Source organism: Pelodiscus sinensis, chromosome 1 (genome assembly GCF_049634645.1).
Source record: "Pelodiscus sinensis isolate JC-2024 chromosome 1, ASM4963464v1, whole genome shotgun sequence".
Classification (NCBI taxonomy): domain Eukaryota; kingdom Metazoa; phylum Chordata; order Testudines; family Trionychidae; genus Pelodiscus; species Pelodiscus sinensis.
In genome coordinates this window covers 193,478,659-193,539,606 of record NC_134711.1, presented here as the reverse complement: position 1 = coordinate 193,539,606, position 60,948 = coordinate 193,478,659, and the positions used below count along the sequence as shown (strand labels likewise).

The following is a 60,948-nucleotide window of genomic DNA, read 5'->3' as shown; positions in this document are numbered from 1 at the left end:
TGGAGGTTGCAGTTAGAATGGCAGCTTGGGACCTCAAGTTCACCTAACGCACAAGGTCTGAGCTGGGGCTGCTAGCCCGAGTCTCCGCCAGAGCACCAACATCTACATCACAGGTTTTCCTGTGCTAGCTCAAGCCCTGCCAGCATGAGTCTGTCTCACCACACTGAGATCTCTCTCCCAGCTGCAATGTAGCCATACCACTTTCACCAGAAGCCTGACTGTGTCGGGAAACACTATTGCAAAGTGCATCCTAAACAAGCACCTATTCCACGGCCATTGTAGGTATTATTAGATACCCACTAACATCAACTTGAGAAGAAAAACATCCCTGGCTGGTTTGTAAATGTTTGTATACATGGGATCATAGTAAGTCCTTACATTTAGTGGAGTAAGAATTACACACAATTATCACAATTATCCTTCCATGTGATGCCAGAATTTTTAGGGCACAGAATAACAATCTTTATGAAGCTGGCTGTTTGAATTATGGCCTATCGTAAGTCAGCCCTGTGGGGGGCAACGCCTTCAATGGATCCAGTCCTCCTTCAGCATCCCCACTAATTTCACACATGCATTCTTGACTCACTAATACCCTCCTTGCGGCCAATTTATTACCAAAAGATAGCTCAAATACCCCATTACAAGAGGAGTACTTAACCTCCTTAAAGTCCCTCCACATCTTGTCAATTGCCATGATATACATCACACTCCAGCAACTTCTTCCCCACCAGGCTAGCTCTTCAGTCTTCTTCTGCCCTATACCAGGACAGCTACTACAGCCCTTCCAGATGGAGTGTAACCCACTCATTCAACCCTACAGCTCTGCTACCAGAAAGGCATCACCACCAAGAGCACACCCATCACCCACCATTGTCTGTTAAACTTTACAGCCCTCTGGCTACAGAGTAGGGATGTGAACGAGTAGTCAACTAATTGATTAACCGATAAGCTTAGTCTAATCTTAGGCTTAGTTTAAGCTTATTGGTTAATCAGTTAGTTGACTACTCGCATTCCCCCTCCCCTTGCTGCCTCTGTATCAGAGGCAGCAATGCAAGGGGGAAGCAAGAGCTAGTGCTGGGGGGAGTTGGCTTAAAAGATGGTTCCCTCCAGCACCAGCTCGTCTGTGCCTCTGTCAGAGGCAGCAGAGTAGAGGAGGATTGGAGAGCCTGACACGAAGCAGCCTCTGCCTGGGGTGATCCCAGGCACCAGCCCCTGCTTCATGGCAGCAGCCCCTCTCCTTGGGGGACTGTGACTAGTGCAGACAAGGGCTGCTGCTGCAAAGCATCCTCTGTCCACTGCGGTACTGGTGCTGCCTCTGTATCCATTGGGACCCCCGCAGACAGGCGTTGCTGCTGGAACAGCCTCTGTCTGTGGGCACTCCAGGCCACCACAAATAGAGGCTGCTTCAGGGTGGCCTCCTCCATCCCCTCCTCCCCAGCAGCTTTCATCTAGCAGGGACTACAGCCACCCTGCGCTGCTGCCTCTATAGCAGAGGTAGCAGCATGGGGCAGCAGACAGAGCTGGTCCACAAGGAGAGCAGGTTTTTAAACTAGCTCCCCTCATGGACCAGCTCCCACCTGGCACCCTGTGGTGCTACCTCTGATACAGAGACAGCAGTATGAGGTGGCAAGGGGCTCCCCGAGAGTGGGGCTGGAGAACACTGGCTGCCAGTCCCACCCCCAGGGACTATAGAATTGTAAACTAACTGCTAAGAATTCATGCGTTTAGTTGACTGTTCAATTAACTAACAACCTGACTCCAGAGCCAGCAAATATTGTCCTCTACTGCTCTGTGCCTTCAGTCCTCTCCAGCCCAGGCTCTCTGCTGGGGAAGGTCATGCTTAGGTAGCAGCAAACTACCCCTGTTGTGCTCTCGCCTTCAGCCTTTTCCCAGGAATCTCCCACAGTCCTCTGGTCTTTGACAACTCTTACCCTCCAAAATCTTGTCTCTCTCAGGCAGCTCTGACCTGTGCTTTCCCCTATTGACCCAGGGAGCTCCAACTCACCAGTTCTCCCTCCCTTCTAGGGCCCAGATGCCCTCTTTTAAGACCAATTGGAGTGATCTGATGAATCTCAGGTGCACCATCCTCTGCCCTCCTAATGGGCCAGTGACACCCTGTGATATGGTCAGGCATGTTTATATGTGAGAGAGGGTTTTCTGGAGACAAATGCTTGTCTCTGGTTGACAGGATCAGAATTTCTCAGTATTAACAGTATTTAGGTGCTTCATTCTGTGGAAACCATTTCATATTTAGCTAGAAGCCATTCTGTATAACAAAAGCCATTTCAGTTTCTTGTGTCTGCACGTATACTAGAGTGAGTGAACTGGCCTTCACCGAGGTGGGGAGAGGCCAGAAGGATGCGCTGTTGGAATGTGTTAATGAACTGTTTTGAGCTGAAGCTCGAACTCCCTCTAAACCTGTTTCTTTCTTTGCTGATAATAATTCCTCTTTGAAGTTCGCTTTGATTTCTTGCCCTGATGTCAGACTTGTTTGGGTAAGGGTGTAAAAACTAGGATTGATTGTATTAGCCAGCCTTACTGGGCCCGGCTCTGCTGGGACCATGTTTGGCTCACTTTGCTTTCCTGATCAATAAAGCTGTCTGTTTAGCAGCCTAAACTGAGTGAGGCCTTTGCTTCAACAATTCCTACTGATTTCAATGAGATTTGGACTTGCATGTCTTGCTATGAATTCTTACTAGCACCTCAAAATGAGAGCTTCCTTTCATTGTCTTGCCACAATTTTCACCCTCATGCCCTCACACGACATTAATGGGTTTATGACAAAGTGTCACAGATGTAATTATGCATATGCCTATATAAAATTGTCATATTGTTAACATTATTACATACATTATTATTAGTTAATGGTATTATTTATGTTTTCACTCATAGCATCGGTGCTATTAACTCTTTAAAATTGTCTCTTTAAAATTACCTAACAATTAAAGAAAAATTAATTTTAAAAGATTTAGAAACACCACAAAAAGTTATATGATCATTTTTATTGTTTGATTACCTGATCTGATTATCTTATTGTATTTATCAAATTATTTTAATTAGTATTCATTGTGAGACATAGTATTTTAATTTTGTTTCTGGCAGAAAAGTAAAAAAATGTTTTGCTCAGTGTTCTTCCATTTATGAGCTATGTCTAGACTACAGGGTTTTTTCGAAAAAAAGTGGCCTTTATTCAAAAAAACTTCACCTGCATCTAGACTGCCACTGTGTTATTTCAAAATTAAATGGAAAGAATGCAGCGGTTTTTTCAACAGCGGTAAACCTCATTTTACAAGGAAGAACGCCTTTTTTCAAAAGCGCTTTTTCGAAAAAAGGTGTTCTTGACCACAAACAGGGTTTTTTCAAAAGAGAGCATACAGATTGGCTGGGTGCTCTCTTTAGAAAAAGTGGATTGCTTTTTCGAAAAAAGTTGTGGTTGCCTAGACAATTTCTTTTGAAAGAAGCTTGTAGTCTAGACGTCCTCATGGAGATAATAAGATTAACAGCTACACAGAACAGGGCCTTCTCAGCTTTTGCTCTCAAGCTGTGGAATTCTCTCCCCTAGGATATTCGCATGACGCCAAGATTAGCATTGTTTCAGTGTCAGGCTAAAGCCACCCTTTTTACTCGTGCTTTTATTGGTGTTTAAGTCTGTGTGTGTCTCTCCTCTTGAGATGTCTTAGCAGATTTTATGTCCCTCTGAGGTCTTATATTTTATTTTTTTATATATATTTCTAATGTGTTTTAAAACATTTTGTAAGCTACCTTCAATATTCGACATAGAGAAGCGAGGTAAAATATTTTTATAAATAAATAAATATATATGATCAAATACCTGCTCCTTTTTCTCAATGTGGGATGGACTTCTATTATATTTTCTTGTCTTTAGTTATAGGTAATGAAGACTTCAGTTCTTCTGCCAATGTTTAATCCTTTTACTATTAAAGTAAAATTTTCCTGATGAGATGCATACATGTTATAATTGCTGACAAGCTGATTATCTACTGTATATTTTAGAGAGTTTGTGCATCTGTCTGTCTGTTTGTCCATCCATCCGTCTAGAAGTCAATAAAAGCTAGGACCACCAAATGTGGTATGCAACATCCTCCTACCATAACATAAAGCAAGGTAAGAGTTTGGTTGTGCCAGGAGAATGATATGTGCATGGAATGTGATTGTTTTGCATCAAACGGAAAGGAAGAGGTGTGAAAGGAGGTACAATTATACTCACAAATGACCATGGTGGGGGCAGCAAGTGCCCCAGCCCTAGGGAGCAGCCTCTGGCCAACAGCATGGCCCCTGCCCCTCCAGCCTGCCCCAGGAAGGAGTGTCCAACTGCTGGGCTGCCCCCGCCCCCTTGAGCCACCCTGAGATCCTCATGTCATGTGGCCCTCACCATCCCAGGCTGCACCCAGGAAGCAATTACTGACTGGACCACACAGCCCCCACTGTTCCCAGATCCGCCCTGGGGAGAACCAGCAGGTGGCCTGCATGGTCCATGCTGCCACCAAGTCAGTCCCTGGGAGCCCCATGCCCCAGACTGACCATGTGAAGGAGCTGGTGGGTGGATCGCATTGCCCCATCACCCCAGATCTGATCAATGCCTGATACATCTTCTAGTCTACTATATATTTTAGATAGTTTGTCTGTTTGATCAAGAACTCCTCCTAAACGGTAAGAGTTAGGGCCACCAAATTTGGTACATAGCTTCCTCTTATCATATCACAAAGCAAGGTTAGGGCTTGTTTGTACCAGGAAAACAGAATTCACCTGGAATAAGATTGCTTCTCATAAAACCAAACAGAAAAGAGACAGGTTCACCAAAGTGAGTACAGTATTCAAAACTGTCATAACTTAGCAAATGTTGAAAGAGACTTAAACTAAGATGAGCCAGAAAAATAGGATAAACCTGGAACAGGATTGCTGCTCAATAAACGTTACAGAAAAGAGATAAAACAGAAAATTTGGAGTAATGCCCTTTTTTGATACAGCTAAATCAATACTTAAGGTTTGAAAATTTGAAGACAATGTTATTGGAAACCAAATTGATTATAGCCCTTTTTTGTTAAAACATAGCAAATGATAAGAGTTTATAGGGATGAAGAAAAAATACACTTCACAGAATTCCCATTTTAAAAGATTTACTAAAATTAACATAATAAAAATAACACTATTTCTGAAAAATACTATAATTTCAATAAAGCACTTTCCTTCTATTTAAAAAAAATGAGTTAAGGACCCAAGCAATGCAACATCTGCTAGTTACTTATAATGCAACTGATTCAACCACCTGGATTAAGTGAATTTTTCTCCCTGCTCCAAAAAGCAACAATAGAGTAAATCTCAGCCGCTTTGCCAAAAGGGAGATATTTATTCCACCTAGCTCGAGTTGCAGTAGTTTTTTTCTGGCAGCATTATTCAACAATAATTCTCAATGGAGTGAAATCAGTACATGGGACTTTGCTACTGCAGGCTCCTGACGCTAGTGTTTGTACAGTTAGGTCTTGTTACACAGTAATCTTCAGTGCAGGGTTTTAAAGGTACAATATAGCAATTCAAAGAAATAAGCCAAAGGTATTTCATTGCCTGCTGCAACTTTTCTCTATCATGTCATCACATCATTCTATGTCCCACAGGAAAAATTTTCCTTCCTCCGTCCCTCTGGCCTCCTCCCTCCCTCTCCAGTGATACAGGGGAGGGGAGGTTCCATGCAGCCTCCCTCGTCCCCAGTGCTCAGGGCAAGCTGGCGCTGTCTCAGCCCCAGTCCTACCCAGCAGCTAAAGGGAGGCCAAGAGACCGGCACTGGTGCAGCCCTGGCCTTCTGCAGAAGCCAGGGGTGTGGAAAGACTGGGGCTGGTGAGGCCTCAGCCCTGGCCCTCTATGGTAACTTGGAGGATAGCCGGGACTGCTTAGCCCCAGAGCGAAGGGAGTTGGCAAGCATAGCAAGCAGTGGGCACAGCCCCCTAGTAAAGGAAAACTACATAAATAACAAACATGGAAAGTTTAAATCCTGACTTAAGATGTAAGTCAAAGTGACTTTATGAACTCATCCTAACACAGTTGCAGGAAGTAAGAGTGGGAAGGGGCTGATGTGGCACCACCTGACTAGAAGTGGTTTCCATAATATTCACGGTTTACAGTTTGAGTCAATGGCTCTCAGCACCTTTACAATACAAATTGTTCCAGCCTCCCTGCATCCTAACCCCTTGCCAGGACTTTTTCAGTCCCAAATATCATATTAATTATTGGAAAAAAAACCAACCCTTTCTCTCATTGACATGGCTACTGCCTCTTGGAGAGGTGGATTAACTACACTGATAGGAGAAGCTCTCCCATCAGTGTATTAGTATCTTCTCTAAAGCTCTACAGTAATGCACCTGCACCAGTACCACTGTGCATGTAGACAAGCTCTTAGCATGATATTTGTGTTCCCCAGAGGACTGTGCAACTACAACTTCATAATAATTAAAAGATTTCCAGTCAGTACAAAAGAGAGAAAAGCTCCCCCTCCCGCCCCCCCCCCCCCAAATTATCATAATTCCATACTCCCCTGCAACCTAAAATCTGTCGATCACATTTCAGATGACATGCAAACTGAATCTGTTGGAAGTGCTGGAGCCCAACCAAGAGGAAGTGAGACACTGAAACATATGTTTAAAGGCTAGGCAGAGCTGGAGTCCAGGAGGTTGTGAGGATTCTTTCAATGTGTAGGAGGAGTACACTGAAGGAAGAAGAGAGTGTCACAGACTTTTCAATATTGCAGGAATAGCAGATCAATGGAGCTGTCATTCACACAAGTGGTAACCTACAGTTATCCTGTATCCAAGTGCTGTGCTGAGGAATTTTGTTGGGATTCAGAAATCTGTTGTGGCTGTAACTATTTAAAGAACTCCTGCATCCTTTCTGGGACTTTTGTCTTATCTTGAGGAATGAACAGATGTAGCCAATTTAAAGAGTTTAAAGGGGGTATGGCTTTCTGACCTCTCTCCTTCCTGGCTAAACTGGAGACCTTACTGTTTTCTTCAGTTTATGTTTTAGCTCAAGAAAAAGTCCTTTAATGTTGTCTTAATATGCAAGGAACATTTTGAGGAGTCTATAACTTTTATGGAAAAGAAACCAGACTACAAGTTACCACAAATATGTCTCCATGGGTATGTCTACACTACCCCCCTAGTTCAAACTAGGGCGGGTAATGTAGTCATACGGAGTTGCAAATGAAGCCCGGGATTTGAATTTCCCGGGCTTCATTTGCATAAAGCCGGCCGGCGCCATTTTTAAATGCCGGCTAGGTCGGACCCCGTGCCGCGTGTAGCCGCACAGCACGGACTAGCTAGTTCGGATTAGGCTGTACGCCTCGTGGAAGCCTAATCCGAACTAGCTAGTCCGTACTGCGTGTAGCCGCACGGCACGGGGTCCGACCTAGCCAGCATTTAAAAGTGGCGCCGGACGGCTTTATGCAAATGAAGCCCGGGAAATTCAAATCCTGGGCTTCATTTGCAACTCCGTATGACTACATTACCCCCCCCTAGTTCGAACTAGGGGGGTAGTGTAGACATACCCCATTTTCAGGTAGGGAAGAGGAGATGGAGAACTTAGATAAACTCTCTTTCTAAAGTAGAAGTACTTCAAGGCTATGTCTAGACTACATCCCTCTTTCAAAAGAAGGAATGTAAATTAGGCAGATCGAAATTGCAAATGAAGCCAGGATTTGAATTTTCCACACCTCATTTGCATAATGGTGGCCATGCATTATTTCAAAAATGGGTATTTCAAAAGTGAAACCGCTGTCTAGACGTGGTTCTTTTTAAAAAAAAAAAACAACCTTTTTTGAAAGAACCATAATGCCTTAAAAAATGAGATGTACCGGTTCTTTCAAAAAAGAGTTTTTTTTTCCCAAATGAACCACATCTAGACGGTGGTTTTACTTTCGAAAAGCTCTTTTTCGAAACAATGCGTGGCCACCATTATGCAAATGAAGCATAGAAAATTCAAATCTCAGCTTCATTTGCAATTTCGATCTGCCTAATTTACATCCCTCTTTTGAAAGAAGGATGTAGTTTAGACATGCCCCAAAAGAGCATGTCTAGGAAAAGCAGATACATTAAAACAAAAGTGATGGGCGGAGAGTTCAGGGTGGTTTGCCAGTAGCCCCCTGCAGTATTGTAAAGGAGCCTTAGAGCTACAATATTTTTATAAATGTGTCTTAGACCAAAATTCCACTAGGGATCCAGTCTAGAAGGAGGTAGTGCTCCATAACACTACGCCATTTATCCAAGACTCTTTTTCACAAAACATGTAGATGGTATCATGAGTTTTCGTGGGCACAGCCCACTTCTTCAGATGACCGGAGTTAAAAAACTCTGGTCATCTGAAGAAGTGGGCTGTGCCCATGAAAGCTCATGATGCCATCTACATGTTTTGTTAGTCTATAAAGTGCTAACAGACCATTTGTTATTTTTTAAGTTTATCCTGTGAAGACTAACTCAGCTACCCCTGAAGCTTCTTTTTCACTGGTTAGACTCTCAGAAAACAAGTACTGTAATCTGCCTTTTGAGTGTAATTCCATTCATCTATCCTCCATTGAACCAGCATTCCCTCTTCTTTGAATTATGTGGTTACGAGTCACAGTCCTGGCCTGTGCCTTGTTAGGACAAAGCCTTGTTTTCCTGTGCTGGGCTTCAAGGCCTGACTAAGATAACAGCACAGCTGCCTCAGGACTTCAAGCAGTGTTGAAACTTTCACTGAGTTTGTTAAAATTGAAACCTCCTCCTTAATTCCCACAGGTTTACAAGAAGCTGTTTTGTTAAACCGTGTTGTCTCCGCTCTGTCTTTCCTTATCTCACTCTGTGTTTTCTCCCCCCTTATCCTGGCCACATAGACCTGTTCTTTCTTGAAGAAGAACTGATAAAGTAGTTGTAGTAGGTATAATAATATGTATGAGGTATATGACTGATATATAAGACTTGTACTGCTAATAATTCTTTGGAAGCTGCTGTTGAGTCCTCACTAATGCATTGCTAATAAACTTGCTTAGTATTATCTGTGTGGCTGTATTCTTGGGAAAAGAGTTCCTTTGCTTAACAGTTTGGCACAGCGAGCAGGGTGTGGTCAGCAACTCCTGGGATTCCCATGACTGAGGACAGAGGTGAGTACGTTTTATATTCACCACCTCTGGTGTGCACCGCAGTCGGATCTTTCCCAGGGAAACTCGCCGCATCCTTTTATATATTTGTTTTCAAATGCACAGATAAGCAGGACTAAGCAGTTGTGTTTTGAGTAAGTTGTAGGTGCCCCACTCAGAGAAGGGAGCAGCCTTTCAAGGAGAAGAGCAGGGCCACACATAAAGGCTCTGGGGGATGGAGTTGTGGCCACACCAGATGGGCGCAGATGTTACGTTGTAGGCACCCTTCAGGGAGATGGGCAGGGCCACACAAAACGGCTCCAAGGGAAGGAGCTGTGGCTGCGGAAAGTGGGTGCAGACTTTAAGGTAAAATGGCAGTACCGCAGAGAGGGGAAATTGTGGACAAATATGAGAAAGTATGGAAGGAAATGGCTAAGAATGGCTGGAAAGATGGTATACGTGCAAGAAATAGTTTGATGTGGTGGTCTGGTCAGACAAAAGGAAGGACAGAGAAAGGAGTTATAATCCTATGCTATGAATACTGGAATAAGATTAAAGAGAATGGTGCCATGCGAGAGTCTGCTTGCATGGTGCAGTCACTGAAGGACACGTTGAGCAGCTGTTGTGAAGATGCTACGAGGAAAAGTATTATTGGAAAAGAATTCTTGGTTTCTTTGCAGCACTGAGGGAAAAATGGGCCCTTTTCCTGAGGAATGTCTGCAAATAATCCAGGCAAAGAGACAATCTGATTTAAATATTTGGCTACGGACACTTTTGTTAAATTTGCTAAAGGGAAATAAGGGGTTCTATTGAAACTTAACAGCTCAAATGTATAAAAGGGATGCAATCTATGCATTGTAGTTTTGTAGGCTTCAACTGAATTGGTTTGGTTTGGTTTTGGATAATATCCTTGCATTTAAAGTTGCAAACTGACAAGATACTTTTTGCCAGACACAGATAACTAGTGCTGCTTGTCTTTGTATTTGGCATTTAACCCTTAAGGTACCTCAATGCTTTATAAGGTTCAGTATCGTGATACAGTCCAAGTTGTGGCTGGTATTTAGAGCAGCCAAAACCAAGAAAATGAGGATGTGTTCTGGATTTCTTATTTTGGGGGGGTACCAGAAATCAGAAATTATTTCTTTGATAAGGGTATATAAAATCTGTGAGGCATCTCATGCAGGGCTGGCTTTAGAAAGTGCGGGGCCCAATTCAAACAATTTCGACGGGGCCCCACAGCAATTTTGGTTGAGCAAAAAAAAGGCACACACAAAAAAACCCCGGCCAACACACACATACACCCTCCTGCGGCGCAGGGAAACCCTGCGCTAAACTCACACCTCCTGTGGCACAGGCATCCACCGCGCTCCTCCTCCAGGGCCAACGCCCCTTCCCACAGCGTGCCCAGCACACTTCCAGGTTCAGGGCGCAGGTCCCCTTTAGGCGCAGGGCCTGATTCAGGGGAATAGGGCGAATTGGCCTAAGGCCGGCCTTGACCTCATGTACTCCAGAGAGAAGCCACAGTGAAAGGGAATCAGAACGCTGGAAGTTCACTGTGTCCCTTTTCAAGGCTGAGTCTCTGGGTGCTGATAACTTTGGGTCTGAAAGCAAGCCAGAAAGTGTGTGTGAATGCAGGCTGCCTGGCTGTTATGGGCAGTTCTAATCCTCCGTAAGCGACAGTACAGGGAAAGAAAGGGTCTGCTATTAAAAGATTGCAAAAGGGTGTAACACACACACACTCCTCGGAAGTAAATTGTCCAAATAAAAGGCATGGTATCTGACGAGATACTTATAAGCACCCACTTGTAAGAAATTTGATGCTAATATTACTTTTTAACATGGGAATAAATTTAGTGTTAATAAATAAGCCTGCAACATTGTATATGATTCTCTTTCAGGAAGAGAACACCTTTTGGGCTTGCTGGAATGGTAACTGGCACACACCTAGTGCTAAGGAAAGGAAAATCACAGCAGCAGTAAAGCGTCTCAGTTACTATTTGTGAATAAATGTAGAGCTTCACAACAGACAGACTATTAAAAACCTGGTCTGCTGTATAAGAGGCTGACTAAGGCCTTAATGACTCAAAAATGTCAAAAATGTCTCAAAAAAAGATGAATAGATTAATGCGTATGTTGTGTTATGTGACAAAGACTTCCCTTGTCGACCGATCTGCGCCTTGACTCGCGCGCTGTGCTGACGATCAGCTGAGCCGGCACAGCGTGGCGGCCATTTTTATTTTAATGAAGCCGGGGATATTTAAATCCCCGCTTCACTGACTATGTCAGGTAGTCTAATTTACATGCCTTTGGCAACAGAGGCATGTAGTCTAGACATACCCTAATTGTCTGACCCCCATCTGTCAGTGCATTTCCTGCCCAGTTGAGTTTATCCTCCCAATAGAATTTAAAATGGTGAGTGAAGGAGGAAAGGGGGCATAGACAGCCCTGGCATGAGGAGAAAAATGAAGGACCCTGGCATGGGCGCAAGAATAGGAGACCATGGTACAGGCGGGACAATTTACAGATTGGGATACTCCGATGGGGGGTGCAATGTGAATGACAGGGTGCATAGAGCCTCTGGCATGGGACGGGAGGAGCAGCCTGCTGTGGGTGGTAGTGGGCATGGGGGGCACACAACTCCCTTGGTTGGGGGAGGGGATTGGGGAACTCTGGTAGGAAGTGGAAGGAGGAACTAAGGAGCACACAGAGTCTTTGGCATGGGAGGGAGAAGGGGCGGGGCTTTTTGGCAGTCCCTGAAATAGTGGTGGATGGGAGGGGGGCCTACAGGGAGCTTGGGGGAGCCATGGAGGGGTGCAAGGCGTCCTGTCCAGTGAGCTCTGCCTACAGATGCTACAAAGTCTGCCACCCTGCCGCGGAAATGAAGCCTGATTAGGGTGAATTCACCCGCAGATTTACGGCCCGTACCCCGCCCACTCAATGCTGCAACTCAGAGCAACAGCCTCACGGAAACCGCCTTCCCCAGAGCAGAGGCTTGCACCGACCGCTTCCCGCCAACTCTGAAAACAAGGCCGGGGTTGCGCGACCCCCGCTGTCTCCGCCGGCGTGCGGCGCGATCCGAAGCGTGGCTGTTCCCAGAGTGCAGCGATGCAGGAGCGCCACCTTCGGGCTCCGTCCTTAACTCCAGTTCACTTCAGGTCTCCTCCGAAATGGATGAACGCGGCAGGAATGTCATTGTCCGTGGCGCGGTTTACGCACCGATTCCCTGCAGAAGGGCACATTGCATGCAGGCAGAAAGAAGCAGATGTGGAATTTCTCTGCTCCTTTATCCCCCCAGGAAACAACTCAGGCCAAAACCTTTTTAAAAAATATATTCGCCGAACCACTTTCTTTTTTAAAACCTCCCAGTTGCTCAAGGTCAGGCTGTCATTCGTGCAGCTATTTCATCTGTCAGCAACAGCAACATTAAAGTGTAAAACCCATCTGTAAATTTGTAACCGCTTGCTGACAGGCTTCAAACCGTTTCCTTCAAGCTGTTGAAGCAAAATGCAGGACAATGTAGCACTTTAAAGACTAACAAGATGGTTTATTAGATGATGAGCTTTCGTGGGCCAGACCCACTTCCTCAGATCACTTATTTGATCTGAGGAAGTGGGTCTGGCCCACGAAAGCTCATCATCTAATAAACCATCTTGTTAGTCTTTAAAGTGCTACATTGTCCTGCATTTTGCTTCAACTACCCCAGACTAACACGGCTACATTTCTATCACTATTCTTCAAGCTGTTGTTATCCAAGTCCTGTGGTTGGAAAGCAGCATTTTACAATAAACAGGATATTTTTCTGTTGCAGTAAAATTTAAAATCCAAACCTCGCTTTGGGGGGGAGCGAAAGAGTGTTTTGTAGATGTTTCAGCAAAAGCCAGATTATCCCAAACTCCTGTAAATGTAAAGTCTGAATTACAGCAATATCATTCAGTGCTTGAAAATACTGCTGAGAATAAATTAAGAGGGTGTCCAAGTCTTTTTTTTTTCTTGTATCATTCTTGAAACTGCCCGAGTTATAAACTAACCATAGAACCATAGAACAAAAGATCTGGAAGGTATTTCAAGAAATCATTTAGACCAGCCCTCCCCGTGGGGGTGCTGGAACAATTTGCATAGTGGGGTGATGGGATTCAAGCAAACTGCAAACCGCCTATATGATACAAACCACTTCAAATCAGGGGGTGCACTAGTTCCAGCACCTATGCCCCCCCCCCCCGTGCTGAGACAGGACCAAATATACTTAAAACATCCATGACAAGTGTTTGTCTAATATGCACTTAAACATCTCCAGTTATGGGAATTCTGTAATGTCCCTAAGGGTATGTCTACACATGAAAGGGTATGTCTACACTGCCACCCTAGTTCGAACTAGGGTGACTAATGTAGGCATTCGAAGTTGCAAATGAAGCCCGGGATTTAAATATCCCGGGCTTCATTTCCATCTTGCCGGGCGCCGCCATTTTTAAATCCCCCTTAGTGCGGACTCCGTGCCCGCGGCTACACGTGGAACGAGGTGTACCGGTAGTTCGAATTAGAGAGCCTAATTCGAACTACCTACTCCATGCCGCATGTAGCCGCGGGCACGGAGTCCGCACTAAGGGGGATTTAAAAATGGCAGCGCCCGGCAAGATGCAAATGAAGCCCTGGATATTTAAATCCCGGGCTTCATTTGCAACTTCGAATGTCTACATTAGCCACCCTAGTTCGAACTAGGGTGGCAGTGTAGACATACCCAAAGTTATTTTGGGATACCAGAGGTATCCCAAAATAACTCCCCCATGTCTTCACAAGCCACCCATTATTTCAAAAAGTTTTTCGAGATAACAGGCGTGCTATTTCGGCATCCCAGTAACCCTCATTCTATGAAGGTTAAAGGATGTCTTGAAATAGCACTTTATTCCGAAATTTGGTGCTGTGTGGACATCACCAAATTTCAAAATAGCCTATTTCAAAATAAACTCAAAATAAGTACGCAATTTGTGTAGCGCAAATTGTGTATCTTTTTCAAGTTTAGAGTGCAATGTAGACATAACCTTAATGACCTATTCTAGGACTTACCTATCTTTATAGCTAGAAAGTTCTTCCTGATATCTAACCTAAATCTTCAATAACTTTGTATCCTAACTTAAGCAGTCATGGAGAACAGCTGGCCACCATCCTCTTTTTAACAGTCCTTCGAATATTTGGAGACTATTATTACCTGCCCTCCCCCAGTAATCTTTTCTCAAGTCAAAATATATCCACTTTTTTATATACATTTTCTTTCATTTTTGTTCTTCCCTCTTGGACACTGTCCAGTTTGTTCATATTTTTCTTAAGGGTGGGACCCAAAAGTGAACGAAATACTCCAGTTAAGTACTCACCAGAGCCAAGTGAAATGGGACAATTACCTCCCTTGTGTTACATATGACAATCCTGTTAATATATCCAATAACCTTAGCTTTTTTTTGCAACACATTGTTGGCTTTGTATTCAATGTATGATCCACTACAACCCACACATCCTCTTCTGCGGTATTACTGCTTAGTCAGTTATTTCCATTTTGTAGCTGTGCATTTGACTTTTTCCTCCTTAAATAACATACTTTGCACTTACCATTATTTAATTTCATCTTGTCAATTTCAGACTAATTCTCCGCTTTGTCAAAATAATTTTGAATGTAAAATTTTGTCCTCTGAAGTGCTTGGAGTACAGACATCTTGGTGCCATCTGCTCATTTTATAAGCGGAAGGCTGGGCAGCAATTTCCCCAGCACAAGACAGGAGCGCAAGAAACAAGGGATAGATGAAACAGCATGCAGAGATGGCAGTTCACTGGGATTTTATATCCTGTACCCATTGTGGAGAATCTCACTGTATTTCTTCAAAGGAAACTAATAACTTTTTTGCACTTATGGCTAAATTGACCCTGCCTGCAATCAATGCTGCGAGTCAATTTAGTGGGTCTGCTGAAGACCCATTGAGTTGATGGCAGAGTGCTCTCCCATCCATGTCTGTACTCCAGCTCCCTGAGAGATGGAAGATAAATTCGTGGGAGAGCATCTTCCTTTGACATAGTGCATTGGAAACACCTCTAAAAGCCAATCTAAGTTATGTCAACTTCAGTGACATAACTTACATAATGGAAGTAGTGTAATATAGATCGACTTACAGCTTTCCTGTAGAAAAGCCCTAAATATGGGAACACAGCACTGTCATTATTAAGGATGTTTAATATTTGAGATTAAAGACTTCAATGCAAAACTAGAGTCAAGTTTCAGTCCTCACATATTTGCAGCAACATCTTACAGGACCCCCACATTTCCCGAACTTCATTTTCAGCCACCGTTTTATATGTGAAGGTCCCAGGATGTGTGCAGTATTAGCAATTCTCTTTCAAAACCTGAATAGGGCTTATGCTGTAGTGTAGGACTAGAGGGACAGGAAAACAAAGAAGAAGAAAAGTTGAATAAACTAAAGTCTGAACTTACCTAAATTAATGTTAACTGAATTTTGAGCTTAAAATGCAGAGGACTACAAACATCTACCCCTTTGAATAGCATTCTTAATATTACTAGCCCCATCTCAGGACTGGATTCCAAGAAAGGGATTTTCTACAATTTTCAGAGAGGACCTGATTCCATTCCCACTAAACTCAGTGGGATTTTTTTTCCATTGGAAGCAAAACGTGATAAAACTGAAGCCCAGATTCTCAACGATATTTAGGCACCTAATGCCCATTAAATTAATGGAATTTAGGCACCTAAAGGTCTTTGAAGATCTGGCCATGGAAGCCTTTGAAAATCTCACCACGGGTGTTTACAGTATTCACTGAGGGCTTATCGACACAGGAACACTTGGAAGCATTAATCCAAATTAAGTAAAAGTATTAATTTGAAGTGAATTAGGAAACCACATTAAAACTATATGTGAACATTCACCGAAAATGTAAGAGGCTTTAAAGCCACTTTAATTCTAAATAAGAATGTCTACACGGGGGTCCAAAGTGAATTATGCTAAATCGAATTAAGGGCACTTTAATTTTGAATAGGACCTTCCATAAAGGGATTTAATGCACTTTAAATAATCCACTTTGAAAGTTAATTCAGATTCGCTTTTCTGAATGCCTCTGTGTAGCCAGGCTCTTCGTGTTAATTCAGTTAGGGCTTGTCTAAGTTCACAATTAGTGCAAGACAGAATGGGGTCTAAATGTACAGGCAGTGACTATCTATGTGAAACCTGCTGCCTCACACTAAAAACTTCTTAATGCACTTTGATAAACCCTGCTTTGAAATGGGAGTAGATCAAAGCACACCCTGGTGTATGCAACATCAACATGGGCAATTGGAATGCAGATCACTAATGTAAGGTAGATTTATACCCCTATCTGCCATACAACAGTTGTATTCATCTAGACAACTCTTAATGTTGTGTAAGGAATCCTTTAGGGACAAGTCCTATACTCAGTGTTCAATGGAACACAAAACACAATTTCATTGTCCCAAAATTCATGACAATTAATAATGAACTAAAGAAATTAGATACCACTGCTTCTCTTGTGCCATCTTTTCCTTCCTATGGCTGTGGTCAGTGGGGAAAAAGGCACACTTTTTAATATTGTACAAGAGTATAATTGAGACATGGCTTCCAAATGCCTAGAGCAATAATTTTATCACAAAAGCAATAAAAAATGTAAACATCTTGAAGTTATTAAAAATGTCTGTGGGTTGACTATAAGGAAGAGGACTAGAGAAAATATAGATTGAAAGAGTATCCTTCTATGGACACAGGACTTCCTAAAGAGTCTAACCTTTTCTCTCACAATAAGTAATACCTTATTTCTTAAATAACTCCCCTGCTTCCAATGAAACTGTTCAGTAATAAGGTACCAGAGAAGGTGAGCAAGGATGCCCAGGTTTAGCCCATGTTTAAATTAGATTGATGAGAAAAATGGCTTCTACATGGAAGGGCACACAAAGAGCCTTTCAAACAAGTGTACATCAGAGGAAACTGGCTTAAATTCAGTGCAGTGATGCAGTGTGAAATCAGCATGAGTGAACCCAGAATCCAAACCCAATAGTCTCCAAATAAAAACTGCAGCTGCTGCTCTTTTGTAGCCACAGAAGACATTGAGAAACTAAAATAACTTATTTGAAAAATAGTTGGAGGCCTTCCTTTATCTATAATAGTTTGACATGCAAACCCCATCCAGGACCAAAAAATAAAAATAAATAAAATCATAAAACATGTTTTCTACTTTTACAGATTGTCCACAGTGCACACAAAGCATTTACTGGTTTATTGAAATAAATACTAGCTTATCAGTCATTACGCATGCAAGCTTGTCCTCTTGCCCCCTGCTAAATGTACATTATGTGGCAGTCATCTTGCTACTGTGAAATTCAAAGTTTGTAACCTGCACACTTTCCCATACTTGAAACCTCTGTGCCAAGTAGTGCTGCTCCTAGTGTTATGCACATAACCAAGTGACCCAAATCTGGCAAGTGATTTTGGTCATGCAGGATTTATAACTTACAAAAGTGTAGTTATTCTTTTGCAAAAGCTGCTTAAGTCTTACCTATTGTTATAGCTGTGCAACATATATGGCAGATAGCAATACACTGTGTTACTAGCATTGCTGGTGTATGTAAGCATCCTTCTTTCCATAGCCTTTAGAGCAGTGTGTTTATTTGGATATATGTACTTTACAAACAAACATCAACATTAACTTCTTGCTCCCTAAACCAAAAGGGTCTAAGCTGTCTGCAGATGTACGTTCCCCCGTTCATGGGAATCTGAGCCCCATGTTGCTCAACAATTACACCCGCTGGTCACTGAAGTGAAACATTGATAGAGCTCACAGGGAGTGACTGCTGTGAGGCTGCATGGACACATCTTTAAAAAAAATCAACCATCTAAAAATTTCAGTATTACACATATCAATTTTCATTTTTAATGTTACCACATTGCTTCCAAATAAGCCAGTGAACTGAGACTGATTGTTCTTAAGAATCTTACTACTGCTGCAAAATTACGATATTGAAAACCACGTATTAATTACATATTAAAGGAATGGATGTTTTTATGTTTTCAGAAGGCATTTCTCTTTGAAAGTGTAGTACAGTCAAAAGAGTCCAGTCCTGATGGAAAATTAGAAAATCACAAAATCCATAGAACATTTGTGGTTACAATTAAAGGGAAACTGATCTAGCTAAAGACTAACTCTTTAACTCTTTCTAGAAGAAGAATATTTTAAAATAGGGGGCATTGTTTCAGAAAAATTCTGGTGGGGGACAAAGTTGTGTCATCATATAGAACATTATGAAGATGTTATATCCTGCAAAGTTGGAGCTGGGTGCAAATGGAAGACATAACGGAGCAAACAGACCTATGAAAAATTGAGGGGGCATTGCCCCATATTCCAGTGATGCCCTTGTTAGTAAATTAGTAGGAGGGTATTTTTAAATGTAGTTTTGTAAATGAGTTACATTGTTATTGATTGGGCTTGGTCAGCTAGCTATAGGAAGGGTTGATTTTTGTCACAGGTAAAAGATTTATGACGTCCCTTTGAAATCCCTTTTAGATTCCTCACAGTGTTTCAGAATTTGTAATAGTGCAATCTTGCTTATAAAGTTGTCAATCACTTGTGCTGCATATATGTTTTTGTTTCAGCCTTTGTATTTTAATCCTCTACTGAGTCAAAGAAAGTAGGGAAAACACCCTTATAAACATGGGAGCTCCATATGCTCACAGTGATCTGTTTCTGTCTCCTGCTGTTACTCTAAACTTTTTTAGGATGTTCAGATTTTCTGAAAAATAATATATACACAGAGCTGGAGGGAAAACTCTTTAAGGCCTAATCCCATTTCTTTCAAACTCCACTGCAAACCTTCTGTGGACTTGCTAGTGTAACCCACACATCTAGTGTGGTTCACTGTCCCATGTAGACCATTTCCAATGAGAGATAAGAATGAGTGAGCTCTAGAGCCTGAGTCATAAAGCCAGCTGGCTCTCAGCTTATGCTTTAGACTTCACTTACAATGAGAGATAAGAATGAGTGGTCTAAGTGTCACTCCTAGGGACAGTGAACCACACTAGGGCTACGTCTAGACAGCGGTGCTATTTAGGGATACCAGAAGTATACAGAAATAACTATTCCTGATCTTTAAACGCACCTGTTATTTCAAAATATATTTTGAAATAACAGGTGCGCTATTCTGGCATCCCTGTAACCCTCATTCCACACTTGTCAGAATAGCACTTTATTTCAAAATGACCTCGAAATAAGCTACACAATTTGCATAGTGCTAATTGCGTAGCTTAATTTGAGGTAAGGATGCAGTGTAGACGCACCCTAGGTGTGTGGGTTATACTAGCATAGGCACTGAAATATGCCTCTCTTCCAAGAAAAGGACCCACAACATTCTAAGTTACTCTTCTTCCCAAATCAGTTGCTAAAAAACAGAAGCAGCACTGAAGAAAGACACACAGAAGAGCAGGAGATTGGACTAATCCATTGCTGCACTAACTTCTAGCTTTTTATTGTTCTTGCCCATTCACAAAAACCCATTTAACTGCAAATTATAAATCAGTCTGTGTGCCAGTGCAAATTTGCAAAGAGTTGATCATTGTACACCTGCCTCCGTGATTATAAAATGGTTAATTTGTTATTTGTTTACTGTAAGAAGTGTTCATTTAGGACCTGATCTAAAGCCCATCAGAGACATCAGACTCCCCTTACTGTCAGTGAACTTCATGTCAGGCCCCTTTATTGTACTTAGCATTGTACAAACAGCTTACAAATGCATTTGATTATACCAAGCAGAGACAGCCAGGCTCAGGGTCTCTTATCTATAAAAGTTCTCCAACCTCACAAGCCAAGGGAAAGCATAATTAATATCCCTAGGGACATCTTCAGGAAAACAGTGAGCTCTTAATGTAATTGTTATTATTTATACAGGGGCTGACTCAGCAAAATCATTTAAGTATGCATGTGAGCACGAGTTGTCCCCTTGAAGTGGGGCAAAGTACTCAATGTATGCTAAATTATGATAGTAGCACATCACAACTCCTTCCTAACAGGGTCTCAGGTATATATTGGATTATAATTCTCTTCTTACAAATAAATAACCCCAATGAAGCTCTTCACTATAGTTATTTTTGCATGATCTGAGTTTGTGTCGTTCTCCATCTAAGCTCCATTTCTAAATAATTATAATGAAATTAAGCCAATTCAAATTTAACTATAGCATTGCTGATAAAGTAGTATATGATTTTAAAAAGTAAACCAACTGGGTAGCATGATACTGTGAACTGAACCATGGGAGATGTGGTTACAGAAGAGATTGTTGTGGGTCAGATTTAGTGGCCCACACATTAGGGAAAGGAAGGAAGGAAGGAAGGAAGGAAGGAGAAAGTGGGGAGAGATGATTGTGGCCTTTGGTTGTAGGAGCATCTTGCCTGTTGGACAAACCATAGAATGTTCTTTAAAGAAGCTGTTCATCCTTCTAGTGTGGTGGATCCTTCTTCAGGAAGGGTCAATCTCAGTGGAAAAAGAAAAACCTCAGACACATACATTCAGATGCCGAGGAAAGGACATTTTTGCAAAGAATCCGCCCTTCGTTCTACCCCCAAAGCATTGCCTAGACAACTGTCCCTTTCCCTTCTGTTCTTAAGGAACATTATTATAGAGGTACTTATATTATAGCCAAACCTTCAGAACATATTGTAGATGTATCAACTACAATTGCATGCTAATGAAACAAAGTAATTTAATTTTCATATTTTCTCGAACAATTTTCAGTTTTTTCAAGATGGTTGCTCTACATGGGTGATGTGAATCCATATTGTTGCACATAATTGATGATTTGTGTACTTTGTTTAGCTGCCTAAAATTGATATATGGGCGTCAAAATACAGATTTAGCTGCTAAATTTTAAGCACTCATTTTGTGACAGCTACAGTCTGGCTGTAACGATCACCCCTTGCTTCCCCCACAATGTTAGAGGAGAAAGAAAGAAAAAGGTCATAAAGTTCATTCTCAACACTATTCAGCCACTGAGCTGCCATACAGTCGACTACAAATAATCATTTCAATTGTTTAGTGCCAGACAATTCCCATGCTATATGAAAACTAGACCATCGGGCCTTACCTTCTGGAGCCAATACAAGTTTTACCTGAGGAAGAGATAAGCAGAAATTGAGAAAGAATGTACAAATTTGGCTCAGATGTTGTCATTTACCAACTCAATTTGTTTTCATATAGGGTTGGCACCTTCATATCCCAACTCTGTTGTATTTATTTGACCTTATAACTAAGTAAAAAAATGTGTATTGACATAACAATTATATGCCTAGCAACAGATTTTGCAGTTACAAGGAGATGACTTCACTATAGGATCAAGAGAAGAGGAAGGAATCTTGGGTATGAGAGAAAGCTTTTGTTAAAATACAAATATCTTTTGAGAGACCTATGGTGACAATAATAGCTCTTGCATTGTGATCAAAAAGGGACATGGGAATAAATATATCCCAAGTTTTTCTCTCACTATAAATATTCTCTTTTTTCTATGCTGGCTCTGAAGTGAAATTCTTTCTTTAACCCCTCTCTTCTTACCAAAGAGAGAGAGAGCAACAACACAACCAACGAGCTTTTCAATTTGGTTTTATTCATCAGTCCAGTCCTGCCTTGTTTGAGACATTGGCTACTGTGTGGTAAAAACTCCAGGCAGGAAATTCTCAGTCTGTGTAAATTGTCAGAGTCCTAGTGACTTCAGTGGAGCTGAGGATCTGCTTCTTGATGTCATGTGTTGGGGGAAAGGGAAGACACACTGCATGCCAGAAGTTGCCCTTAAAATGCTTCCAATATCTTTGATAACAAAATAACATAACTTCAGCACATGAAGAATTCTCTATACTAAGTACAGAGATACTTTGATAACCACATAATATTACTTCAAAATATACAAAGGTAAAACTGAAAATGTATTATTAATGGTTCAGATAAACAAGGGAATTTTCTTATGAAAAGGTGGAATGAGCCTGTTTTGGATTATGAAGAATTTTAGATGAAGAAACACAAAAAGGCACACAAAAATGTTCTCTTGGGGAAGCTCTTGTACAAATTAGTTTTTAGTGATAATGCTCAGTACACTCTCCTATCAGTCATGTGCAAACCATTTATCGGCTATGTAAAGAAACACCATCAGAAAGAAATAATGAATCATGCATGACCAATGATCTCATTGTGCTGCTCCTTCAGTCATGGTCCTGGTATTTGACTATGAGCTACATTGCTCATAACAATTTGACTCATTCTTCATTCACAGCTCTAAGAATTCCTGTTTAAAACTGGCCATCAATGACAAGATGCTCTCCAGCAGACAGGGGCTATCCTTTTCCGTCTATACCATCTGTCCATCGCTAATCTCTGTGAGTGTCTGTGCACATTTGGTCCCATTAGTTTTCTCCTTTTACTGATTTATAGTCTGCTCCAGAATTCAGCTGAGTACCTGCCTGCCACATGTCTCTCCTCCCCAGAGTGTTCAAGGGGAGGCAACAGCCAAGGATGTTAGCTCTGCTTGGTTGACCATAGTAAAGCATGTGTAAGCCTTGGAAATGCTCAGTTCCATTTCAGGCCACTTAATCTGTTTATTTACCTTGGAGAAATCATCCCCCCCAGAGATGCTGGGGACACTTGAATGTGCTTAATGGAATCCCCATGATATAACTGCCAAAAGCTTGGCTGCTATATAAGGTAATTGTTCAAGACAGTTTAGATGGCACACAACAGATGGGCTGAATTCTGGGCTTGTCTACCCACTCCCAACCCCAGCCTCTATCTTTCTATTCATCATTGTGCAGTGACGTCCAGCTGACTTCTGGAGTGACTTATTGGATTGTAGCCATATTCCATGTGGGTATCGGTGAAGATTTGAAGCTGGGCTGAATTTGGCATTATGAGCCATGGAGGAAGCACTTAAGAGCTCTCTTCTTTTTTGGCTTTGACTTTCTTACATGAAACACCTGTTCAGATTGATCTGGATGCAGGGAAGAGCTTCTGTAGGAGATTGACTATCCATCCTACTGAATATAGCACCACTAAAATAAGCCAAAATCCATATAAATTTCAAATAGTTTCCATTTTGTAGAAGGCTCTGGGTATTTGTTGTTCAGCTGACCCCAGAAATGCTAAATGATTAAAGTAATCTGCAGCTTGGGTGCACTGTTTTTTTAAAATGTGCATGTCTGCCAATAGTGGGGGGGTGGCACAGTGAGGGCAGTGACTTCAGCTGAAGTTACTGAGTGTGCTCAGTCCATGTGAGCATGCTCAGTACAAGCCAAGCAGTACTTTTTTTTGGGGGGGGAGCATGTGAACCCCCATGTGTTACACACACACATTGCCTCTCTGTATAGGCTATGCAAGCTCTGTAACTCTTGGCTAACCCTATTTCCTTGTATAGCAGTTGCCCTAAAGGGGAAGGCAACTTGTGGTCAGATCCTTCCTTGCAGAGAATAAGCATAAATGAGCTGGGATTCAGGCTCTGCCATGGACTATTGTAGGCATGTCAATTAATGCCCCTGTGCTTCAGATTCCTTATCTTTAAAACAGGGGATGGTGATATTTATTCTCTTTGGATGAAGTACTTTGAGATCTGTGGATAAATGTTTTTCTTATATATTGTTGTTGCTTTGTCAGCTCTAAGTTCTGTGCCTCATGAGGCCAGCCCCGTTTAAGATGGGACTCCATTTAAGAGGATCCATTTTTAAATTGTAAAGCAGTCTTAGTTTCTAGTTTTTAATTAGTGCATTATGACAGCTACAGTCTGGCTGTAATGATCCCCCGCAGGATGTTGGAGAAGAAAGAGTGAAATGCATGACCTTTTTCTTTCTAAATGTCATTCGACCAATGAGCTGAGATGCAATCCAACTACAAAAAATCATTTCAACTGTCTAGGGCTGGACAACTCCCATGCTTCATTCAATAGCCAGTTCACTTTTCAATTATTTATTTGTAATTTCAGCTAAACCACAGTTAAAATTGTCCAGCACTTGTCTGCCAGATCAAGTAACATATATTCGTTGTCATCAATGCAATTCATTTTGGAGGGTAAGATAACTAAGGGATTGAGAATAAAGTGATACAATGAGCAATCGTATGCAGGAATGAACCATCCTGCTTCCAAAATGTCTAGAATATAGTATCTCCAGCAATACGGACCCTGTAGTTCTCTCTGGGTGTCTTTATTGTTCGTGGGGGTGGAGGGAACACCTCTCATTTGGACTTGTTCAGAGCAGAAGAAAGGCTGAAAATATTACCCCTCCCCCTCACCAAAATAACCTTACAGAAAGAAAGGTTCATATACAGAGGAGCCGACAGCCTGCGCAGGCTCTAGGACAAGAGGGGAGGGTCTGCTCTGAGCTCTTGGAAGGGGCGGGGCTGAGGGCAGCCACCACCTGGAGTGTGGCACACATGCCCTGCCCAGCCCTCAATGCTGCCCGGAGCATGCTGTGGGGCACTCCAGTGGTGACTTAAAGGGCCCAGAGCTCCGGCCACCACCGCTGCTGCAGTAGCACCAGCAGCAGCCAGGAGCCCTCGATCCCTTTGACTTGCCAGACCCTGGGGCAATTGCCCCTTTTGTCCCCCTCCTTGTTGGTGGGCCTGTTCACGTCACCAGGGTTATGTCTTCAGCACAGACCAGCAGAGGGATGTCTTTGTTCACACTATCAGCGCAATCCAGGGCCCCAGGGCCTCTCATTTTCTATGGCTCAAATCCAGTCCAGCTTGAAGAGCCGTGGTAGTGGAAATACTGTAATAGTGTCCTGGCAAGATCTCCATGTCTGGGGTTGCTTTCTGGGATCCCTTTCATCCAGCAGTGTCCCCCCTCGCCTCATGTGCAATGCGTTTCCCCCTAGGAGTTGCACTCTTCACAATGGCAAGACAGGATGTAGCGGTAGGTAGCAGTGAGCCTCATGCCACCTGAGCAGCGCAACCTCATTGCTTTCAGCTTGGAGGTCTGAGGCCGGCAACAGTGGCAGGTAGAACGGAATGGTTGTTTTAGAACTGTGCTGAAGGAGACCATCGGCTCAGAGCGTGATGTCTGGCTGCAGTGTCCCTCGCAGCGAGCCAGCAGCACCATCTGCAAGATAGAACAGAGAAGGGTTAAGAAACATCTCCTCTCCCCCTTCTGTGTAAGTTTGTGGCCAAGGAATAGAGCCATGGAGTTTATTCAAATGTAATTGAATTTAAGGGTCTCAGGATTAACTTGGGAAACACATGGTAATGGCTTTTCACTATCTAGTCTGATGCACAGAGCCTTGCAAATCTGCAGATACAGGCAGTCCCTGACTTACGGGGCTTTTCTCGCCCCGGAGCTCACGGGCAGCGGGTCGCCACCCGTGTCCTCTGGGGCGAGAAAAGCTTCTCCCGGTCTCCCTGGTCTGCTGGGGGGTCCAGCAAAGCCACTGGACCCCCCCAGCAGACCAGGGGGACAGGAGCAAAGCCGCGGCGGCCCCCCCCCCAGCAGACCAGGGGGACAGGAGCAAAGCCTTGGAGCACGCCCGCAGCGGGACAGCCCAGGTGTGCTTGGGCTGTCCCGGTACGGGCGTGCTCCACAGCTTTGCTCCCCGTTTCCCTGGTCTGACCAGCAGACCAGGGAGATGGGGAGCAAAGCCTCGGAGCACGCCAGCAGTGGGACAGCCGCGGCGCGCCTGGACTGTCCCGCTGCCCACATGCTCTGCGGCTTTGCTCCGCGTCTCCCAGGTCAGCAGCCAGGGAGACGGAGCAAAGCCGTGGAGGACTTGGGCGGTCCCGCCACCCCCGTCTCCCTGGTCTGCTGGGGGGGGGGGGGTACAGCTAGTGCCCCCCCCAGCAGACCAGGCTTTTCTTGCCTACCCCTGGGGTAGAGCAGCTGGGGGCTGCCGGGTTGGTCCCGCAGTGCCGCTCCGGACCAACCCAGCAGCACCCCAGCTGCTCTGCCTCAGGCGTCAGCCGCTGCTGGTCAGTTTCAGCAGCGGCTGAATCAGGACGCCTGGGGCAGAGCAGCTGGGGTGCTGCTGGGTTGCTCCAGTAGCACCGAGGAGCCGCGCTACTGGAGCAACCCAGCAGCACCCCAGCTGCTCTGCCCCAGGTGTCCCCAAGTCAGCCGCTGCTGAAACTGACCAGCGCTGACTACAGGAAGCCCGAGGCAGAGTTGCTCTGCCCCGGGCTTCCTGGAATCAGCTGCTGATCAGTTTCAGCAGCAGCTGACTTGGGGACGCCTGGGTTTCTTAAGTTGAATCTGTATGTAAGTCAGAACTGGCATCCAGATTCAGCCGCGGTTGAAACTGATCAGTTTCAGCAGCGGCTGACGCCAGTTCCGACTTACATACAGATTCAACTTAAGAACAAACCTACAGTCCCTATCTTGTACGTAACTCGGGGACTGCCTGTACCTGCTTTATATCCACAAATATCTGCGTCTGTATGGATCATTTTCATGGATCACAGATTGGATATGGATACAAATGTTATTTCTGCATAGGGCTCTACTGGTGCATAACAGTTATAATGGATTATGTCCATTCCAGATTGTTCAATATTAAGTTGTACTTTATGTAGCATCTTGGGTTCTGGACATAATCATCACTTGAGGATTTGGAGCTGGTTTTCAGAAAGCCAAAGTATGTCTTTCAAATACAGTTGCATATGTGCCTGCTTTGTATTTGCAATGACTGCAACTGTGCCGTGACCTGACCTCTCTGAAATTCAAGCCTGAAATCATAACTGACCAATCAAAGTTGAGACTCTTAGTTATGTAATATGTACCCTTTCTAGTTAATAAAACAGTTGGTCACCAGAATTGGGTTTTGAGACTTGTGAACCCTCAAAATGCCTCCCCTAGAAATATGAAAGAGAATCTCAACTTTCTTATTTTTTAAAGTAGTTTTCTGGACCTTTTCTTTGCAAAGATCACTTATAAGAAGTAAATCAATGTAATGTAATGAAGATAAAATGCAATGAAAGTATAAACCAATATAACTGCTTTGCTGGGTTTGAAAGCTCATCACTGACTTTTCTTAACAATATTAAAGGTTGCTGTTTTTTCTCGTCCACTGAATGAACTGTGAATAGATGGAGACATGTTACAGGCCTGGAAAGAACTAAAGCACTTTCATGGTGATTACCCATTTATTTCCCTTCAAAACAATCTGCTGTCCACCTGTAGTGGAGAGTAGAAATTGTGGTAAGTCCTCTCTAAAGCACAAAAAGTTGATGTTTTTTAAATCCTGTTAGCTAATTCAAGTTAAAGGTTATTTCAAACCACAATAGTTAACAGCTTATGTAGACACTGTCAGTATTGAACATCTTTAAAGTTACAATATGGCCAGCCAGCATGATTTTATAGGTGGCAAATGCTATGCCTACATGAGGAGTTAAGAGATGTTTCAAACTAGATCCACAAACTTTGGTTAGCCAAGACACATTCATAGATTCCAACACCAGAAGGGACCATTCTGATCATCTATTCCGACCTCCTGTAGCACACAAGCCATTGAACTTCCCCCTAATTCCTGACTTTGCCTAGATTCAACTTCCTGCCACCAGACTGTGTTATACTTTTCTCTGCTAGACTGAAGAAACTTCAGATCTCTGTTTCCCACATAGGTACTTATAGACCGTGATGAAATCACTCCCTATGATTTTCATTTATGCTACATAGACCAAGACCCCTGGATCTATCACTGTGTACTGCATGTCTTCTAATCCTTTATTCTTGCTCTTTTTTGCTGAACCGTCACCAATTTAAAGTTTATTTTTTTAGCCCACAATTTGGGCTAAAATTGCCTATTTGTTCCATTACATCTATGTCAGATTACAATATTTTTTTAAAGATTAAAAGAAGAACATTTCAACTGAAATGTTACATGATACATCATGGGTTCATGGGTTATAGTACCATGTGGTGAAGAATACCTATAATGGATGGTGATCTCAGCATTGGAATGTTTATACAAGTCCTAAAAAAAAAATCCAAACCATATATTGTCCTAAAAAAAAACCCCAAAACTTCAATCTCACCTCCCTCTGCCTAAACCTGTACATGTTTCCAGAAGCAGCAGAAAACAAGGGAACTGGGGAAAGGAATGAAGACAGGGCAAACATTACACAACGTAACTGCAAAGCAGAATTTTTTAATGTGCCAGCAAGAACTCTATTCAGAGCTAACACTAATACTAGTCTTCCACACACAAAAAAGACATAGTTGTTTGCAATAAAACTGCACTGTCATGGTTTAATTAGGCTAATGAATTTAACACAGTGATTATAAAACAAAGCTTCACATTCTTTACAGTTCATACTGTTGCAAAATTTTGCTCTGGTATTAATTGAAAAGTTAGGCTTTCTAGTGCAAGGCCATTTTTAAAACTGGTGCTTTTTCCTTGCAGCCCCTATTTATAGACTGCAGGGTATATTTTAAGAGTGACCCTGCATAATGAGAAACATAAATTTTGTTGGAAAAAAAGTAGTCAGAATTCACATTTAGATGGCTTTTTAAACTCCTGGACTAACTCATAACTTAACCATCACTTCATCAACTCCAAACAGTACCAGTATATTTTGGCAGGTGTGTAAATGAGCTGGAAATAGCATGTACATAAAGGCTTTGGTTTGCTATTTAATCAATTGCAGCAGCTGTTCTTTGCATTGCATACTATAGCAAAATAAAGATTATCACCTAAATAATTAGTAATGATGTGATGGCATAGTGCACTAATAGAGTTAGTGCACATAGAGTAGAAATGCATGGGTATTTTTATAACCTGATATCAGTGTGTGAGTTCTTCTTTTTCCTCACAAAATCATGTACATTTCAGATTGTAATGCTTTCCCGGAAGTACAGCACTGCCTTCCTAATGTAATGCAGGAATGATGGGGATGCTCATGGTTGCCCCTCTGGACTGGCATGAGATCAGCTAAGCAAAAACCCATCCAAACTTACAGTCAGCAGGACTCAACTATTCTGAGGGCTGGGTGCAAAGAGAGGGAGCAGTTCTCATAACAAACTCACAGATAATTACAAATGGGCTTAGAGTTTTGCCGTACCTCAAGCCACAGCCTTTTGGGAATTGAAGATTTTGTTAGTGGTAGTATTGTTCATTTGCACATTTCCGGTGATTGGCTTAGCCTGAAAGTGGGCATGCTAAAATATGTGTCCTTATTTTATATCTGTAGTACTTCTGGCCTGGTATAGAGCTGGAATTACTGCAAATCTCCTGGGATCTTTTGTCTCTCCCACTGTTATCTGAAAACATATACTAAAACTCTTCTTACAATGTATATATCCAGCCTGGCCTCATTACTCTCAGGTGTCACTTGGAGCACTCTTTTGGCACATCTACAAAGAGTGCCTTATAACAGCAGTGTAATTCAGGAGATACTGATATGAGAGGCAATGGGGATTTAGTGCTTTAGGGACCAATGAGTCCTGGTGGCAGAAGGAAGATGGAAGCTAAGCCTGGTGAGGGAATTCAATTCATTGTGAGCGGCAACAAATGTTTTGCTGTAGGCCAAAACAGAAGTACATTGTCTTTTAAAGTTGAATTACCTTCTAATGTCTCTTCTTGATGTTTCTTCTACATATTGTACATAGTGTATTATTATGTTAGCTTCTCAGTCCTGAGGCCTGTGTTCAACATCCAGTTGAGATCACAAATAAATGGGAGTTGATCAATCAAATTGCATTCAATGGACATATTAAATGTCACAGAAATACCTTCCAATTGGCAGCGTTGAAGGTGAAAACAAAGCACTTTATATATTTAGGACATAATCTATCATTAGTCCAGAATGTACAAGAAAACCCACAAGACTTTTGTTATCTCTAATTTTGATGATTGCATAGCCAAGTCTACACTAAGAAAGAAAGTCAACTTAAGATATACAGCTCCAGTTACTTGAACAGCATAGCTGGAGTCGACGTACCTTATGTTGAATTTCTGTGACGACCCCACTGTGGGAAATTGATGGAAGAAACTTTTCCATTGACTTTCCTTACTCCTTGAAACCAGGTGGAGTATTGGAGTCAACAGGGGCAGTCAAGACCCACTAAACTGATCCCCAAAAGATCAATCTCAGCAGCATCAATCTCCCGGTAAGCGAAGACAAGCCCTATGATGCAGTAGCAATAGTAATACGAATCAGGAAACAGGCCCATTAGAAGAGAACTATGTAACTATGTAACTATGTAACTATGAAAAGTATGTTTCAGTGGAAAAGGGCAGAAATTTAAGGCAGATCAAAGAAACAGTGCAAGGAATAACAAAACACACAAGCACCCACTAATCCCATAGAAACTTATTGTTTCTACATTATATGTAAAGGATATAACATGCTTATATATTTCAAACTAATATTTTATCAAAATGTATTTTAAGAGAGATTCTGAGGCCAATCTGCAAAAGGGAATATAATACTGTGCAAGTAGTGCGTGTGCCTTCAGAATAGAATTTGAAGAAGTCACCATAACAGTAGCAATGTCCTGGATCTATAAGATCGTAACAATATGAGCTAGTTGAAAGGTTCATAGGAAATTTTCAAATTTTCCATGGGTTTGAAATAGGCCCATTTTCTAGTTTATGTGAAATTTTCCTTGAGATTTTTATAGATAATTCAGATGTTCAGCAAAAACATTTTCAAAATGATTATGGAATTTAATGATTTCAAACAAAATTTGGATTAAAAATAGATTAAGATGTTGTGGAAGCTTTTGCAAAATGAAAAATTTCAGAGATGTCACCAGACGTTCCACAAGAAGTTCTGTTTTTAAAGAGTAGTTTTTCATCAGAAAACCTTTTGGTGTTAAAATATTCCCCTCACTTTTATTAATAATTAAATAATAAATCGATTAATGAGGGCAGTTGAAGCAGTACTTCATCATCCCAACATCCATAAAAGCATAACCAAATTAAAAGAGGTGGTATCCCTAAGGATTTAGAGGAAATACATTCCATTTGCAATATGGGAAATCAGATAAACATTGCAAGATCCTGGACTGAAATCAATATTGCCAACCTTGAGAACTGAAAAATCATGAGGTACAGTCCTCCCACATCCCCATCATCCCATTGGCTTAAATTCATGATTTTTTTAAAATTGCCTTTTGATTTCTGAGTCTTTACAGTATATTCACTTCACACCAGCTGTTCCCTGCCACTTGGAGAACTAGAAATGTTTGCTTTTATGTGAAAGCATAGATGCTTGTGAAGTCTCTTAGCCCCCGTGTTGGAGATTAATAAAAACATCAAATATTGCAAGGCTCACAATAAAATTGCAAAAGTTGGCAACATTATGAAACTCACACATTCCAGTACAGGCTACCCACAGCATATGGGCATAGCAGAGAGAGACACCCAAGCAATAATATAATGAACCTCCTGGCTCCTTGACTGGCAATTTTGTTAATCTCCAATGGACTCCAAAATCCTTGTAGCACAGGAAAGGGAAGTACTGTCAGAGGGGACATGGCGCAGAAGAGAACTAAAGGCTGTGAGCGAGCAGAAGCAGCAGCCTAGGAGCTGTGGCTAAGGCGGGGCATCTTAGCTGCTTAAGAGCTGACAGCCTGTCTGGGAGAAGACATGAAGAGAGGCCTGAATGAAAGGATTAGATTCTGTCCGGGGGATCATCCAGGAGAGGGATGGCCTGATCTGAATATGCCCAGCACTAGACCTGAGAAGCCCCATCTTGATGAGTTGCCTTGAGGCTGAGTGCGGATGTGTATTGTTGTGGCTCATCTTTTGTTTGTAATTTGAACTACACTCTATATTTCTGGCAGCCCTATCAAAACAACCCTTTGTTGTCCATTAGCAGCTGTGGGCATTTATGGGAACTCACTGAAGGAAGAGCTTGAAGGGCATCTACACAGAGGTGGCATTAATTTTTCTCATGTGTCAATCTGGGGAGCTATGGAGTCATTCCAGATACTAACAGAGAGTGGGGTGAGCAGCAGATCTAAGTGACATTGCTGGGGCAAACTTTTTGCTGAAAAATGCAAATTTGGGTCAATCTAAATATTTTGTGAGTTTGTGTGGAATTTGCTAACTTGTTTCAGCTGAAAAAAACCTGAACATTTAAGCACTGGCATTTTCAATATAATGTACCAGTTATTTTATTCAAAACAATTTCTTGTTTTGAATTTTACCTCAATTGTATTTTTTTTAAATGGTTTTTAAAAGCCTCAGAATTGCAATAAAACATTTGTTTTGATATGATTATGCCCCTTTCCCTACATTTTTTTTTCTGGCAGTGAATCAAAAAAAATCAGTTATTCACACAGTTCTCATGGTCAGACCTTTGACCACGTGTTTGAATGTGAACTGGGTTAACATTTTCAAAGGGAAGTTAGGGCAGGGAGAAAGGGATCAGTAAGCATTCTCTCCCTCTGTCTCCTTTCTCTCCTCACTTATCATTCATGTCAGAAACTACTGTAAACTATATACAGAAGCTAATATAATATGTTGACTCAAAGTTTTCCAAACTTGAAATTTCAAATGAGAGATAGAAACACTAACAAATGCGAAACAGCCTAAGCCAAAAGTAGTGATCCTTCTTGAATTCTGCAGAAAAGCAAAGATGAGAGGTGCATAATGTTTACTAAATAGTAAAAAAAAAAAAAAAAAAGTGAGCAAAATTTTCAGACTCTTTTTTTCATAACTTTTATATAACTTAATTCTTTACCCCAATATAGCCCGTTAGAGTGCATGCCTTTATGCAATCCATATTAATTGAACATGGCCCAAACCAAAACTGCATCAAAGTGTATAGGATTGTGATGATTTGACCTTTACAGATAGACCTTTCTTTGTAAGAGTCTATACCAAAATCCAAAACTTCTGATCTAAGCATTAGTACTTCCTGCTCTAAGGCGGGGTTCTTTTGGTACTAATATTTCACATCAGAATAATAATTGTTGTTAGTTTGTTTCAGAAACATTCTTGATATCAAAGTCCTGGTGTCATTTTTATCAAAACTTACCTTAGAGCTACACTTGTACAGTGGATGACTGATGGAATCAACATAATGATGCCTCATACAGCGACCTGGGTCTGAATCAATCATAAACGAACTGTCTGTTTTACTGTCTGTGTCTCCCATTATTGCCAGAAGGGAGAGCATGGAAATTGAAGCTGCTAGTACCTGGTTTCCCATTGCTGAAGAATTTCTCAGTAATAACAGCAGAGGGAGGTAGAGTATTAAAAAACTTCTAAATATTGAAACCCAGTTCCTTTCAAGGAAGGTGAAAAACCTGGTTTAAGTCTCTTGGTTGTCATTGTTCTTTTTAAGTTGGAGTTTTGTTGAGGTTGTAATCCATCAAAGAATCTTCTACATGGCTGGAACAAAAATGACATCAATTACAGTCCTGACCCCCCCAAAAAAGCCTGCAAGATAAAAACAGACATAAATAAGGCTCATAGGATTTCTGTTAGCCAAAATATTATTCATTGAGTGAACATCATTTTCACTGTAAGTACAGCATACGAGATTATCAAAAAGAAGGTCAAGGCCTTGTGACTTTAAGCACTGCTCTATCATTTTAATAATGATGATAATATTAATTTTCATTATCACAAGCGCTGTAATGCCAAGGCTTTTTACTTTATAGTGTCTCAGTGGGTTCACTTCAATACCAATGATTTGCAACACAACTAAGGATTTCTGCAAATGAAAGAACCTGCCTTTACTTAAAATGCTGAAGGGCATGTTTTAAGGGTTCTGCATTCAAAGATGGAAGTTCTGGCTCTGATGTGAAAATGTATTTTGGTGGTCTCATCCTAATCTCTAGTGCTCAGACATCCACATCAACAAGCCATCACACCATATGGTCAATCTCTTCTCAAATACATCCCAAGGATGCTTTGGGAATACATATCTGCAGATGAAGTCACACCTCATGGCCATCTGGATTTCTGGTGTATGTTGGGAACTGGGAGCAATCTAGGGTAACTATACGTCCTATTTTGCCAAATGATGACCAAAAGCTGAGGGCTTGGCAACATCAGGTTGCCCAACAGACACGTGACAAAATTTATTTAGTGATGGACATTGGGGGAAAAATGTGTCATTTAGTCATTCGGTTTTTTGAAAAATTAACATGGTCATCAACATTTTTACCACAGACATTTGTGTCTGTGTTAAAAATATGTTGCTGACCCCTGAAAATGTCCACTTTTGTCAAAAACGGAACGGTGTGGTATGGTATGGGGGCCAGCAGAGTTCAAGTGACCAGTGCCAGCCTTAAACAAACAGATGGAGGGAGGGTGGTATCCTGTTTTCCCTTTGGGAAATATGGTCACCCTAGAGAAATCCACTGGACCCGAGAACACAGAACCACCATCAGAAGTTCAGAACTATTTGGAGCTCCCTTCTTACATTCCCCTAAATTTCTCCAAGACTATTTCTTGAAAAGTCTACTATGGAGCCAATAGTCTTGAGTGGGCTATTTAACTTTAAATTTACTACAGATATAACCTGATGGAGCTGTAAATTATTGGACTCAATGTAACTTTAGACAACAAAGGAAGCTGGAAAGTAGCATTAAAACAGATGAACTTTCCAAACAGACATAGCTGATGTGATAAAAAAAATTCTCACAGAACTTGTTGCCTATTTGATATTCTATCATGTGTTTTATTGCCTTTCTGCTTTGCTGGCAATTTTGTTTTCTTCAATATGAAATACAATTGAAAGGTTTTGAAACTGCAGTAGTCTGAGTTTTGTGTGTTGTCTTAGAGCTTGCCCTTACACTTCTGTAAAGAAAGGAGAGTGCATAACTGCAGTAAACTGTTCCAGAGTTTATATAAGTTTGGAGCTAATGTTTTTCAGGCTTAATCCAGACACATGAAGTCTCTTCCTACACAGAAATGTAATTCTAAAATGTGAAAAATATTAGTTAAGCTATTCTTGTTTTAGATGTATGGCCGAAAGTGGTTTTGTTTTTTTTTGTTTGGTTTTGGTTTTATTTTGTTTTTTCATTTTTTGCTTTCAGAGCCTGGATTGCTTGCTGATAAAGAAAAGGAAAAATAGCTTTAATGTAAACTTGTGCATGTTACAAACACCAACTCTTTCCCTTGCCTTGAGATATTTTCCAAGCAAATGTTTTTCAGCTGAAGAGAATTGACATTGAAAAGAGATATGGTACAAGCAAAACGAAAACTTTAAAATCCTAAAGTCTTCCGAAACTGCGATTTTTTTTGTGAACTGTCTTACTGTTGTCAATGAAACATGCTTCTAGAATTTAGCAAGGTTTGACAGAAATACAAGAAACTGAGCTGATCCCTGCACAGTGCAGGAATATGCCACAGTTTTTAATTAAGATGTTCCCACAGCATTATTTACCACAATGAACTAAGCACCTAATCTTTTACTCTCTCTCTTGACTCCTCCTGCTTACCTAATAACCAAGCAGGCCAAAACAGTATTCTAGGCAAGATCTTTCTTCAACATAATTAACTAGCATTATCACCACGCACACACACACACACACTACAAAATTCCTTCTCCATTCAAATAAATTTACCTCAAGCACCACCCCACCTCCACTTGTATCCTCAGTAAATATGTACTCATTGGGCCTGAAGTTCAAGTACATGTGTCCCAACACATTTCCCACTTTTGAGCTGCCTTCCATAACTTCAAATGGCTTTATATTAATTGTTGAAGTGAACAGACATAGCTAAGTCTCAGAGTCCTGATTCAATTTGTGAGGGCCCATCTCCCTGTTTTTTAAGAGATGCCTGGAAGACAGAGACTAACTAGGATAACACAACTCATGTAAGCCAGTGTCACGGAAAGTAATAGGCTGGAATGAAAAGGGAAAGGCAGGAAAGGAGAAAATCTGTTAGTAAAAGGATAATGTAGAATCTTACACAGTCCACACAGACATCACTTACCCATAACTGAAATCATCTCTAATCATCACTCAACACAGATCTGGGCCTTCCTGTATCCAAATTTAGCAGCCTGCATGGAACTGTTCCCTTTCTCCACCATTTTGAGATCCCTGAATATAGAAGAGGCAGGGGACAGGAGGAAGAGGCCCTACACATCCTTTATACCAACATAGCACAGTATCCAGGCAAAACAGTAGTATAGCTTTCAGTTTGTATTAATATAGCCCTAATATGGTGGTAAGAAGGGAACTACAGTCTTAGGGAATCCTGCAAACATGGCTCCAATAGAACAGAGAAGAGAATTTAAGAAGAAAATAGCCAAAAGAGAGATCTTAGATAGAAACATGGCCTACATTTTTAGAAAATTGTGTTCTACGAGGGTGCAAGTGTAGACATACCCTAACTTCTTATACATGTATGCAATTACATAAATTCTAACATTTAAAAAATGGTATTTGTGACCCATGGGACATTTCAATGTTTGGAAATGTGTTTCTCTTCCAAATCAGAAATAAAAAAATCAAAATAGCAAAAAAATTCAGAAGATTAAAGATTCTGAGTAGCTGCAGTTTGGAAATAGGGAAACAAAATGGTTCAATGTATGAAAATGACATTTTTCATTTCAAATGCATAAGTTGTACTCTTTTGAAATGTCAACTCAAAACAGACAAGATTCTCTGCATTGATTCCCTGATCAGAAAAATCGAGGGAGAGGGTTATTTTGTTTTTTGTCAAAAAATTAACACTCCCACATGGAAAATTTCTATTTCAGAGAAACCATAGTTTTCAACAGAATTTATTTTTTCCACACAAAAAAATTCAACCAGTTTTAAGTTACTACTAGGGCCCAAGTGACCCCAGCAGCAGCCCAGGATCAAAAGAGTGAAAAGTTGTCTGCATGAAAATGTGGTTTATCCACTCTGAGCTATAAGTTTTATGCTTTTAGAGGCACAGCAAAATATTTCTCCTTATATGCACATATAAAACAAGCTATATGAAATAATATCATAGTCAGATAGGAATTTATGATGAGGTTACATTTTAATTTGGGTATATGTAGCAGTATATATACATATTTGAAAAAGCCCTAAAGCTATGAACTCCCACCTGGAAAATATCTGACTAAAGCTAGTTTCAATGGAGAAGTCAAAAGCACTTTTCCATAAAATTCTCTGCCCTAAGTTCCCTGCCAAATTTAAATTCTCTGCCTGTAGTATATAGTAATATGGTAGCGTTCCCTTTTAAAAGTGTGTGCTGTGTTGTAGAAGCTGGCAGAATGCTGCCAAAGCAGCAGTTTGTATACATATTGAGGCCTTGCAAACTGGGTATATTTAGTAAACATGGTTATTTGGATCCCAGCATGCCATGTAGTTCTTTCGTTTTGAGTTTGTTGTGTACACAGCAAAAGACAAGATACTACATAGAATCATGTCAACACTATAGCTGTACAGAAACAAAAAGTGTCACAAAATTTTTGTTGTTATATAAATAATATATTTGCACTATTCTTATACTCAGAAAAGCTGCAGTGATTTTGGACTGACTTTTTTTCTTAAACATACTTTCGGGCAACTTTAGCAAGCCTGGAAAAGCCGAGGTAAAAAAAATAAATAAAGTTTTGAAGTGATAAACTCCCCAAATCTGGGTGAGAATAGAACCATTTAGGCAGTCTAAATAGGTGCTCCCTGCTATAATTATTTCAGGGAGAGGGGCCAGTTAAATAGGCATTGTCAAGTTGCATCATAATTCATTTATCTTAGGATGAAATTCCCAATTCCCAGGTAAAGAGCAACTAAATGGGCTTGGGGTTGGTGAGAGAGTGAAATTATGAATTGTGAGGATAGACTCCCCACCCATTCAGCACTAGCGCACAGGATAACCATACCCCTTTCCACAGGTGGTGTTATAGTCAGTTAGCCCCCAGTAGTGGCATGGTCCATTAAGCCCCCATAAACTGTATTTGTGGCTACTGGAGCTATGCAGCGGATAGACTTATAGATTGCGCTCTGCAACTCTGCACTCCAACCTGCCCCGTATACTCCCACAGTGAGCTACTGGGGACTCCGCTTTGTGACAGCCTTCGGAATCCCTGCCTCCCTATAGCCTTACTCCCACTGCTGTACTGCTGTCCTTGGCCTTTCTATCACCACACACAAGCAGCAAGAGCAGAATTTCCCCCTTATCATGTTTATCCTTTTGGTAGCTTTCCCCTTAAGATAGGAGTCATGGTATATGTCTGCTTACATTAATATTTGCATATGTTTTAAAATATTGTGCCTGATCCTGCTCTTTGTTAAATTAATGGCAAAATGCCCCACAGAGTTTCTTTTGGTTCTATAAATTAAGGATGCTGTCTTTCCATTTATTTATTTTTGCATTTCCAATTTTTATGCTCTGCCATTCTCTATATTGTCAGGGACATGATTTTAGCAGTGCATTCAAAACCTCTGCACTATGTTGTAAATGCCCAACGAGGTCACTTGAAACCAGCAGTGTTACACTCAGTTGGAAACCGGTAAATATATAGAACCGAAGCAGTATAAAAAAGATTTCCATTCCCAACATGTTATTTCCCCTAGCTGAAATGGTGCAAATACCAAATTAAACATTTGGGGCCAGATCCATGAAAGTGTAAAGCAGCATTTCTTAGTTGATGTCACAAGGTCATTTACAGCTCCAAATCTGGCCCCACATTGACACACAATAATCCAGGATACATTTTTTGTTGAAATCCTGGGGACATTGAAGTGAATGGGAGTTTTGCCATTTGTTGCAACAGAGCAAGGATTTTACCTATTGTATACAAAATTTCTATCAGTGATACTCAGACCTCAGTGGTTTAGGAGCCAAATTAGCAGTCAACATTATCCAAAAGAACCACAATGGTGTGAATTCATTGTTCATTGTTTCATTTACATATATAAATCTCATAGCAAAATGACTTAGTATTATTATTTTACCAACTACAATTGGTTAATAACCTAGTAAAAGCATCCTGACTGGTTAATAACTAAATCACACCCTGTGCTGCAAAGAGCTACAGGAGACACATAAAAGAGCCGCTTTCAACTTGCAAGACTCAGACTTAGTATCACTGCTTTAAATAATGCACATTTGTTTAGACTCTCCAGATGTGAAGGTCATATCTGCTGATTTCTGCCCACTCTTCTCTCTGTGACTACCCGGCTCTGGTTTTAGTAAGCAGATTTTATTTTCATGAGTAGTCTCCTTTTCAATATTCCTACCACGATTTTGTTTTTATATATTGAAGTTGGTGAATCTGATTCTCATTTGCACTAAGGCGGTCTGACAACTGACACTGCCCTAGCAGCGTAAAGGAGACGTATAGTTGGGGACAAATAATTTACTCACAATTTAAGACTCTGTAATGTGAAATGGCCTTAGCATTACTGAGAATCAGGTCCAGCATGTTAAGTATCAGCAACTCTAGAAAAGTAGGCTGCCCATTTAAACAAAAATTTTAAAGCCATCTTCTTTGGAGTGATGAAAATGAAGACATGTCTGAGCACTATGATTTTTGAAAGTCTATTTTGATATCTCTTAGAATCTAGTGAGGGGCGCTGATAGCCTCAGTCCCTTTCTCTTATTCCAGATTGAGTTCAGTGCCACCAGCAGAAATCCAGTGTAATGATACAGCAAAAAAGGCACAGAAGCTCAATACGGAAAATATCTCTAATTAAAAAGCCATCACAGAGAAAATAAGAGCTTGAAAGAACAAATAAAGAAGAAAAAATAAGTGGGCTAAAGAAACACACTTACATCTCTGGATCTTCTCCACTGAAGGAAAATACATCTTTTAGCAGTATTTATTCACTACTATAATTTTCATCCTAACAAACAGCAAATGTAGTATGCTAAGCTTCAAAAAATGGAAAGAAATAACAGATGCTGAAGGTTCAAAAACTTGAAAGGTTATGACATTAGTTGAAAAAAACTCACAAATTTCATTTTCTGATTCAAGACTATTGTAATACTGCAGTATAAAATACCAGTGCCTATAAGTGGCCTAGAAATATTAATGGCACTGCCATATTACTCTGAGAGGTGTGAGGAAAAAGTGAACTGTTTTTGCAGCAAATATAACTCAAGGTCCCCGTGCTGCAAACACAGACAAGTAACATGCACGTGAGTCGTGCCATTGAGTTTAATAATACTACTGACGAAAACCAAAGTATAAGTGTTTACAGGACTGGGGGCTACTGTATGTAGTGAGCCAAACTAATATGAATAGCTTTGGAATCAGCAAAGTAACATTCCTTTTATGTTGGTAGGAGTATTGCCCATCCTTCTGTTGCTGTGGGAAACAGATACAGCCCTTCCCGACTGCTGTCTTGAAATGGCAACCACAAGTGGGTGCTATGGGCTGGCACACTGCCAGTGGACAGAGCCAGACAGAAATGTAAAAAGCTTTTTAATATACTCCCAAAGAAAACCATTGGTAGACAAAAGAGAGGTTGTATTTTTACCCTTTCCCTTCATGTTGCCAGCCAGGGGTCTTTAAATAGATCCCCCAGTGGCTTGTGCACAATAGCTCCCATTAGAGCCTGGGAGCTGGGTGAGCTCTGTTGCAAAGCTTCTGGCACGTGCTAATTTTCATAGAGATGCACTACACTAGTATTCTTAGAATAATGTAAGTTTGAATGAATTTAGGGCTGTTTAATAAAGGGTAATCCAGCTCCCGCAATGAAGAAAAGAAAGGGGAAGAATATTTTTTAACACCTTTTAGTAGAGAGGAAATGAACAGCATTATCTACGGGTGAAGCTCAGTGCGCAGGATAGTTTTTTTATTTTTTTAACAGGGAAGTCTAAACCTGCACTGGATACACTTCCTCACAGTAATTCATACAAGTGTCTATTCTCCTAGTGAAAATATTCCCATTCAAACTTCTACTTTCGGTTTAGTTTCTCTTAGTGCCTCTACTTTGGTCTAACAGCTTAACATAATCATAGAATCATAGGACTGGAAGGGACCTCGAAAGGCTTATCAAGTCCTGTCCCCTGCACTCACAGCACAACCAAGAACAAACCAGACCAGGGGGAAAACCTAAGGACCAGATGCCAGGATGCAGCCCCTGGCCTGCCTGGATCCAGCCCCTGACGCTCAGGGGTTCCCCCCAGCATTGGGGAGCCCAAACTGATGGCAGGTGGGGTTTTTTGTTTCTCACTTATGTGCAGCCCTCGACCCAAAAAAGGTTCTCCTCCCCTGATCTAGACCATCCCAGATAAATGTCTATCTAACCTCTTAAATATCTCCAGTGATAGAGATTTCACAATGTTCCTAGAGAATTTATTCCAGTCCTTAACCACCCTTCCTTGTTCACTCAGTCAGAGAACTGATACAATAGCATGTGACTTAGTTTTTCCTAATGTCTAACCTAAACCACCCTTCTGTAATTTAAACCCATTGCTTCTTGTCCTATCAGCAGAGTTTAAGAATTTTTTTTCTCCCTCCTCCTTGTAACAACCTTTTAGGTGCTTGTGAGCATGGGTGTCGAGTACGTAAGGAGGGGGAAGGCTTTGCCTTCCCAAACCACCAACCTGGCCCCGCACACACTCCACCCCCAGAACACCTGCTGTAGACATGCTGGAGGCAGAATGTTGCTGCCCTCAGCACCTGCCCTCCTAGTGCTCCAGGGCTGGGGCCACGCCACGTGCCCTCCACCCTCTTTGGAGCTAGAGAGGCTGGGCCAGGCCAGGCCATGCAGCACAGCACAGTACGCCCTCCTCCCTCCTCTGGTGCTCCAAGGTCGAAGAGACTGGGCTGGGCCGGTCCGGGCCACACGGCACAGCGCACCTTCCTCCTTTCCCCTGTGCTCCGGAGCTGGAAAGGCTGGGTTGAACCAGGCAGCGCAGCATGCCCTTCTCCCTCCCTCAGTGCTCTGGAGCTGGAGAGGCAAGGCTGGGCTGGGCCAGCCCGTGCAGTGCAGTTGTGCCCTCCTCTGGGACTGGGGAGGCTGGGACTATGCCAAGCACCCTTCATGCCCCCCCCCCCCACCAGGCTTGGGCGTGTGTGTGTCCATCCACTCCCCTCCTCTCCCTATGGTTGGGTGGGGACAGTGTGCACACAGTGTGTTGGCCTGCCTCCCCATGGAGGGGGAAGAGATGGGGCCTCAGCATCAGAGGAGGGCTGGAGGTGGGGTTGGGAGCTTGCCTCCCCCAGCTCTGCCTTTACTAACTGTCCATGCTTGCAAGCTGTTATAATATTTTGACAACACCTTGCACAGTGGGGTCCTGGTCTGTGATCAGGGACCCTAGAAACAATGGCAATACTATTAATACATAACAATATTTTTTCATGAGATTATTATTACTAACTGAGTACAAAGTTGCCCTGAGGCTTAGCACTGCTTGGGGGCATTACCACCCGGCATAGTGCGGTATAGTTTGGAGCATTAGAAGGAGATGGGAATTTCTGATTCTATGTTATTTAATAGGCAAGTTGCATGTTTAGTAAGATCTGGTTTTATTTGTTTATTTTAGGTTCCCAGAGATTATCAGTTATTAGCAACCATCAGAAATATCTTTTCTTCTCTCCTCTCCGTAATATGTTCAAATCCAAATCCTGTGCTTTTTTTTAATACTTACAGTCCTTATTTGGGAAAAATTCCCATTGGTTTTCATAAGAAATTGACCAAGTGAATAAAAAACTGATTAAGAACTACAGGATTTGACTCACGATAGCAATTCATGCATTGTAATAAGAGGACCTTCTAGTTCCCACTCAATTTGACAGATGCAAGTATCACTGTCATGGTATGTTTAACCTTTGCCAAACCAAAGCTGGAGCATTAACTCCAATCCTAACTCACATGACTCAAAGGGCAACATAACCCGCACCATTACTACATCACCACTCTAAAGTGGTTTACAGCTCAGTTATAATATGCAAGCAAATCTTAGCAGCAGAAACTTTAACAATGATTGATGTAAAGAAAATTTACTAGAATAATATTGATCATGAGGGATTCCTCACCGCTGTGTTTCCTTCATATCAGCTGGTCTACGACAAATGGTGTGATACCAGATGAAAGACTGTGTTTCCTACAATCTAAGGGGACTCTACTCAGATATACCATGCAGTCTAAATCTGGTAAATAGGATGAGAGCTGATGGTGTTGAGAAGAGGTAGTGCCAGTGCTACCCAAATTCTATTTGAATTAGATTATGTGAAAAAAAGAAGGAATATATAGACTACCAGCTGCTCAAAGGCTTACTACAACCTTGCTTTTATTGTTCTGCTAAGTTAGAGATGTGGCATCAGAGGGATTCCAAACATACCATTACTGAGAAATTTTAATATGTTCCATACTGACACATATAAAAAGGAAATAACAGCTGATCATAGTCAGAGCAGGCGACAGCACCTCTCAACATGCGGGTACAGAATTGTGGGAAATGAGGGTGATTTCATCTTCCACAGAGAGACATGTGAATGAGCTAATCCAGTTGTATCCAAATCTTATCCAGGAATTAATATGAGTTACAAGGCAATAAGCATCCAATGGAAAAGCCTGATAACAGCAAACAAAATAACAAAGGGTAAAGAGAAGTTAAATTGAGCATTACTATTCACTGTTGCTTGAGGCAAGAACATGAGGACATGCCATGAAATTGAAAGGCAGCAAATTTTAAACTGGTTTAAAGGAAATGCACTTACTACATACAAACAACATACAACCAGCCTGTGGAACTTTAAGTCCCCAATGTATCACTGAGGCCAAGAGATAAGAAGGGTTCAGGAAAGTATTAGACTATTATATGGCTAATGTAAGCATCCAGCACTATAATAACACAGATTTCTAAAGAGTTTTTGAAAGGATTATAAACCCTAATGCTTCGGGGCATAAAGCAATATTTAAGTGATGGAATTAGGAAGAAACATTCCCTGTGGGCAACTTATTACATATAGAATTTTTAATACCTCCCTTTGAAGTAACTGGCTCTAGCCACTGTCAGAGACACAATACCCAATAGGCTAGGCCAGTGGTCCAATCCAGTAGGACCATTCCTATGTTACTAAAACCAAGCATGCCACATGTCTCCTGAAAATGGCCAATGCGCAAAGCATTAGAGGCACAGGGATGTTCAATTCAATTTGAAAAATATTGTTTAAAAACATCTATCACCACATTTGTATAAATAAATGACCTGGTGACTTAACAATAGCACTGCACTACATTGCACTGTTCTGCAAGCTTATGTCAGAGACATGCCGGTTCAGGAACAACCTTCAGGTTCTCACTTCCTCATTCTTTTGGGAGCAGATACGTCAGAGAGGTGAAGTGGTCAGACTTCAGGGGATACAATGAATCCACATGGGCACATGGCTGACCACATGGGCACTTCTTGTTGAATGGGTTGTTGATTGGGACTCACATCCATCCCATCTAGAGGAATGGTATTGCAGTCCCACTAATCAAAGTAGGCAGCAAGGAAAAACTGGCGATTTCATTGATCCCTATGACTCATCTGAACCTATCTAGGTTAGACCAACTGCTACTGTGCGTATTACCCATGCTTAGATGACTGAATGAAAAACTACTACTATAAGCAGAAAGCCGTACTGGATATAGTGATTGGTGATAATCCTATGCTAGCCAAGCAAAGATAATTTACATACATGCATGTTTAAAAATGAGTGGTGGTATAAAAAAACTGAACTCTAAGAAGCAGCATGGGCAAGTGATGATCTGAATAATATCATAAAAGAGTGGCACAGTAGCTGACTGAAACCTATAGCTAATTGGCTTCATAATAATAAAGTTCCATGTTCATTGTGTAAATTTGCAGCAACAAAATCTATTGAATGCCCTTTATGTTTTAAAATCAAGAAGATATTTATTCCAGAAATAAGAGTTCATTAGTCCAGCATGAGAATGAACATATGGGCCAGATTGTGTCTCTCTGATTCAAGCTGGTAAGCAGTACTCACAAAAGTAGTTTCACTGAAGTCCATAGAGCTATTCATGTGCGTAGCTGCTCATTAGCACGAGTCAGAGTTTCACTATCTGGGTAAAAGTGAGCATTGCTAGCAATGAAAAAAAGTAGATTCACAAAAACAAGTTCTTATCAATACGAACAAAAAGCAGAATGGGATCTGTTATACCCACAGGTAGTGAGTGACCCTAACAGGCATCTGGGTTGCTTCCATTAGGAAATCATTAAATGATGCAGTGGTGGTATGAAATGAATTTGTACTTACTGTTGTCTTAATGTAGCACTTTATGGCTGTGTCTACACTGGCATGAATTTCCGGAAATGCTTAAAACGGAACAGTTTTCCGTTATAAGTATTTCCAGAAAAAGAGCGTCTACACTAGCAGGCTGCTTTTCCGGAAAAGCCCTTTTTCCGGAAAAGTGTCCGTGGCCAATGTAGATGCGCTTTTCTGGAAAAAAGCCCCGATTGTCATTTTCGCGATCAGGGCTTTTTTCCGGAAAAGACTACTGTGCTGTCTACACTGGCCCTTTTCCGGAACAGTTTTCCGGAAAAAGGACTTTTGCCCGAGCGGGAACAGCATAGTCTTTCCGGAAAAGCAGCTGATTTCGTACAGTAAATCGTCACTGCTTTTCCGGAAATTCAAGGGGCCAGTGTAGACAGCTCGCAGCTTATTCCGGAAAAGCAGCTGCTTTTCCGGAATAAGTGGCCCAGTGTAGACACAGCCTATATGTTCTGTTTTGTTCCAGTGCACACTGTCGCTTGCATGCACCCGTAACGACGGGTTGCACTGGAAGTTACTAGAAATTGCTAAGAACACTTGGCTCTCGTATGACACTCTTCATCTTTAAAATGCCATACAGGTACTAGCCAATTAACCTTCTCAACACCCTAATGAGGTCAGTACAACAGAGAGATACTATTATGCCATTTCTTGCGGACCAGGAAATAGAGGTAGCCAGTTTAAATCAGCTTTGGAAGAGAGATTAGATTTCTGGTTCCATGTCCTAACTGTCCAAGCCAATCTCTTCCTCAGAAATGAATATTCACCCCATGTAAAACACCTTCTCCTTCCAAGCTCTCTTTCCAGGGCTGCGTTGTCAGTTCTAGATAATTTCATTAGTATGTTTAACATGAAAATGGAATTCCAAATTTCCCTCTGTCCACCTCTGTTAGTGTGATTATTGCTGTTTAATCTGCTGCCTTCAAACTGGCCATACTTATTGCACTCACATAACTCTCAGCAGCTACACGGGACTTTTGTTCTTCAATCAAGTTCTAATTGGACTTTATCCATTACAATGGACTCCAGTTATACTGTACTCTGATGCATTATTATTCAGCTCACAGCCATACTCTTCTTTTGTCCCTAGCACATAGAAAACAGTTGTGCTCACGCCTCTTACACTGGCATTTTTCTTAAAGAGAAATTTTAGCCTGCAAAACAATACTCTCGGGATACTGAATGGTCCTTTATACCTCCTGACAGACATTTTGAGCTCTTTGGAAATTATCACTGAATGCAGTGCCCTGCCTGAGCATCCTCCAGACTGAGCCACTGAACACACATTCACACTGCATTATTTGTTGTGCAAGCTGACTACTAAATATATCTTCTGATACTATAGCCAAGACAAACACTGTGGATTTCCTCATCTCTCTTAAGCCAATCAAATACATACATTAAATCCATCCTAATCCATAACCAGTCCTATGCACTCCATGGTAACTTCCCAGAAGTTTGGTTAAATAATAACACACAAATTAAAAGTGCCCCCTGCAAAGCATGACACACAAAGCTAGAAATAAATCTTGCCTATTGTTTCAAATTATTCTAAGCACTCCAGCAGATGACTGACCACAGAGCAGCATATATAGGTAGTAATAAAAGTAAAGAGATCAATTTTAAGATAGCTGGCTTGCCTGTATCAATGGAGCTCTATTGTAATGCGACAAAGACAGAGCTGGAGATACTATCATTTTTTTCTTATGAATTCAGGACAGAACTGAGTGCCTGCCTTCCTCACAGATTCATACAAATGAGAAAAAATGTGAGGTTACAACAAGAAACGCAGTTGACTATTTTATTCAGAACCACAGTACACGCTGCCTGGTTTTCTTCCCAGAGACTGGCATCATGAGACAGATGTGTAATTAAGGGAATTACAAGATGATATAGGTAGTAGCCTGGCAGTCATTTTTAAACAAATACACTTTTATTTTAAACATGCTATCTGGAGAACATGTATCTGTCAGATAAACAAAGTAAATGCTCAGTTTAAGTGCATGTAATACCCAAAATATGAGTAAGCACTTATTTGTGTTCTTACCTTTGGAAAATGTGCCGCTCCTTCCTTTCCTCACACTCTTCTGAGAGCGAAAGAGAGGTCTTGTTACTTCCAAATGCTTTTGTTCTTCTGTCCCTCTGTCACATGGCTTGCCTTTTATATTTGCAACACACAAAAGTTAGGGCTGTTGTTTGAGCGAGAGAGAGGGAGTGAGAGAGGGAGAGAGAATGTCAAATGGAAAAGTGCCATTGCAGTCATATATCAATCAGGCGAGCGGCAGCAGCAGCTCACTGGCAAATGGGAATTCCACAGAAATGTGAAGCTCTTGTTATCTGAGAAATCACTAAACACCACCAGCCAAGCTCGCCTCTTCAGGGACTTCTTATTGGAGAGCCAGAAAGAGAAGTAAATGCACTTTTTTTTCATTTAAATGTAAGCGGTATCTTGTTATGCATAAAAGGCAGTGAAGTAAATGTCCTGAATTTTCTCTCTGCCTAAATAAATGTACTGTAGTTGAGATAATAATAATGAGCATGAGGTATAAGATAGTTAAAGCTGAGCAAATAATTACCAATTAATAGTTTGACAACTGAAGCTTATGTTTGTGCTTGGGAAACATCCACAAGGTAACTGAATTTCTTTGGATTTATTAATCCTCTTTCTTTCTTTCTTTTTTTTTTTTTTTTTTTTTTTGATAAATAGCTTTTGGAAGTTTTTACTTTACAGACTGACTCCAGATATTCTAAATTCAAGCTGTGTGTTCTTACTGCAATTGGCCAGATAAGTCACATGCTATTTTATTAGTTCTCTGCCTGAATGAGCATGCAAGTCTTTCCAGCATAAATACATGTGCGTAACAATCTGAAATTCAGTTTCTGCAAATAATCTTCCCTGCAACTCTGAAATTTGCTCAGTGAACCTGCAAATTCTTGTGTAAAGCACACAGTCATTGCCAAATTATTAAAAATTGCAAACAAATATTTGAAATTTTTTATTTTCCATTATTTACCTTATTCTGGAGAACATTCCCTTTTTAAAATGGTGATTCTTCAATCCATTTCGTTCAGACACTCTAAGACATGCAGAACATAACCCTGAGAGACTGAAGACAGATCCAAATCACTGACAAAAATGACACAAATAATAACGCATCATAAATTCATCTGGTTACACTCATTTCAGTAGTTGGGAAATCACTGTGCTGCCTTCCCCAAGACAATATATGTGTTTCAGTCTTGCCCCAGAACATTTTCCATTATTAGTCCTATCCTATGACATTACAGAAGTACAACTGTGCACAAGTAATAACGGAGGGTATGTCTACACTACCCCGCTAGTTCGAACTAGCAGGGTAATGTAGGCATACCGCACTTGCAAATGAAGCCCGGGATTTGAATTTCCCGGGCTTCATTTGCATAAGCGGGGAGCTGCCATTTTTAAAACCCCGCTGGTTCGAACCCCGTGCAGCACGGCTACACGGGGCACGAACTAGGTAGTTCGAACTAGGCTTCCTAGTTCGAACTACCGTTACTCCTCGTGAAATGAGGAGTAACGGTAGTTCAAACTAGGAAGCCTAGTTCGAACTACCTAGTTCGTGACCCGTGTGGCCGCGCTGCACGGGGTTCGAACCAGCGGGGTTTTAAAAATGGCGGCTCCCCGCTTATGCAAATGAAGCCCGGGAAATTCAAATCCTGGGCTTCATTTGCAAGTGCGGTATGCCTACATTACCCTCCTAGTTCGAACTAGGAGGGTAGTGTAGACATACCCAAAGCTATCTAGCTAATTATAAATAATTTGATGACTTTGGCTGTGGTTCTGGAGCACACCTAGCCATTCACAAGATATACCTGATCAGAAGCACTGACTATAAAAGATGGTTGGAGTCCTGAATTGATAGTGTTTAAATGCTAACGGGAAGTTGGGATTTGATGAATGTTCTTATTAGCTAAGGGCTTGTCTGTACTATGGAGATCGACCCTCTAGCATTCAAATTAATGGGTCAAGTGAAGACCCGCTAATTCTAACTGAGAGGGCGCTCCCGTTGGTGCCAGTAGTCCAGCGCCTCACATGGAATAAGGTAAGTTGATGGTAGCGTTTGCTTCCATCAACCTCCCGCTATGTGGACAGCCTGAAAATATGATTTAAGATACGTCAACCTCAGCTATGTAATTAAGATAGCTGGAGTTGAGAATCTTAAGTCAACTTTCCCCTTTAGTGTGGCCCAGGCCCATATGACTTTTGTGGTAGAAGATCAAAGAACAGGTGGAAATTATACCTTCAAAATAGAATAATTTGAAAGGGGGATGGCTGGCATATGAGTAAACATCATGGCAACAAGAATACATTCTTTAGCTTGATTTTTGTTGGAGTCAGATTTGGCTGGATGTTAAACAAGTTGGACACTTCAGATTTATAGATCCTCAGAATTTGAATTTCAGCCAAATTTTTATTTCTTATTAAATGTTCAACTTGTTCCTTTCTTTAGCACATCATTTCTCTCCACTGCATTCATGACATTTAACATGTGTGAACAAACTCTCTGACTCCTTCCCAGCAGTCATCAACATAATTGTGTTGCTCACCTCAGTAGGGGAAGATGGAAAACATGTTCTAGAATCTCTATCTACAGCACCTTTCATTTTATTTAAGTGCTCTGTTAACCTGACTACGTCCTTTTCTCAATTAACCTGACTAGACTAGACTATGTCCTTTTCTAAACCTTCCATTTTATTGAGTATAGTTCTTATAAACTTGTAAAACAAAATGGACCCAAAGATTTTTCTTGTTATATTGTCAGATCTGTAAAACAAAGACAGCTCTCTTCAGTTTTCCAATGGAAAAAAAAAAGTGGTACAAGTTTCCGTCCTCTGCTTCCTTGCACAAATGAATTGCAATATGGAAGAGGAGAGGTTATTTAAATATTATATGGATAAAATGAAACCTTTCATGAGATATCAGATATCTCTTGAATCACTACTGAAAATAATTGTTACTGAAAATAACTTCCTAGATTATTTATTCATGCTATCTTGGTATGGAACCTTTATGTATTCTATAGCCAAGTGTATTTACATTGACTGATGGTTGTCTATTAAATGACATGCACACTTACATTGTTAAGAAAATAATAATAGTAATTCTAGAGGTCTCAGTATTGTTGAAAATTAATATTGTTTTTCCCATGTGTGAATTCTGAGTAATACAAAATTCAAAATATAAATATTGGGACAAATAGTTAAAAGCAACCTCTAGTTTTTCACTTTCAATGTAGCATCCATTCCTGGATGCAAATGATAACACACTGACATCTACTAACCTGCTTAGCCTTGAAAATCATGTGGTTAGAACTCAGTATTTGCCATCCCAAAACTGTACTTCTAGACAATTACAGGGACAAAACTGGTGGCACAAAATCAGACTCTCCTTTAAAAGTATGATCCATATTTGTTTACAACTCCTCTCTCTTCATGCTTGTCAATCATTGGGGTGAGTCTTATCACAAGAAAAAGGAAATGAGGAGGAAACAGGAAAAAGGAAATGAGGAGGATGTCTCAAGGTCTTGGGGATGGATTTCTAATGGTATTTAGGTATGTAAAGATGCAGGTGGGCACCTAGTAAGATTTTCAAAGCATCTAACTAGCTTAAATGCCATTGATATTAATCTCAAAAAATTGAGATTAAATTTCAATGCTGATCCTGCAATAATTATTCTGGTGGTGGTCCGCATGGAACTTCTTGCAGGGCTGGAGCCTTTACTTTTTGATCCAGGACTTTTTTAAGTGCCATATTCTTGTACTTGTAATAAACAACCCATATTTATTGGGGTGTTGTGAGCAAGACACAACAGGAGTGTTGCGAGCAAGACATAAGAAGTCATTCTTCCACTCTATTCTGCACTGATTGATTAGGCCTCAGTTGGAGTATTGAGTCCAGTTCTGGGCACCGCATTTCAAGAAAGATGTGGAGAAATTGGAGAAGGTCCAGAGAAGAGCAACAAGAATGATTAACGGTCTAAAGAACATGAACTATGAGGGGAAGACTGAAAGAATTGGGCTTTTTTAGTTTAGAAAAGAGAAGACTGAGAGGGGACATGATAGCAGTTTTCAAGTATCTAAAAGGGGGTTACAAGGAGGAGGGAGAAAAATTGTTCTCTTTGGCCTCTGAGGATAGTATGAGAAGCAAGGGGCTTAAATTGCAGCAAGGGAGGTTTCGGTTGGTGTCACAGGGTGGGAAGCCTGGCCTCCTGGGAGGCCATGCAAGGATCCTCTTAGGTCCCGTCTGGGTGCCTCATCCCATAATCATTCCCCTCCTCCTATGTATAGCTGCTATCAGCAGGGCAGTAAGGCCTAGCAGCGTACTCCATAATGACCCCAGTCCGTGGGGTGGTAAGGCCCAATGGTCAAATCAATAAGGACCCCAGTTGGTGGGACAGTAAGGCCCAGAGGCCAAGTCAATAATGCCATCTAGGCACGCACACCCCTTTTGGAGGTGAATGAGGGTGAGGTAGGGGGACCCAGCCCAGGACCCTGTTAGTGGTGGGCATGTCCCACCACTAGCTCAGTGGGGAATCCACCCAAAACATGCTGAGCTCATCGTGTGCCCTCCAGCTCCCCACCCTGGGTTACTTCCAACCCTGTTTGAAGGCTGGGGTCTTCCCCGGCTGCAGCCTCTGGACTAGTCACTCCCACGGCGTCTGCCTACCGTGGTAGCGGCAGTGGTGGCAGCTGCTGTTCCTGGGTTCGAGCAGGAGCTCCTTCCTCTTCCATGGCCAGCCCTGACTGAACTGCTCCCCTGGCTTTTATACTAGGCCTGCAGTTGGAGCATGCCCAGCAGGGCTGTGAGGGAGGGGCCAGTGTGGGGTTGTTACATCCCATCACAGTTGCACATTAGGAAAAACTTCCTAACTGTCAGGGTGGTTAAACACTGGAATAAATTGCCTGGGAAGGTTGTGGAATCTCCATCGCTGAAGACATTTAATAGCAGGTTGGCTAGACATCTATCAGGGATGATGTAGATGGTGCTTGGTCCTGCTGTGAGGGCAAGGGACTGGACTTGATGATCTCTTGAGGTCCCTTCCAGTTCTATGATTCTATATTAACCTATAGAAAGTCATTATTTCAGAATTCTCTATAATACAGTAGGGGTGACATGATGGTCCCCACTGATATCAATAGGGCCAGGATTTCACCTTCTGTGTCACAGATTTATTGTGGCATGCAGTCAGAAATCAACAGACAAAAATCAATATGTTTTTAATGTCAAATAGTCTCCTACATTGCCATTTCCCCAGGCAATTTTCCACTCTAAACTATAACGCCTCTCTTTAGTTTATGGGATTATTTTTTAGAACTAATACCAGGCATGCTTGGGTGGCAATTATCCATCTTGAAAGACATTGATGTAAGTGCCAGAGCAGTTCAGTTACTCTGCCATGCTGCAGCATCATGAACGGCTAAAAAGTCCAGTTCTTGAGCAACTGTCCTTGCTACAAGGTGAAATGCCAGAGGATGAAACCTACATGCTACAAGCTTGAGGCCTACTCTGCTCTCTTCTTTTTGCTTTCCTCTCTTAGTCTCTTTGACTCCATGGCACACTGCAGCCCTCCAGCTAGTAAAGCTACATCTTCTCATTTTGAAGTGTCTACAATGAAAGTTTGAAAGTTCCTCTTGTACATGCCCCAGACCCTGAGTCTAGGTCAGCCCAGTGGCCCTGGACCATCTGTAAATTCTCAATAGAAGAGATCCTTTAGAATGTGTCAATTGTCCTTCCAGCGACTGAGCCAAGAGAGACATACATCTGTGTTTGACAGTAGTGACTAGATTTGGCAATTTTACTTTCTTATGAACTTTGGAGTGAGGAATATGATTTCCCACTTGTTATTTAGAATACAGCCACAACAGGAATGTGGAAGGAGTTTAGCCTTCTCTCTTTCCTGCTGCTGGAAATCCAGGAATGCCACCATATATCAAGTGCATATACTTGTACTTAGTGTAAAATAAATGAAAGGAAATGCCTCTCCTTTAAGCAAATTTGTATTAAAGCTTATGAATATTATTTAGACTATTAAAAATAATTGAAATTAAATGGCCAGACTTCCAAAGTCACACTTGGCATACATATGGGTAACACGTGTGTGGAAATACACACTGAGCCTTTGCCCTTCATGTACTTGTACAAACACATATGGACAGTTAGACACATTGAGTGAAATCCTGGCCCCACTGAAGTCTATGGCAAAACTTCCATTGACTTTAATGGAGTCAGAATGTCACCTTGTATTGTATGTGTGCAAATTTCCAAAGTTCCAGTCTTGCAGATGCTCATGCAAATAATTAACTTCATGCAGGAGTTCAAATGGACTAAACATATGGATAATTGTTTGCAGGATCAGTGCCTCAATTTGCGTAAGTCTTGCCTTTGCACACATTAGCTTGATATGCTCAAATATTTTGACATAATGGCAAGCTTGCATATCTGTCCCTTTGTGATTCAGTCTATAGAAGATTACTATTGTGACTTGGCAAAACTCCATTGATTTCAACAGAATTGTGTGACTTTACACCAAAGCAGGACCACTGCTTTCTCTGTGACAGCTATATATTCTTACAGATATCCATATCAGTAGAGGTGAAAATCATTGAACTCTTTCAGAATAGTCCAGTTTATTCAGTCAAAATAAACATGTGAACTACATCATAATATAAGCCTAGAACAATGAATTAAACAAGGTCACATAGCTACTTTAAAAAACAATGTGTTGTGACTTTAAGAAAGGAGTGGTTTCCATCCTCTTTGGTTCCCTAAAGCCCCAATCCAGTGAGGAGCTGAGCATACTCTTCGTGGTGCTAGGACTCCTCAGTTCCTATGACAGTTAACATTAGGACTCCTCGGTATCTCCCACAAAGTGCTGAGAACTATGTTGGTGTTAGCTCTAACTCCCTCTGTCTATGAGATGCATCACAAATCTTATAGGAAAACAAGTCATTTCAAGTGTTCCATTGAACATACATACATATACTTTCCAGAAAGAAGATGCTTAGGTAAAAGTTGCCCTAAAACTAGTGTAGCTCTTCACCCAGGAGGATTCATCCAGTGCAGAAGTCTCTTCTGATGACACAGAGCCACTTTAGTAACTCCTTCATCAGCCCCCATCCCTGCCTCTAGTGTGGTGGACATGTGCAAGAAAAATGAGACATATTGGGGCATCCTTACAGCAGTGTGATCCCAGGATACTGGAAAAGTTCCTTGTGGGTGCTGTTTATTGTAAACATAATTTAGAGCAGCCACTATGGACTGAAGTAGTAGACATCATCAATGATTTAGATGATGGCATATAGAGTACTTTTATTAAGTTTGCAGATGATACTAAGCTGGGAGGGGTAACAAGCACTTTGGAGGATAGGGTCATAATTCAAAATGATCTGAACAAACTGAAGAAATGGCCTGAGGTAAATAGGATGAAGTTTAATAAAGACAAATGCAAAGGAACAATCAGTTTCACACATACACAATGGGAAGAGACTCTCTAGGAAGGAGTATGGCAGAAAGGAATTTAGTGGTCATAGTGGACCACAAACTAAATATGAGTCAACGTTGTGACACTGCTGGAAAAAAAAAAGCAAACGTGATTCTGGGATGCATTAACAGGAGTGTTGTGACCCAGACATGAGACGTCATTTTTCTGCTCTACTCTGCACTGATTAGGCCTAAGTTGGAGTATTGTGTCCAGTTCTGAGCACCACATTTCAAGAAAGATGTGGAGAAATTGGAGAGGGTCCAGAGAAGAGCAACAAGAATGATTAACGGTCTAAAGAACATGAACTATGAGGGGAAGACTGAAAGAATTGGGCTTTTTTAGTTTAGAAAGGAGAAGACTGAAGGGGGACATGATAGCAGTTTTCAAGTATCTAAAAGGGTGTCACAAGAAGGAGGGAGAAAATTTGTTCTCTTTGGCCTCTAATGATAGGACAAGAAGCAATGGGCTTAAACTTCAGTAAGGGAGGTTTAGGTTGGACATTAGGAAAAACTTCCTAACTGTCAGGGTGGTTAAACACTTGAATAAATTGCCTAGGGAGGTTGTGGAATATCCATCTCTGGAGATATTTAAGAGCAAGTTAGAAAAACATCTATCAGGGATGATCTAGATGGTGATTGGTCCTGCTGTGAGGACAGGGGACTGGACTTGATGACCTTTCAAGGTCCCTTCCAGTTCTATGATTCAATGAAATCTAATCAAAAGATCAAAGAGAATGCAAAAAGCACGTTATCTTCTGCCCTTTCTCAGATTTGCCCATTGGTCCTTGGGCTCAGCTGAGAAACCAATCCAGTGGTTCTAAAAATATGTGTAATACCCCCTTGTCTGAGCAGCACTTCTATGGCAAATGAAATTTTCCAAAGGCTTATAACTTGATGTTAAGATCCACCCTGCATCAAAGCTTGGAATCAACACAAAGAGTTTGATTAATATAAAGAAATGGTTTTGAAGTTTAAGCACCACATTTTGCTCTCCTTTTTCTTATTCGAGAGAATAAGGGGAGCAGGTTTTGGCCTTAAGGCTAGAAAACAGTTTGGACTTGATACACATATGGCATAAATCAGTTTACCTCCATTAAAGTATAATCCTCATTTAGGATTTGCCAGATCCTAGAACTCTGGACTAAATGGAATTCCTACCCTACGGACTACAACAATAATGGCTACTATCTTCTGATACTATTTCCCAGCAGGCTTGTAGTCCTGGGTAGGGCCAGAATGAAGTAGGCATGAGTGTTGGGAGCAATCTTATTTAACATTTCCATTAACGATTCGGCAGAAAAAAAATGGGAGTGCGCTAATAAAATCTGTAGAGAGGTATTGCTAAGACAAAGGAGAACAGGAATAGCATTCAAGGATGACCTTGAAAACTGGAGAAATGGTGTGAAATTTAAATGTGCAAAGGGCAAGGTCATGCATGTTGGGACTAACAACAAGAATATTTTCTATAAGCTAGGGACATATAAATTGGAGACAGAAGAAAAAGAGAAAGACCGAGATGCACTAGTTGCTATCAGAATTATTATAAGCCACCGATGTGATGTGACTGTAAAAAAGGGGTAATGCAATCTTAGGATGTATCAAGCAAGGTATTTCCAGCAGAGAAGAGAGCATCACCACTGGTTCCATGGGTGCTCTGGGGCTGCCACACCCCCAGGGGAAAAATGGAGGATACTGGGCACCCACTAACAGCCCCTCCCAGTGCTTCTTGCCCACCAGAGGGCCCTGCCAATCAGCGTCTCCCCTTCCTCCCTATGCCTATTGCACGGATGTTTCATAGCATGCAGGAGCTGGAGGGTGGGGGAGAAAGGAGGAGGAGCAAGGGCGGGGTACGCTCAGAGAGGGTGAGGCACAGGGTAGGAAGAGGCAGGGCAGTGGTGAGGCTTTGGGTGGAGAGGGGCAAAGCCCATGGCAGAGTTGGGGGTTGAGTACCCCCCAGCACATTAAAAAAATCAGTGCCTGTGGAAGAGAGGGAAATGTTATTACCTCTGTACAAGGCACCAAGACCTCATGTGGAATACTGTGTGCAATTCTGATCTCCCATGTTTAAGATGAATTCAGACTGGAACAGGTGCAAAGAAGGGTGATCAGAGGAATGGAGAACCTACCTTATGAAAGGAGACTTAAGAGGCTTGGCTTGTTTAGCCTAACAAAACAAAGGCTGAGGGGAGATATGATTGCTCTCTATAAATACATCAGAGGGATAAATACCAGGGTTAGAGAGGAGTTATTTAAGTTAAGCGCCAATGTTGGCACAAGAACAAATGGATATAAACTGGCCATCAACAAGTTTAGGCCTGAAATTAGATGAAGGCCATCAGAGGAGTGACGTTCTGAAACAATTTTTCTAGGGGTCTAATGGGGGCAAAAAAACCTGTCTGGCTTCAAGACTGAGTTTGATAAGTTTGTGGAGGGGATGGTATGATGAGATTGCCTACAATGGCACGTAGCCCATCTGCAATAGCTAGCAGCTAATATTTCCAGTGGCTGGTGATGGGACACTACATAAGGAGGGTTCTGAATTACTTCAGAGAATTCTTTCCCAGGTGTTTGGCTGATGGGTCTCACCAACATGATGTGTTTCTGTAAGATATGCTGCAGGACTTATTTTGGGGAAGTTCTATGGCCTTTGTTATACAGGAGGTCAGACTAGTCCCTTCTGGTCTTCAAATTTATGAATCTCTGAATCAAAAAAGTATTCCATCCGCTAGGGCAAGTGGGAAGCAGTGCCACTTGCTTTGATGTTGTGAGGATCATTTGAGGTTTTATTTAGGTAGATTATTTTCTAAAGTAAAAGAGAACTAATCAGAGTATCACAAGAATCACAGAACATTGTGGACAATTTCAGAGGAAGCATAAAAAATTTCAATTACGCAGGGGATTTAATAAGATGAAAATATTTTCCTGTAACAACTCTTGCTCCCAGGATCTCCCAAACACAAGAGAACTGGAGAGCTCATTAATATGCGCAGCTCCTATATATCAGTCTGGTCCTCTTTGCTTCTCCGTTACAGTTGCTACCCAATTCGTAATAAGCTCTAAAGGGCAAAACCTTTATTCTTCAATGCTGTCAAGACCGATAGGAGCCAGAGTAGGAAAGAAGCAGGAAAAGCAGTAGCTGGTGCTGTGGAAGAGGAAACAAAATGTTACGAGCTCAACACCCTCAATCTCTAGGACTTGTGTAGCTTGCAGTTGGAGAGGCACTGGCCCCGTGAAGGAGAGTCATTGTGTAGTTTCTGAACAAACCTGCTATCGCAACTTTTCAATGTGGGATACGACATAGTTGTCCTCCGCACAGCTTTGCTACAGTCAGATGGTCTGCTGCTGTCAGGATCCTCTACACCTGGGCTGTGTCTACACTGACCACTTATTCCGGAAAAGCAGCCGCTTTTCCGAAATAACTTGCCAGCTGTCTACACTGGCCGCTTGCTTTTCCGAAAAAGCAATGACGATCTACTGTAAAATTGTCAGTGTTTTTCCGGAAAAACTATGCTGCTCCCGTTCGGGCAAAAGTCCTTTTCCGGAAAAACTGTTCCAGAAAAGGGCCAGTGTGGACAGCACAGTAGTCTTTTCCGCAAAAAAGCCCCGATCGTGAAAATGACGATCGGGGCTTTTTTGCGGAAAAGCGCATCTACATTGGCCACGGATGCTTTTCCAGAAAAAGTGCTTTTCCGGAAAAGCATCCTGCCAATGTAGACGCGCTTTTTCCGGAAATACTTATAACGGAAAACTGTTCCATTTTAAGCATTTCCGGAAAAGGGTGCCAGTGTAGACGTAGCCCTGGTGTGGGGAGTGCAAACAGGATTCATCCTAAGGACGAAATACTCCTCTCAGGAAAATCTGCCAACAGACCTCCTGACTTCCTGCAGGTCTCCGAATAAACAATACGAGCTGCCAGTCTAGAACCCAGATCTTTTTGCATGTTTTGAGCACTTTTCTCACTTCCTCTCCAAATCTGAATCAATGGGTTCATTCAGGGTACGTCTAAACTACATGGCTCCGTCGATGGAGCCATGTAGATTTGTTTGTTTGGCAAAGTCAAATGAAGCCGCGATTTAAATGATCGCGGCTTCATTAACATTTACATGGCTGCCGCGCTGAGCCGACAAACAGCTGATCAGCTGTTTGTCCGCTCAGCGCGCTAGTCTGGACGCTCCCCTGCCGACATCAAAGCCCTTTGTCGGCAGCCCCGGTAAACCTCATCCCATGAGGAATAACGGGGCTGCCGACAAAGGGCTTTGATGTTGGCAGGGGAGCATCCAGACTAGCGCACTGAGCGGACAAACAGCTGATCAGCTGTTTGTCGGCTCAGCGCGGCAGCCATGTAAATTTAAATGAAGCCGCGATCATTTAAATCGCGGCTTCATTTGCCTTTGCCTATGTGTCTAATCTACATGCCTCTGCCGACAGAGGCATGTAGTCTAGACACAGCCTCAGATTCCACTGCAACACCTGATACACCTGATCTCTATGCTGTTTCGAACCTCATGCTGTCCTGGATATCACTGGTCTTGGTCTGCAGGGAAGGAGAGGGGAGGGTCCTCCAGCGCCACCCAGGAGTAAATGTTTGGTTCAGATTGGTGCAGACACCACGCTGTTTTTTATGAGGTGGGGTTTTTGCTGGATAGTGATACATATGTATTTCCTAGGCTTCTCTTCATTCCTCTTCTGTGCTGCATGTTCTGTATTTTTATCTCTGGGTTTATGAAATGAAGTCCTGTCTTCAGTAACAGGCCTATGCTTGGTGCCAGATCTCTTGTAGGAGTACTGCTCTGAGGCATGGCATCAGCTTGTGACTCTAATTTAAAGTATCTCCAGACTTTTCTATTCTCTTCTGCTTCATAAAAGGGGGGGGGGGGAAGCCCCCTCAGGACTGATCCAGCCATCAAGCTGAAGTCTGGGCCAGGACCCCACAATGCAAGAGCTGTAGTGGTTGAAGAGAATCAGGCACTGTTAACCAGGGGCACCAGCCAACTATTCCCTCCTCTACGATTGAGCAGACCACTGAAAATCAGCTTCACGTGCTCTTCCTTAGGCTGTTCTCCAGGACTGCTCTCACCAACACACCAGTGAATGGGATTCTATAGTCCAGAGGCACTAACTGAAAAGAATGTATTTTGAAAAACAAATTGGATAGGCTCCCACACGCGATATGGTTTGTACAGCCTGTTGAGATTCTTCCTGCTATCCATGAAAGGTTGAATAAATGGGATTACTTCATGGTTTAACTTTTCCATTGGAATGACAGCACTGATCAACCCTTCCCAAGAGGGTTCCAAACACCCCACTGATCAAAATTGCTGAGAATTCTGCAGCACCCAGTCACTTCACTGAAAGTCACTCGGTGCTTCTGAAAATTAGGTCACTATGGGTAAGTCTACACTACAGCGTTAATTTGAGTTAACTTAATTTGAAATAGTTAATTCGAATTAAGGTAATTCGAAAGAATGCGTCTATGCACAAAACCTATTTCGAAATAGCATTTTGCTATTTCGAAATAGTGCATCCACACTGAGTGGACCCTGAACCGAAGTTAAGGCTGGCCGGAACCAGTGCTGGCAGGGCATCAGGTTAAGACTTAGTGTATGGAGCTGCTGCCTGAGGCTAATTGAGCTCCGTGCTTAAAGAGACCCTACCCCCACCCCAGACAGACAGTTCTCAGGGTTTCCTGCTTGCTTGTCTACCTCAGTGAGGGACAACAAAGAATTTCTGTCTTGGAGTGCCCTCACTCGGGACACCACAGCACTCGGCACATAGATCCAGAGCTGCCCCTGGACACAGCTCGTAGGGTCGTTGCCATCAGCCCGGCTGCACTTGCCGCAGGCTGCCATCCAGGGAGTCCATCAGAGGGCTGTCCAGATCCAGGAGGCCCTGCGGGAGAGCATCCACCCCAAGGAACCCTCAGAGCCACCCCAGTCCTCCCTACCGGGGGCTCGTGCCCCAGTCCTCCCTCACATCCTTCCACTTACCTTTCCCTAGCCCCCCTTCCTGATGTCAAATAAAATATACTTTTTTCAAAAATAGAAACTGTGTTTATTTAACAAAATGGTGGGGGGGGATGAACCTCTGGGGAGACTGGGGAAAGGAGGTGGGAGACGGTAGGAGAGAGGATGGAAGAGGGGAGGGGGAAAACTGGGAGAAGGGA

General features: G+C 41.8%; 1 protein-coding gene and 1 long non-coding RNA gene across 3 annotated transcripts in view; both read right to left on the bottom strand.

Annotated features, from left to right (window-relative positions):
- Nucleotides 1-18,116: 18,116 nt before the first annotated feature.
- On the bottom strand, nt 18,117-47,580 carry NDP (norrin cystine knot growth factor NDP). 2 transcript variants are annotated; one of them, XM_006137893.3, is made up of 3 exons: nt 47,313-47,580; nt 33,113-33,516; nt 18,117-25,238 (listed from the first exon to the last, which is right to left on the bottom strand). In XM_006137893.3, exons 2-3 carry the CDS (start codon nt 33,284-33,286, stop codon nt 25,011-25,013), a joined length of 402 nt encoding a protein of 133 aa, XP_006137955.1. In that variant the 5' UTR covers nt 33,287-33,516; nt 47,313-47,580; the 3' UTR covers nt 18,117-25,010. The 2 variants fall into 2 exon arrangements, with proteins under 2 accessions (XP_006137955.1, XP_006137956.1); XM_006137894.3 differs by having other exon boundaries at nt 33,113-33,468.
- A 13,267-nt stretch (nt 47,581-60,847) lies between these two features.
- The window catches only part of LOC142826986 (uncharacterized), a 26,913-nt gene continuing 26,812 nt past the window's right edge, over nt 60,848-60,948 (bottom strand). The window contains exon 5 of the long non-coding RNA XR_012901302.1: nt 60,848-60,948. This exon is cut by the window's right edge and continues 475 nt beyond it. This is a non-coding gene — a long non-coding RNA (uncharacterized LOC142826986).

Bases quoted from the DNA above. Each gene is read 5' to 3' on its own strand.
- NDP (XM_006137893.3), bottom strand. From the start codon at position 33,286: ATGGGAAACCAGGTACTAGCAGCTTCAATTTCCATGCTCTCCCTTCTG. The intron at 25,239-33,112 runs GTAAGTTTTGAT...TCTATCTTGCAG, and splicing joins TGTACAAGTGTAGCTCTAAG to ATGGTGCTGCTGGCTCGCTG.